The sequence below is a fragment of the Amborella trichopoda genome, chromosome 6 (assembly GCF_054954075.1).
Source record: "Amborella trichopoda isolate Santa Cruz 75 chromosome 6, AtrichopodaSantaCruz75HAP2 v2.0, whole genome shotgun sequence".
NCBI classification, from domain to species: domain Eukaryota; kingdom Viridiplantae; phylum Streptophyta; class Magnoliopsida; order Amborellales; family Amborellaceae; genus Amborella; species Amborella trichopoda.
Window position 1 is genome coordinate 50,016,498 of NC_142341.1, and position 57,374 is coordinate 50,073,871.

Here is a 57,374-nt window from a genome sequence, read left to right on the forward strand (position 1 = left end):
TGAGTCCATGTAGAAATGAATCACCTCTTAAAAATCTATTTTTGAGATGGATTTTTGGATTTAATTTTTAAGGATATGTAATCTTTAATATGGAAATCATGAATATGAAAAAAAATTTGAAAATTTGAAATACTAATTATATTAAAAACAAATTCGAACCGTTTGTCTCAATTGTTTCTAGATGGACCACCTATTTGCATCCATATTTAAGATGGATGATGTATACCTCGGGAGCTACAAATGTAGAAATGCGGTCTCCGTCGTATAAAACAATTATATATATATATATTATTTATTTGGGAACAATATCTCTCGCGGTAGATGAGTTTATAGCAGTGTTCGCAAAACCGGTTGATCTAACCAATAACCGCTTGGTTAGATCAGAACTGGCCAGTTGCTGGTTCCGGTTTTGAGCGGTTTTTGTTAGTAAAATTTTCCTGAGTGGAAGGTTTTCTTTAAAACTAGGTTCCATATTATGAACTCTCGGGGTATCATCTTTCGGTATGCTCGCTCAATTCTATGATAGGATATAATTTTATCTGTTGCTTATAATCGTCTCTCATCCAAGTTTTAAGGTTCATGAGTTTATAGGCATTGCTTGGATGAATTTGGGTTACGACATATGGTCTTTCCCAATTAGATTTGAATTTTCCTAAGTGGAGGATTTTCTTTAAAACTAAGTTTACTAGTATGAATTCTTGGGGTATCATTTTCTTTCGGTATGCTCGCTCAATCCTATGACAGGATATAATTTTATCAGTTGCTCATAGTCATCTCTCATCCAAGGGAGTAGCAATTCAGGCTTCAACATGTTTGATTCTTAGTGAACAATCATTGCCTCATTGCTATAGACCAGAGAATAGGTAGTCAAACCTGAAGTAGTACTAGGGACTCCACTCCAAGGTGTACAAAATTAAACAATTTCACCCATAAATTTGTTTTAAAAAAGTGTATAAAAATATACAAGCAAGATATTCCCCTAAAAATAAAATATCATAAAAATCATATATATTAAAATGATAAGCAGAGTTAGAAGAGTAATACAATGAAAAATAATTTTGTTCTTTAAACCCAGAATGTCCTTATAAAAAGCAAGAGAAAGATTTAAATGAATGTATAATATTATAGTTACGTTATGATAATTTTAGACGAGTAAAGATAATTAATAAATGTTTGGTGTGATACTAATTTCATTTTATATCAATTTTTTTTTTTCAATCCTATAATATGAAAGTGTTTTATAATATTTTCAAATTATTTTGATGCAATATTATAACACTATAATATAATCAATAATTTTGTAGGCATCCTAACAAAAAAATGGTGTCTCATTATTCACATAATTTTACAAAGTAATGAAAATACATAATGCACCACTCATATTTTCTTTTAGAAACTAAAAGAACACAATTTTTAGAGATTTACTGTGATTTTTTTAAAAATGTTTGAGACAAAATTTATTGATTCGGTCAATTCTCCTATCCGATCCACCGATTCGACATGGGTATAGGTTGAATCAATGTTATCAAATTTGCTTCGCTTCGGCCGAAGGGACTGAAGCCTTAAGATTTTATGCATAAATCGAAGCAAAAAGAAGCGTGGTGCTGTTGCTTCAGTTAGATTCGGGCTGCTTCGGTCGGAAAAGAAATACTTATATAGAAGTATCTTTTTAAAAAAATTATTTCAAAAAATTATTTTATTTTTTTTATATAGTTTATATAAATATCTAATTTATTTACATTAAATTTAAAAAAATTACAAAAAACCCCACGACTGCACTTTCTGTGCAACTTACCCTCAACTTAACTTTTTCTCTCACTTTTTTCCCAATATATATTTTCTATACAAATACCCCCAACTAAATAATAATAATAATAATAATAATAATAATAATAATAATAATAATAATAATAATAATAATAATAATAATAATAATAATAATAATAATAATAATAATGATAATGATAATAATAATGATAATAATAATAATAATAATAATAATAATAAATACCTAAACTACCATCCCTTACTTGTACCTTACCCACACCTCTCTCATCTATCCCACTATCCCATCAAAATAGGGACTACAGTACGGTATGGCACTAAGGCTCCAACACTGTGTAAAGTGGAGTTCGGCAGTAAGGCTCCACTAAAGTGCGGTCGAGCAGTTGCAAAAGGTGGTTCAACAATTGCAAGGGCGGTATGGCAGTAGATGTTATTAGTTTCCAGGCGCAAAAGGTGGTTCAACAATTGCAGAGGGCGGTATGGCAGTAGATGTTATTAGTTTTCAGGCTCTGGCATTATGTAAATGGCGGTCCGTAGTACTCAGTTTCAGTCCTATAGTTTTCTTAGGGCGATCTGGCACTTATGCACTCTAGCAATGTCATGGTGCAGTGTAGGATGTGATAGTAAGTCCAAAAGTTAAATATCTGGCCAAAATGATTTTTTTGTAGAGGAAAGATATTTTGTCTAAAAAAAATGAACTTTTTTTCTCTAGGGGTATTTGAATAGAAGTTTGTTTTGGAGAACAAAAGTAAGAAAAAAAAATGTGATTTTGAAGATTATTTTGTAATTTTTTAAAAAAAAATCATCGAATTGCTAACATTTTTCTTTTCAAACCGAAAAAGACTAGCAAGGGAATCTGACAAGATTGGTGTGCAGCATTCAGGACGCCGTTCCTATTTTTAAACCATAGACAACTAGCGAGAGAGATGGCTAAACAATTTAAGAGATACAGAGAGGCTCTTGCTTGAGTAGTGCCAATGGTCCGCGTGCGAGGGCATTTATTACTTGTGAGGCCCATTTATTTAATAAAAAAATGAAAAAGAGAGAGAAACGCGGACCAGAGAGTGCGCGGGTGATGCGCATGAGTTTTGACCTTTGATGAACCAAACCCGCTAGGTCACTGTTGACCTGTTGCTTTTATCCTTCATGGAGGAACACCATGGAACTGCACTCAAAATGTGCTGTAAGCCCAGAGTGCTTCCATTTTTCGTGGTGGGAACTGCACTCTAAATGCGCTGGAAACACAGAGAGAGAGAGAGGTGGTTTATTCTCTGGAAAAGAGAGAAGCTGACAAACTTCTATTTGACTCTTCTCTTAAAACAAAAGAGAGTGATAGATAGAGAGAGAGAGAGGACAAACTCTTATTTTATTCCCTTGGAAGAGAGAGAAAGAGGAAGTGAACAAACTTCTATTTTAGAGAGAGAAATAAATGAAGCGGACAAACTTGTATGTTAGAGAGAGAGACAAACTGGTATTTTAGTCATCTCTTGTAATAAATGGTGGTGAGTGGTGACCATGTCTATTCCCTCTGGCGGGAATAAATAATAAAACTTCATTATTGTTATTTGACTCATGGATTGGGAAGAAGCAATAGCAATTCCCCAAAAAGGATAAAGAAAAAATAATACAACAAAATATCACATTCGTACTTCGATTGTGTTGAATGTCATTGTCGTCAATTAGAAGAACACAGAGAGACGCACCAATAGGCACCAAGACTAGACCAGACTCGGTCTCAGTCTGGGTCCGGCCCAAAATAAAAAAATTGGATTTATTACCAAAACAAACGATTGGATTTAAGACTCACACCCTACTCACGAGGACCTTGTCGATTACCTTACTAGCCAAAATTCTGATCGCGCTTTGGTTTGTCTTGGTACAAAAATTAAATTTGATTAAAAATTGGTTAAAAATTATCTTTGAATTATTTTGGTTAACAAACTACCGGTTTTAGCTAATTTGATTGACTAAATAAAAATAAATTTTTTATAATATATTTTATATTTTTAAATCAATAATTTAATTTATGTTTTTTTTTTACTGTTTCTGAAATATCATCTAGTCAATTTGACAAGTCCTCTAATTGGTTTGCTTACACCAGTAGTAAGTCTCGAAAAGATACCCATTTAATTTTTAGGGAAATATCATTAGAGGGGATCAAATACCTCACAATATCATTAAGGGGTCAACTCATTTTTAGCAATATTTAAGGGCGTGTTTTCTTTTTTTATTTCAATTAGATACCTCATCGACATATTTTTTAAAAAATATTTAAATAACTCTTATTTGGTATTTTAAATGCACAACAATCATGGTCATTTATGTAATTTGTTTTCTAAAAGGCCTCAACTTGATGGCAAAAATACTCCTAGATATCATGTATTATGAATGAATAACATATTATTTAGTATTAGTAATGCATAACAACTAAAAGTATTTTTGTTATTTTGTTCTTAAATTCTTTGCATTATCAAATTATGAAAATACTCTTAATTGTTCTGAATTACTAAATACTAAATTCTGTTATTTGTAATAGAGAACAACTATGGTATTTTTGTCATTTGATTAAGACTTCCTAAGGGTAAAATTACATAAATTCCCATAAATGTTGTGCATTTCAAGTACTGAATAAGAACAATTTAGATATTTTTAATATTACTTTTTGCATAAGAGGTATCTAAGTGAAAATATGAAGAAAAAGTAAACCCTTAAATGAGACTAAAGATAATATCATCCTTCAATGATTTTTTAAAGGTTTCATGCCCTTTAATGATATTTTCCCTAATTTTGAAAGAGTCACATGCTCATTTAAGGTGCGATGGAGAGTTATACCCATGAATGAGAGAGAGAGAGAGAGAGAGAGAGAGATTTGGTCCCCTTAAATTTTGGAGAGGGTCATACCCTTAAAATTTTTATTGAAAAGTAAACCACAGTCTCAATCATATAATAAAGTGTGATGTATGCTACTTGGGCCGTTTTTCCATGATGACATAAGACAAATTAGTGATGGGGAAAATTGCTTACTAATGTCAAATAGGCCATAATCCATCAACTGTATTTTACCTGGCCAAAGTTTTGGGATGTATACTAAGATCAAGGTTTATGTAATGCACCCTTCTTGTATGGAGATGTAGGGGCTTGAAAATTTATTTTTATCTTTGGTTATGAAATTGAAAATTAAAAATTGTGCAAATCGAGGAGATATGTAAATACTTAAAAAAAACTTGAAAATGGATGATTCTGATAACTCGTTACACGATAATTATTTTTAAGACCTAAAATTATTTTTTTCCTATGTATCCGTAATTCTTGAAGTCTAGATAATAAATTGGAGAGTTCTCCAACATTAGAATACTCTCTCATAAAGGATTTTTGAGGTGCACACTACTTCATTGCAACTGTATATAAACTTTTTCCGTTTATTGGACACGGTTTGTATGAGTCCACCGACTCATATGTCTTCTCTCTATGATCTATTATTTAGATGGACTTTTAACCACTTTTTTAGGTACATATAATTTCTAATATGGGGATCATGAGTATATAAGGAAAAAGAATTATAAAAATTAAAAATGATAATTTTTTCTTGAGTAATTTTTTCATCGATTGTATATGTAAAAGGTGTGGTTTGTATAGAACCTAGGCTCTAAACAATCAAATTAGAGCCTACCTTCAAATAGTATCGAGAACTGTGGTTTCAATACTGGAAATCTTTGTTATAGTCTTAAAATATTTTCATCTTTATTTATAAGTTTAAAGCTTCAAAAATAGTGTAGATCGACATATTTATAAAAACTTGAAAATCTTGAAATTGACCGTCCAAAAATGCGTTACAACATACACTATTTCTAAAATTTGAAATCCATTTTTTTCTCGTATCCATACATCTTGATGTCGAGATGATTAATTTGGAGATATTTGAGCATCAAAACAACCTCTTCTAGTGAAATGTTTTAGGTAGGATATAATTTGATTGGAGATGATTAATTTGAAGATATTTGAGCATCAAAACAACCGCTTCTAGTGAAATGTTTTACGTAGGATATAATTTGATTGGAGATGATTGATTTGAAGATATTTGAGCATCAAAACAACCGCTTCTAGTGAAATGTTTTAGGTAGGATATAATTTGATTGGAGATGATTAATTTGAAGACATTTGAACATCAAAACAACCTCTAGTGGAATGTTTTAGGTAGGATCTAATTTGATTGTTTAGAGCCTCGGTTCTATATAAACGTTTCCCACATGTAAATATTTTGCATATAAATATGTTTCTGTCGAATTTTCCCCTTAATGCTGAACTGTGAGTGAATAATAAAGGGCCTATTATGACAACATATAGTTTTCGACGGGTCTATACGAATTATTCCGTAATTATCACTTATTTTAGGTAATTTTTGTGTTAAAAGTTCATCTCGTGCTTCGGGGCAAAAGCGTCAATTTCCAGGTCTTGGGACAAATTTGTGATTTTTAAGAAAGATAGGGCTTGTGAAGGTAAACATAAGCAAACGTGACCCTTAACTTTTTGTTTACTGGCTAAAAAACAAACCCCACGGCTTCGGAGTCTCGACCATTCTCTTTTCGCCACGTGGCGGACGGCGGCTTTTGGGCCTGCTGCCGGCCGTTGGATCATCTGATCTAACGGTTATTCAGATCTTCCGTACAATTAACGGGCGGTCAATTTATTGGCCTTGGAGCGATCTTGACCGTCCATCTGTCCGATTACCGTTATGCCTCGATCTCTTCACTAAGTCTCCCTACAATATAAAGTTATAAACCCTTTAAACAAAAAATATATAAAAAAACAAAAAGTCCACAAAGAACTAACTATAAGTACAATAAATAGTAATAAAATTCATAACTAAGGTTTTCTGCCGAAATAACATTATTTCTTATTGAGTGCGGTAGGTTTATCTGCCCAAATAACACTATTTCTTACTGAGTGCTGAGTGCTGAGTGCGGTTTGTGTAGAGCCAAGTCTCTAAACAATCAAAATAAAGTGCCATGAAATGTGGTTTTAATATTATAAATTTTTGTGATAGTCTTAAAATATATTTCATCTTTAATTATAAAATTTACAATTTAAAAAATAGCGTAGATCAAACATATTTATTAAATTTTGAAAATCTTAAACATAGTCGCTCAAAAAATGCGTTAGAAGATACACTATTTTAAAAACTTAAAATCCGATTTTCTTTCTCATGTCCTTGCATCTTGATGTCGAGATGATCAATTTAAAGATGTTTGGCCATCAAAACAACCTCTTCTAATGAAATTTTTGAGGTGGGCTCTAATTTGATTGTTTAGAGCCTCGGCTCTATATAAACTTTTCCTTATTAAAATCATATTTTACTAATATTAGAATTTTACAAATATCAATTCCCAAACAACCCATTAACTAGTGTTTATAACCTTTTTTGGATCGCCCATCCACAGATTCTTATTGGCTGAATTAGTGAAAAACAATTTCTAAAAAAGTAGGCCCAATGGACTTTGGGGGGAGAGGCCCAGATTGTCCACCCATCAAATTTGATCTGGATCATCGATTTTCTCGTGATGTTTCAACATTGAAAAAAAATATTTCACCATTCTTCCAAACAATACAATAGTAGATCAAATTGAGCTCCACTGGACAGAGTTGAGAAACTTCATTGCTCTCAGGATTTGTACTAATCAATCTTTTATAAAATGCTTATTTGGATCAATAATTGATATTGAGTTCAGGTGATCGACTCAGCCCCCTTACATAACCAAGAATAAATAGTATGTGGAAATCGTCCAATTCTGTTAGAGAACCAGATAATAATGTCAAAAAAAATCGGCAAACTACGTTAAAGAATAAGACAAGTCCCACCTAATTTAATTTTCAATATTTTTGGTTTTAATATTTTTACCATAAAAAATGGACCAATTCAAATCAGAATCACTGATCCGGATCTTCACCAAAGGTACAGTTTTGGAACCCATTATGAATCATAAAACACCGGTACTGGTTGTCCAAGAGATCGATGCCAATTATCCCGTCCTCTTTAAGCTTGACAAACAAAAGCATAATTTATGATCACATCAAAACAAGAGATATTTCATTGTTTTCTCCAACAAATAATGGACCCATGGACCATGGTCATAAAGAAAAGGCATTTGGGCCTATCCACTTCTCATTACACTCGAGCAATCTCCATTAAAAAATTAAAAGACTTTTCTTATCATGAAAAAACACTGGGTCATTTGGTAACTCTCTATCATTTCATCAAGAAAAAAATTGTTCAATAAGGGAAATTTTCTTACTCGTTTTCGCCCCTCTAGAAACGTATATTACATCAAATTTTTGTCTGGCGCACGTTTGTTTCACATGAAAGTATTTTCATGCAAAAGTGTTTTATCATGTGGGTAGATGTGAGAATATTTTTACATCAATTGGTGTAGCATCTTTTTGTCTGACGCACGTTTTTTTCACATGAAAATATTTTCATGCGAAAGTATTTTATGATATGGATAGGTGTGAGAATATTTTTATACCAATTGGTGTAGTATCTTTTCGGACTAATTTACAGTTAAGTGGTGTGAAAATATACCTGCATCTAACCAAATGAAAGAATTTTTTCACATGAAAATATCTCTTGAACAGAGTATTGTTTCACCTGAAAATATTTTTACGTGAAAGTATTTTATCATGTGGGTAAGTGTGAGAATATTTTTATAACAATCGGTGTATTGCATCTTTTAAGACTAATTTATGGTTAATTGATGTGCAAATATAGCTACACCTAACCTAACCAAATAAGAGAATATTTTCATGTGAAAATATCTCTTGAATAGTATTGCTTGAAGAATATTTCCACGCGAATCAAACGTACCCTTGTAGAATAAAAAAAGTTTCCCACTTATTTGTCACTAAAGGTATTTCTACCCTTTTTTTGTTCTCTCTCTTAAAAAAATTGAATTTCTCTCCCTAAAAGTTAGATGGATAGACAAGTTAAAAAGATAGATACAAAGGAGAGTATTATAAGGTTCACGCGCCTTCCATCAACGGAACGCGGTTGTCCCCTCAAATCTCGCCGTTTTATAAGTACTCAACTGCCTACGCGTTTAAACCAATCTCTCTGCAAACCCATCTCGTTCTCTCTCTACCCTCAACCGTTCATTCGTAACGGCTTGTTCCAGCACCGCTCCCCTCCTTTATTAAGCCCATCCATACCTTCCTCTCTTAAGAATCCACCTGTCTCTCTCTCTCTCTCTCTCTCTCTCTCTCTCTCTCCTTCTCCCTCCTCCCTGTTTTATGTAACAGGGTCGTCGAGAGCTCGGGCTCTGTACGACTTTCGTAATCCCCTCCTCTCTCTCTCTCTCTCTCTCTCGAGGCCCTTTCTCTCTCCTCCATTGCCCGGAACTCTGCAATTCCGGCCCAGAAACAATGGAGAACACCTTGGAATCGGCTGAACTCAAAAGGGTTTTCCAGATGTTCGACCGCAATGGCGACGGTCGAATAACCAAGAAAGAGCTCAGTGATTCGCTCGAAAATCTCGGCATTTATATACCGGACAAGGATTTGGTCACCATGATAGAGAAGATCGACGCGAACGGAGATGGATGCGTTGACATGGACGAGTTTTCGTCTCTCTACCAATCCATCATGAATGAGAAAGATGAAGAGGAGGATATGAGAGAGGCTTTCAATGTTTTCGACCAAAACGGAGATGGGTTCATCACGGTTGAGGAATTGAGATCGGTTTTGGGCTCTCTCGGACTGAAACAGGGAAGAACAGTTGATGATTGCAGGAGAATGATTCGGAAAGTGGACAAAGATGGAGATGGAATGGTTGATTTCAAGGAGTTTAAGCAGATGATGAGAGGTGGGGGGTTTGCGGCTTTGAGTTAAATGTTTTAGAGAGAGAGAGAGAGAGGGTTGGTGTGCTTTTAATGTTGCTTCTTTGTTGGGGAGGAGGGGGTTGTTTAGAGAGAGAGTTTAGAGAGAGAAAGGGAAGTGGGTTATGGGTATGGGATGGCAATAGTGTTGATGGGAAGAGTTGTAGAAGGGTTGGGTTGGGTTTGTTTGGTTTGGAAGAGTATTTGTAAATAGTTTTTGGGGCCTTTTAGAGACCTCTTTTAAGATTTGTGAGAAAATGGGGTGGGAATTGGTGGTGTTTGGATGGGAAGGATTTCAATCTACTTTGCCCTTTCTGTTTCTGAATTTATTTGTGGTTTCTTTGGTTGTGCCTGAAATAGATCTCTCTCTCTCTCTCTCTCTCTCTCTCTCTCTCTCTCTCTCTATTCTCAATATTAACTGATGTCTCTGTGTTGGTGGTAGTTCTTAGTCATTCTAATGTTTTCTCTCTTGTATTCTTGTTATGTTGAAAATCTCTCTCTCTCTAATCTCAATATAATTTTGGTTGTTATGGCAAGTGAAATTCCTTTACACTGATTTGTGGTTCTCAATCATTATGATGTTTTATGTTTTATCTTGTATCTTGTGTAGAAATCTTTCTCAAATCTCAAAATAATTCTGGTGTTTTTTTACCAACTAAAATCCCTCTTCACTGATTTGTAGTAGTTATTTATCATTCTGATGTTTTATGTCTTTCCTGTATATCGTTTGGTAGAAAATCAATTTCTGTCTCTCTCTCAGCCTTAAGCCTTAATTTTTAGTTATTTGGAAGCCAGGCTTATGTTTGTCTGGTCTGATGCTGAAAAGTTAGAAGTATACTCCATTTGGTCCCAATGGTAATTGGGTACTCCACTGGCTGTATTTCAATACCATACCCCATTGTAATTAGAAGTAGTAAATGAATAAATAAATGGGGACTCATTAAGGCTCCCTTAGACAAATAAAATTAGTGTAACCAAACACTAATTAGTTGGAAAAACACTATGATGATAATGGTGATCTCATATACTTTTTAAGAATTCAATCTCTCTCTCAAACCTTGTCAAAAAAACTATTTCCCATTATCTTTCTCCATCCATCTTAGTGAATTTAGGTATAGGATGCACTTTTGGGTAAGTTAGATATGGATGCAGTTTGTATAAGCATTTAAAGAAAAATATAGTGTAGATTGAGATATCAATTTGAGGATATTTGGACATCTTCTAGGGAAATTTTTAAAGTGCTTCCTAATTTGATTGTTTAGAGCCTTACACATACACTTTTTCCATTAGGTAATGAAGGGACTTTTTTTATTCAAAGTTTTCCATTAGGCCGAGGCTCTAAACAATCAAATTCGAGCCTACCTCAAAAATTTCACTATAAGATATTGTTTTGATGCCTAAATATCCTCAAGTTCATCATCTCAATATCAATATGTATGGACATTTCGAGTTTTGGAAATAGTGTTTGTATTTTGTAACGCACTTTTAGACCGTCGAATTTCAAGATTTTCAAGTTTTCATAGATCTCTCGATCTACATTATTTTTGAAGCTATATACTTTATAAATAAAAATAAAAATATATTTTAAGGTTATCAAAAAGATTTTCGGTATTGAAACCATATTTCTTGATACTATTTGAAGACAGGCTCTAATTTGATTGTTTTGAGCCTAAGCTCTATACAAACCGCACCCTTTAAAAGAACGGGATTTCTTTTATTCAAAGTAAGTTCGGGTATCTTTCTAAGTATCTGTAGATTATTATTTTAAAGAAAAGGTCTTGGTCCGCACAAGGTTGATACCATTCAAGTGGACTTTTTTATCCAAACTTTTGGGACATAAGTATCTCTATATTATTATTTTAAAAAGGGTGTGGTTTCCACTATACTCACTGGGAGTGGAAGTATATTATTATTTTGAAAAGGGTGTGGTTTCCACTATACTCACTGGGAGTGGAAGTGTTGGATTGAGGGCTATCTAAAACTCTGGAGCTTGTGGAGCGAGTTTCGGTGGGGGTAAAAGTTGCGGATCGAGATCCTATATGAATAGGAAACATATTCCCGATATATTGGGATCGATATCTTTATTTAATGGGAACGCGTTCCATATAAAATGAGATCATGTTCCCATGACCCATAGACAACATGAACGGGATCCCATTTAAAGTTGAGTTGTGCCCCATCTACGAAAAATACTTTTCTATTTGGAATGGATCGAGCTCCATTCAAGGTTGGATTGCGTTTCGCTTAACTTGGAGTCAATCTCCACATGTCCTCTCTCTCTCTCTTTTGACCAGACATTCACCACCTCTTCAACCTCAAGGTTGGATTGCGTTTCGCTTAACTTGGAGCCAATCTCCACATGTCCTCTCTCTCTCTCTCTCTTGACCAGACATTCATCACCTCTTCAACCTCCGAACCTCTTCAACCTCCCTCTCTTTCTTTAACTTCATGAACACATTTGTCTGACTTCACAGTGAGTGGACTCTTTCTTTCTCCTCAGAAAGCACAACAACAACAAAAATCTACATACCCATCTCAACCTCACTTTGTAGCAGTTAAGGACCTCCATGGCGATCTCCAAAGGGCCAAGCAAGCTCTGAAAATAGCTAAAATCTTTGATGAAAAACTATTCACTGGATTATCGGCAACTCCATGGTTGTGAAGCTTGGTGATATCCTTGACAAAGGAGGAGGAGAAGAGTTCAAGCTCCTTTAACTCAAGCAATGGCTGTGAAGCTTGGTGATATCCTTGACAGAGGAGGAGGAGAAGAATTCAAGCTCCTTTAACCCAAGCAAGACGTAGAGAAATCAAATGGGAGGATGTTAATTTTACCATGAAAGCCTGAATATACAAGGAATCAAATGGGAAGCTGTTAATTTTACAGGGAAACCATGAAAGTCTAAATATACAAGGAGATTTCAGGTATGTTATAAAAGTTGACCTTGACGAATTGTGGTGACTGGTTTTCTATAGGAATTAAAATGAAAAACCTTTGGAAAGGATTGGAAAAGCAAATTAATATTTTTAATTGAGTACCCAAAAATTAGCCATCTGGAATTAGGGCAAGAATAGCCAATTAGGGCAAGAATAGCCTCTTTGACTCCTAGAGGCCCAATTTCTATGCAATTTTTAGCTAATAACCCTACTAATTTAATGGTGGGTGGCTTTGTTTTTGTTCATGGTGGGATCCTCCCTAAGGATGGAGTTCTGGGAACATAGGGATCACAATCCTAAAATTTTGGGAGCGGGGATCTAATTTGTTCGGGACCATGTTCCGTAGGACAGTGGGAGCGAGATCCGTGTAGTAACATGAGCAAGCTTCATTGTGAATGAGATCGAGAATCTTAAAAATAGCAGCGAGCTCCCAAAAATTTGGGAATGGGTTCTAGACGAGATCCCGGCCACGGAGGGCCGGAGCTGGGTTGTGTAAGGGGAGCTCCACCCTAGTTGGGCACTCCTGGTAACTGTGGTTTCCACAAGGTTGCAACCTTAAACAATCAAATAAGGTGTATCTCTATACTTCGTCATGAGATGCAATTTTGGTGACAAAATATTATTAGGATGGTGCTGAAAAAAATTATTAAGATGGTACGGGGATCTATTTTTATCTCTAATGATAGAATTTTAAACTCTAAAAATGGTTCAAACCAAATAGATCTATAAGTGCATGAACATTGAGTGTGCATGAACATTGAGTGTGAATTTTTATTTATTGTTTGAGGTTGGTTGTTATTTTTGTTTATTTTTGGAGGTTGATCTTTGGGGTTCTAGAGATTACATCCCAAATTTTGGGATACAAAAAATATCTCCCGCCCAAGTTTAGCTCGGGGAAGTAAATGGATAATATGCTCTTGCAAGATGACGAATTCTTTTCACCAATCAAAAAGCCATGATAAAATATAATTTTGTCTTGAGAGAAAACAAATCCAAAGTTTTTTTTTTTTTTTTTGACAAATGTTATCAAATTTTATTGTCAACAAAAATGCAGTTACATCACTCGCTCATTACTTCATTCAAAATAGAAAAGGAATCCATAGCAACATCTCTTTTAGCCAAACCATTAGTAAGATCGTTCGATTCTCTAAAGATGCGATGGAACGATAAAGATAATTCACTTTCCAAATTCACCACTTGGACCCAAAACGAACGTAGCAACCAGGGAACTCTTTGTTCCTTTTTGTACCACCTAATCACATTTTGGGAATCACCTTCGACCATTATTATGTGACCCAAATTCATGGCTTTAATAAGGAGTGATCCTTTGAGCAAGGCTCTAAACTCAGTCATGTTAGCCGTGGCAATTCCTTATTTTGCCTAGCCAACCAAATAAAACATTAGATCTTATGAGGAATGGGCCATTTCTAGATTTGGGAAATTTGAAGCAACGACCATCTGTGGTGATCATGGAACAAAAGAGAATACATGACTTTAATCGAAAAAAGACCATCCTTACTGTGCTCCCAAATCACCTCATCATCATTATTATTGGACAGTACCACCTCTCGTAGATGTAAAAACAAGTCGAAACCTACGCCACAAACTGGTCATTAACTCGATTATAAGGAAACTAGATATCCCACACCACCTGCTCTCCAACAACCTGATAGGTTTCACATATCAGAGCATTTGGGGAAGATGCCTTTGCGAATAACTCCGGGAATGAACTCTTCAAAGGGCAATCCCCTAACCACTTATGGTGCCAGAACGAGACTTGAGTGCCATTCCCCACACACCACTTAATATCTCTATGGAGATAGGCTTTGAGCAGAAAAATATCCTTCCAAAATACAGATTTGGATGCACTTCTTCTACTACCTCTAATCCACACTCTAAACCTATCAACACCGTATTTAGCAATTAGAATCTTACACCAAAGTTGATCCTTAAACAACAAATTGCGCGACCACCATTTTGTCAGCAAGGCCTCATTCATCAATCCCACTCTTCGAATACCAAGACCTCCTTCACATTTAGGGGTACACACTCTATCCCATATTAACAAATGATATTTCCTATTCTCCTCAAAAGTCCCCAATAGAAAACATCGCATCATCTTCTCAACTTTCTTAACTATACCTACTGGCATTTTCAAGAGAGACATCCAAAGTTTTCTTGCGGCACCCCTGTAATATGTGGTGTTCAAAAAGAAAAAAAAATGGATGTTTTTATAAGGGGTGTGTGGTATTAAGCAGTAATCTTATTTGTATAAGGGTAAATAAGGTTGCATATTCTATACCATTCATTTTAATAGGTGATGTGGACTTTCTGATCTTTTAACAATGTCAGAAAGAGACATGATTTTTGAAACAATTAAATCTATACTAATCAAATAAAATGAAGTTATCCAATCTTTTTTTTAGTCGCTTGAATGAAAACTAATTTCCAGTTTTTATCTAACACACAAAAAGATAGCTTTTTTTGAGTACTTGCACACCTAGATTGGGTCTGGGTGGCGTCCACCCAAGGCCTACATTATTTTCTGTTTAAATTAGTCTTTTGTATCTATGCAATATTTTTTATGTATTGCCTTTATATAGCTTAAAGAGAGAGAGAGAGAGAGAGAGAGAGAGAGAGAGAGGTTTTTTAAAGGAAATATGTGTAATGAAATTTTCTCAAGTATTTTTAGGCTCACTAAAAAGGGATTTATGCTAGTATTTATTTTTATTTGTGTGGGATTGTTCCTCTTGTGTTGTGAAAATGATTGATGAAAAGTTTTGACAAACACTTATGTAGACTGCCTACTTAACACAACCTACTCTTTTAACCGGGTTTGGGACGGGTTAAAAAAAAACTTAAGATCCTCACCTTTCTTGCCCCCTCTTGTGTATGTCACTTAATTATTTATTTCCATTTGTGTGGGATTGCCTTCAGTTTATTTGTGTATGTCACTGTTGGAAACCCCCTTGCATAAATAAAAGGCGGTCTTCAGTGGTTGCTATTTGGTAATAGCTGCAAAAAAAACATAGGGCCCATTTGGTTCATTGGATTCAGATTTCCAAGAGTCACTTTTTTTGGAAGTTGGTTCTCTTAGAATTGATATTTTCGTTGGAATTGAGATTTATGTGGGATTCCTAAATACTCATTTTAAGCTTAAATTTTGGAAATCTCAATTGTACCAAAAATAGGTGGAATTGACATTTCATGGAAATGATCCATTTTGCTACTAAAGAACAAAAAATATGAAAATTTTAGAGAGACAAATTATATCAAATTTTAAAGAGCAAAAGCATATTAAAATTTTAGAGAGATAAACTATATCGATTTTTAGAAGAGAAATATACAATTTTTTAAAGAGAGAAAAATACAAAAAAATTTAGTGAGATAAACTATCTCAAATTTTTAGAAAGAGAAACTCTCTCAAATTTAAAATTTTAGGGACACCATATTAAAATTTTAGCGAGAAAAACTATCTCAAATCTTAAACATTAGAGAGAGAGAGAAAATGTCTTAAATTTTTAGAGAGAGAAACTAAATTAAATTTTAGAGAGAGAAACTAAATTAAATTTTAGAGAGAAAAACTACTTAAATTTTTTTAGAGAGAAATATCTCAAAACATTTAACGAGAGAATTTATCTCAAATTTTAAGTTTTAGAGAGAAATCATATTAAAATTTTAGCGATTATAAACTATATCAAATTCTAAATATAGGAAATACTAGAAAATTTTTAGAGAGAGAAACTATATCAAATTTTAGATAGATAAAGTACTTGAAATATTTAGAGAGACAAACTATATCAAAAATTTTATAGAGAAAAATTATCTCAAAATTTAAGTTTTAGAGAGAGAAAGTATCTCAAAAGTTTAGATAGATAACCTATATCAAATTTTAGAGCAAGAAAGTATATAAAATTGTAGAGAGAGAAACTCTCTCAAAATTTTTAGAGAGAGAAACTATTTCAAATTTTTAGTTTTTGAAAGAGGGTGTATTAAAATTTTAGAGAAAATTTTAGAGAGAAACTATCTCAAAATTTTTAGAGAGAGAGAGATGAGAACTTGCATTTCCAAGAAAAAGATATTACAGACAGTTCAAACAAGGAATTTGCATTTTCTTGATTTCTACTAATGCAATCTAAACAAGGAATTAAAATTTTCAAAAAATCTCAATTCTAGGATTGCCTTTTCCCAGGATTGAAAAATCCAGGGATCCAAACAAGCCCTTAGGGAACATTTGTGAATCTCTTATTTTAGAGGTAGTAAAGAGCATCTAAGATATTTTAAAGGATAAACTTTATATAAGGTTGTAACTTTCAAATGTAGAATTAAAGATGCACCTCAAAAAATCCATCAGAAAGGGAAAAACCCTCTAATTGATCATCTCGATATCGAGATGTATGAATATGAGAAAAAAAAATGATTTTGAGTCCCAAAGATAGTGCATATTGCAACACATTATGTAGACCGTCCATTTTCAATGTTTTTATATGTTTATAGATCTACTTAATTTTAACTATTTTTGGAGTTTCAAATTGTATAATTATGTATGAAAATAAATTTTTAGATAAGGATGCGTTGTGTATAAAGCCTAGGCTCTAAACAATCAAAATAGAGCCTACCTTCAAATAGTGTCAAGGAATGTGGTTTCAATACTGGAAATCTTTGTGATAGCTTTAAAATATATTTTCAGTTTTATTTATAAAGTTTAAAGCTTCAAAAATAGTGTAGATCGATAGATCTATGAAAACTTGAAAATATTCAAAATACACTATATTCAAAATTTGAAATCCATTTTTTTCTCATGTCAATGCATCTTGATGTCGAGATGATCAATTTGAAAATATTTGGGCATCAAAACAACCTATTCTAGTTATAATTTTGAGGTAGGCTCTAATTTGATTTTTTAGAGTCTCGGCTCTATATAAAATTTTCTCTTTAGATAATCGTAAGAATTTTTTACACAAAAATGACATATTATGATAAAAATTTGAGGTGCATCTTAATTGTATTGTTTAAAGTCACAAACTTATAGAACCACACCCTACTTTATATTTGGGGAAAGGTTTCTATACTTCCTCTACAACATAGAAGATCAATGTTTCCCCTACCATCCAGCCGTCCAATTTTGTTCAAGTGAGCCACTCATCATATGATCTTAGATCGACGCCTCAGAGTAATTTATTTTTAATTTTTTAATATATATTTTATGAATATGAAATTTGGTCTGTGTCATCTTCTCATTGGGGCGCACCTATAAAAAAATATTAACAATAATTTTTTGATAAAATATAATAACCAAAATACCCCTTGAAACTTTTAGGGGTATTTTGGTTATTTTATTTTTATTGGGAATATGTTTTTATATTTTTCACAAGTGCGAGTTTAATAGATGATTAGACACCCAAAAGTTGGTTTCAAAATATTTTATATAAAAATAAAATAGTATCAAGATGTGACATTATGATTGGGAAAATCTTAGCCCTCTATTCACGGTTAGATAAGGAGAAGCATATAAGTTTTATGTTGTAGGGAAAGCATAAAAAGCTTGTCCTTATATTTAATACTCTTATTTACTGTTCAAGTGAATAGTTTCGTATTGTTACAGTACATGCAACCAGTTAATTAGAATTTAATTTCAATCTAAGATTTCTTAATTCCAAAAGGGGTGTCATTTTTTTTTTTGGGGTAAGTACCAAAGGGGATGTCTTCACAAGGAATAGAGTGACCAACTCCCAATCCAGATCCGCAATTTCCAATCTAGATTATGTGCTAACTGATTGGCCATCGTATAAACTTCTATAGCTAAAGGTTTTGGGACTAAAATTTTGATCATCTCTTGAGTTTTTATTTTGAAAATAAATAGTTTTAAAAAATAATTTTGAGTTCTTGAAAACTTAGATCCCCTTTCTATCAAATGAACACTCTACATTTCACCACCCTAAAGTGATGTACTTTTCCCCTTTTTTTTTCTGTGTGAGTTCATTGTTTGACCACCTAGATGAGATTTACACATGCAAAATTTGCAGTCCTTTAAGCATCTACCTTTCAAAATAGCTCATGCAACAATATAAGATCGCTGGCATGGTTAGAGATGGAGGTTTTAGAGAGAAAAAAGAAGAGAAATGACACCTTCAACAGGGAGAGAAAAGGCTATTTAGAGCAAGGAATGAGAGACAAGAAATGCATGATTAGAGAAAGAATTAGATATATAAAAAACATGATTAGAGGAAGGAGTTAGAGAAATAGGGGGTGCATGACAAGTGAAAAAGAAGGAACCTAAAAAAAAAAAATGTAAAAAATTAAAAAGGAAATTATCATAAATATATTTTAATTTTAGTTTAAGTGAAAAAAAAACTCAAATTTTTATAAATCTCGTTTACACTATTTTTTTTTTATTTTCAATTTTTTTTTAATCAAAATAACATTCACTATAGTCGTACTATCGTAAAAAAAACTGTGGTACTTTAACTACCATAATGTTTAACGTATTTTATAAAGTACTTTAAATATCATAATGTTTACATTTTATACGGTATGTTAACGACTGTAATGTTTATCACATTTTATACGACACTTTTAGCACTGTATGTTTCACGCATTTTATACGACTTTAATACCATAATATCCCATCCACCTCAACCCATGAAAACCACGGCCCTCATAACAATAGCATGAGGAGACTGTTAATTGGGTCCTAGTCTTTGCTAGGGTTTCGCTATGGGCGACACCTACGATTGGGTTTTGGCTGAAAACCAGGCTTTTTGAGACAGAGTTAGAGAGAATGGAGGTCTGGAAATTGAAGAGCTCAAGGAAATAAAAAGTGGTAGAACCTTAATGAAGGAGTCAAGGTTGAGCTGATTGTTTGCTAGAGAGAGAGAGGCTGTTCAGGTTGTGAGTTGATTCGTTTCTTAGAGAGAGAGAGAGTGAGGGAGGTTAAGAATTACAGGCGTTAATATTGAACGAAGGACCGAGTACGGTTATTGAAGGACCGAGTGACAGGCTATTTTTTAAAGTTTTGAGTATCGTAAAGGGGGATAATACGGTATTAAAATTGTCAGTATAAAATGTATTAAACATAATGATAGTTAAAATATTATATAAAATATAATTATTATGGTACTTAAAGTACCGTATAAAAATATTACGGTATTTAAAATATCGAAATGTACTCCACAATAATACGACTACAGTGAACATTATTTTGATAAAAAAAAAATCAAAAATGAAAAAAAAGAGTACGGACGGCATTTAAAAAAATTAAAATTTTATTTCCAATTAAACTAAAATTAAGATGATTTATGATAACTTTTTAAATTTAAAATATAAAATTCCATAAAGGAAATGGAAGCAGCATATTCTCATTTTTTGAGACCCTATAGCACTTTGTGTTATCAAACATGTCCTCAGTTAAATAGAACGAAAATAAAAAAAGAAAAATTAGAGTAACCCCATGGTCCACGTCTAAGGTATCCAAACCCCATTGAGAAAAGATTCATGGTCCTTTTCATTACAAGGGCAATCCCATGGGATTTGCATGGGAAGAAACGGTGATTTTCCTTTCCAGCATATGATTTCTATGGGAGATACTATTGTCACTAATGAATTTTTGTTATGACCACCCAAAAATGGCCGGTAATTAGGTGCTAAAATGATATGCCTACTATGTATTTGGTAAAGATAGTAATAAAATGAGTGAGAATAGCAGGCCCTTTGGTTGCTGAGGTACTGATAATCCAATGGTTATGCTTTTCAGTGAACGTTTATGTTAGTCAGAGACTACAGAGATTCTAGAGAGAGAAAGAGATGGAGATGTGACTAGTAAGTACAATACTTGAGATATTTGTGAGAGGCATGAGAGAGAGAGAGATTGGTGACTTAGAATAAATCTTGAGAGAGTGGTGAGATGCATAAGCTTCATAGAGAGACAGGCTTCCTCATAATGTGATTGGATTAATCATACTGAGACATATTTTTGACTGCTGGGTTCCCTTTTCCTGACCTTAATTTTATAGCAGAGAGAGAGAGAGAGATGGGTTTCCTCCCCCTGTTTTTTCTCATCATCCTGGCTTTTGTAAATCCTGTTATTCTCTCTGAAAAGCATGAAGAAATTAAGGCAAACCCCACATCAAGAAGCACCATAGACGTAAAAGGGGATCCACATAATGTTGTATGGGTGGTTCAGCTTTCAGATCTCCATTTCAGTGTCTATCATCCTGAAAGAGCTCTTCAATTCTCCGAATTCATTGGCCCTGCCCTTAAGATGATCAACCCATCCCTGGTTCTCATAACTGGAGACCTTACAGGTGGGCAATACGTCATGTTTCATGTCTTATCCTTTCTTCTTCTTCTTTGTCCTATCTCTCATCTTTTTGGGTATCTTTGCCTTTCATTTTTGCTGCTTTTTGTTTTTGTACTTCTTTTGGTATTTAATTATCAGAAATAGTTGTAAATTTGCTATTCCCTTCCACTTTTGCTGCTCAGTAAATTTGTGACATCGAAAGAACACATCTAATAGCCTTGTTTTTACACTTATTTTAGTTTTTTTATTATAAAAAATGATGGTAAATTTGGAAACTTGGGTCTATTGTATTTTTTTTGTTTTTTTAGTTCAGAAGCTTTGTGACTTGCAAAGAGCACAGTTAATAACCTGTTTTATGGTTAATCTCTTGAAATTTTATATAACTAGTCCAATGGGTTTAGTGGAAAATGTGAGTTCTCACAGTCAAATTGTTTTGTCATTCATTTCTTGGTATTAAATTGGTAATGACAAGAATATGGCATTGAAGACTTTTGAGTGCCCTTATTGGTCTTGGATTTTAAATGGTCGTGGTGATGATTAATGTCATTTCTTGCTTATATTAGCTGTGAATGCTTCAGTTCTCTCTGCAATTCGTTTTTCTTGTATTTAAATAAAGGATCCGGTTTCTATGCGGCAAAGCCCGCATATGTAGAAATGCAGGCCTATTAATAAATCTATTTTTGAGATTGATTTTTGGACTTAAGTTTTAAGGACATGTAATCTCTAAATTGGAGATCATGAATGTGAAAAAATAAGTAAATTCTAAAAACCAGAAATAATAATTCTAGCAAGAAAACATTTGGACTGTTAGTTTCCATTGTTTTTAGATGGAACACCTACTTGCATCCATTTTTAAGATGGATGCTTTACACTTTTTGGACCGCATTTGTAGTCATGCGGTCCAACCCGCATGAAACAATTTTCCTTAGATAAATCATGTAGTGGGTATGTTAGACATGTGGCTTGAGCCTTTGTTATGTTAGTAATCAAACATATTATTTACTAAAAAGGAAATAAATGGAAGTTATTGTCCCAAAAAGTAAATATATGAGAAATTTGGGTAGCACCATGGGATTGCCATATTGATGTCTGCAATAAAATCCAGGTGCATCTAGATTCTGGCTCATGAACTGCTTGTCCAAGTGTCAAGCATATGCCTCTGGTCAAGGAATAACAAGAGAACTAAAAAAGGTTGAAATGAAGGGCATGCGGAAGAAGGGAGCCGCTTTGAACGGGATTCCTCAAATAGGGAATCCCATCCATGACTAGAACTCCTTACGTGATGTCCTGTTTTCTTGTTTCCTTTGATTGGTTACATTATGTCCTGAAACTAATACTGAACTTTAGTCTAATTTTCTTACTCATTCCATAAGGAAGAATTTTCCTTTTACTTTAATCACTTATATATATGTATATGGAAAAATCTCTATACAGACACATACTTGTGGCATTATGATTGAAGCTCTCCCAGCCGTCCATTCAGGTTGGACGGTTGGGAATAGTAGTCACGAATGTTTGATATGTGGGTGGCACCAAATGTAAGGGTTTCCCATCCATACATCTAAGTGTGTATCTGTGTGCATTAGACGGAATGCTCCCAGTTGATTTTTTGGAGTTGAAAATGTTAGGATATGAAATACTAAAATATGCCTCTCTTAAAAGGTCTTAAGCTTAAGCTGTATACTCCCATGTGGCATATTGTGGTTGATACAATTCCTTATGAACAAAACCTCATGGTTTTGAAATTGGTCGATCCATTTTTTAACAATTTTGTTGATGTTAGTAACATGAATTCCTTTCCCACAATTCATGGATAGTGAATTGGCACCGTTATGATGATCTGTCATGCTGTTAAAAGAAACAGAATAAAGATAATGGAATTAATCCTGAACAGTTCGACTTTCAAGTAGGTTTTTGGCAAAATGGTGAATAAAGTTTTGTTTGGACTTAAATTTAGGTGAGACTTTTTGTTCCATGTAGTGCCAACAATTTATCATGAACTGGTTGAACTTTCAGGAAGTGGATGTTCTGGATTGGTGACTCCCTTGAAGGAGATTTTCATCACCTTGTTTTATCTGGTCTTGTAAATGGCTTCAAGTTCTCACGCACATTTTAACCTCATGAACTTTTTACTTTTAAGAAGTGACTTACATGGGGTTAGTCCTGTATGGTGTCATATGGTCCTTTTATGGGGCCAACCACATTTTTTGGCTTAGCACCATTTGGCTAGAAATCCCCATCTCTTCCGTTACTTTTACCCTTGCAAGCGTGGTTGTGAGGATTTAGGACATTTGCTGGTCTCTGCAATTTACCCATGTGGAATCCCTGTTACCTCGATTCCTTGGAGGTACTCATACCATAATTTACTTTTTTGATTACTGGCAATAGGGTTAGGGTATTTCTGATACTTAAAAATTTCATCAATAGAAAGTTTGTGCTATAATAGAAATGTTATGTGGTGAGAACAGGGATATTTCTTATACTACAATAGAGCTCATATAGATTGTGGAATGAGAATTGAAGGAGAAATCTAATAGCATATGAATTTGTTGGGCTGCATTTTTCGAAGTGATTCCATGATACACTGTGTAATGCATATGAAACTTGTCCCTCTATTTGTCTAAGATAAATTTTTGTCATAATTCTTTCAATGTTCAAGTATTTTTTATTTATGAAGAGTCAAATTTGTCCACTATTCATTATATTGTCATCCTTTATGCAATTGCCGCTTAACCATGTTGTGACAATGTTGCTGTGGGCTAGAATAATATGAGGTTCCTCTCAGTTCCCTACTGGCATCATTTCTCCTCAATATGTGATTTCATGCTGCAAAAATGTTTACTGTTGAAGTTTCATACGTAGTTTATTTGTTCATATTGCTCTGAACAGATGGAAAAACTCTTGACCATCTAAAAATGAGAGTGGATGAGGCAGAGTGGATTGAGTATGACAAAGTAATGAAGGATGTTATTGCAAGGAGTGGGCTTCCCGTTGAATGCTTCTATGACCTAAGAGGGAATCATGACAAGTTTGGGGTGCCAGTTGTTGGTGGCAATTCTGATTTTTTTACAAAATATAGTATCAATGCAGGTTTAAACCGTAGTGGAGAGGTATTTAGTGTCACTTTACTGGTATGTGGTCCTCTTCTTTATGGTTTTCTGATTAACTCGGTTCATCAATATAATTTCGTATGGTTCCCATTAGCCCTTCACATATTTCCTCAAATTTATCCTCTATTTCTTTTGTTTATCTTATTGGTAAAATATTTTCTATTTCACCACTATAGAGTTTGCCTATCTGAGAAGGTACCAGTGGTTGCCATTTAACTTTATAAAGAAAGATTAATTTGATTAATTAGTTAAGCCAAGTACTTATTGAAATTCATTCTCATTTCTTTTTAACTTGGTTATTTGTTTATGGTTTCACGTATTAGGAATAACATAAGAGGTGATAGATTGCATACAACATACCTGGTTCAAAATACATGATAGGTCATATACTGGTATTGTTGCAAAAATCTATTTAATGCCTGAATCATCTCAAACTGTTTTCAAGAGTGAGAACTGTGAAATATTTCAACCTTTTTTTTTAATGAGTTAAATATTTCATCTTGTTCTGTTGGAAATAATCCTTCTATGGCTATTCCCTCATTCTTTCACTATCACAATGTCTTTTTGGACTCTGAAGCTTTCTATGAATGCTTTGTAATTTAATTTTATCTCTTTGATGCCTACTTGAAATTTCCAAGCTTTTCAGGCTCATCACATCAGAGTTCCTATCAGAATTCAGAACACATTTATCAGGGTTGGGACATGAAATGATGTGTTCCTTGGATTGGTTTTCTGCTTTATCTAAGGCTTAATAAAGGTCTCAATTGAATGATGGGGTGCACAGAGTCCTAAGTACCCCTATGCAAAAATATTCATTACATATTTGAACAACACTGACATTAGTTTATGCCATAATCGGGATCCAAATGTTTTCCCTTTTCTGAATAAGTTGATGGAATAAATTATATCATACACTTAATAAACAGAATATTGTTAACAAATACCTGATTATTAAAAAAAACTGATCCAACTCTGTAAAAAGATACCCCAAAGGAGATTGTACGGGGGAATGTAAGCTGCAAAAGTAGCTGGAATGCTAGTTACCCCATCATTTCCTTTTCATTACTAATCTTCTTATGAATATATATACAAAAGTTAGCATAAATTTATTGTGACTTACATGCACACTCAAAACCTTGAGTTGGATATTTTCGATTAAAACAATGTTATCAATGAAGAATGGAGGAGCAAGATTCATGTAGCCAACCGCGAATAATTAGGATAAGGCTTAGATGATGATGATGAGGTCCATTATCATTCATGTATACTATTATTTCAGTCTTTCCATCTTATGTTAACTACATTGATTTTGGACTTGTTTGTCATTAGACTCCCTCAGGATAAAATTGACTCATTAGTAAGTAGTACACACACATGCATGCACACACACACACACTCACTCACTCACTCACAGGTTTTAGGCAGGGGCGTGTGGCCTTTGGTATGGATTGACCTTTGGTATGCATTGATTTTAATGTTCTAAAGTCACCAATGGTTTAAGTGCTTGTAACCATTCAAAACCTTTGGAGCTTCTGAGTAGCTTGCCACACAATATGCAGAGCAGTGGGCGTAAGCACCTATTCGTTGGTTTTGATAGTGCAATGGCTATTGGTTTGCGTGGCCCAACCAATCTTTTCGGTCATCCAGCTGATCAGCTTCTGGCAAATCTTGATGCTGAACTTTCACAATGGGATTCTCCACATCAAGAAGCAGTGACCAAATTTTCCTTTGGCCACTTCCCACTGTCTTTCTCATCGGCTACAAGCTCTAGAAAGAGTCTAAAGGATATCTTTCTCAAACATTCTATATCGGCTTACCTTTGTGGCCATCTCCACACAAAGTTTGGGGATAATCTGAAGAAGCATTATCAGCACCCTGGCCATGGACTGGGAGCTTTACAAGGTTATTTCCAGCTGAATTCACATCAAGGTGTTTTAGAGAGAGGGAATTGTTCTCTTGGAGAGGAACCCAACAAGGAGTTTTGGGAGTGGGAGATGGGTGACTGGAGGAAGAATAGGAAGATGAGGATAGTGGCTGTTGACGATGGTCATGTCTCTTTTCTTGACATTGATTACAGGTCAAAAGCTCCATCAACAATTATATTGCCCACATTTCCCCTGGATTCTAGGACAATGCAAAGAGCTTCATATCTAGAAGGCTACCTATGCAAATCCGTCAACCAGTCTTCTTATGAGAGAATAAGAACGCTGATATTTTCAGAGAGAGAAATTATCTTTGCTATAGTAAAGATATATGACACAAGATCAGGGAATCTCAATTTGGTGTTGGAATCAAGAATGGCAAAGCAGCCAAGCAATGAGTCAAGAGGGGATCTCTATATTGTTCCATGGAATTGGAGAGCATTTGTAGATTCATCTCCTGATCGCTTTTGGCTACAAATAGAAGCAGTAGATAATTCAGGGACATTTAGTTTCAGCCAAATGAGGCCCTTCTCTATAAATGGTCAGGTATCTAAGATCCACTGGAAATGGTCTGAGTTCTTGGTCATGGGGTGTATGTGGGACTTGTTGTATCGCCCGTTACTCTTCTCTATTCTTGGTCTGCTCTTTTCCTTGCTTCTTATCCCTAAAGCTTTCCATATATACTCAAAGAGGCATCACCCCTATGAGAAGTTCAGACCCATCTTGGGCTCAAAAACCACTAGAGAGTGCATTGTGACTGGTCCTTTATGGATTTTGATGGAGCTTTCAAGGACCCCGTCTCTATGGAATAGTTTCATGGTTTATTTGCTCTACCTGATGTTTTTCCCATGGTTTTATGGGCAAGTTTTCTCTGAAAACTATAGCATGGCCTATATGTCTCCAAAGGGTTGGACTGTCAAAATTTCAGAATTGGATGGTTGGATTTCCAATATTGGTGTGCCTGATGTCTTGGTTATTGTCTTGCCTCACCTCTTTTATATAGTATTACCATCTATTTTGGTGGCTGCAGCATTGGTTGCAGAGAGAGAGAGATATAGGGTGCACTATATGTTTTTGTCAGGAAAGAAAGAAGAAGATGGTGATACAGGGTTTAGTAGGGTATCGGAGGTTAATTACTCAGGGAACTATTCTGACTGTTGTGTTTCTTTTTGCGTTTGGTGCGGGAGGTGGGCAAGGAAAGCTCTCTTGGTTGTTTGCCTTGCAATTATGTGGAAGCATTGGAAGGTAATTCTTTAACTTCTCCTGAACAGTTATTTTCTTTATTCTATTGGATTTATCCTTTTTGCGAAACCCATTGCGTTGATAAGTTTCTAGTTACTAATAACCACCTGTAGCAACACTCACTTTCAATTTCTCATTGTTCAGTTGATAGGTCCTTCGATTATAGATATAGAAAGCAATGCTCTTGAAAAACAATACATGCTGATTCACTAGGCTCTCCTCTATTTTTAGATTGCTCAGAGCTTTATATAAATGCGATCCCCTGGAAAAACCTGGAAAGTTTATTGAAGAAAAAACAGGACACTATCTTGATCCTTTTGTTTCATGTGTATTTGGATCTTATTTGCTTATTCTTTCTCTTTTATCTGTTCTTAACAGCATTGTAGAGCTGTGACGGTGGCCTATGAAGCAAACCCGTTTCTTTACACTGGTCCATACTGCCTACCCATTCCATTGTTATTGGCTTTTGCTGTTTACAAGACCAGGGGAAGATAGACGGCCTGGAGTTGGTAAAGAGAGCTACTACAAGTGCCATTTTAATGTGAAATTGTAGTACACGAGAGAGAAGGCATTATGGTCGTGTTAATGTGAGTGGCAGTTCTTTCTTTATTGAGAGCGAGAGGAGAGAGAGAGAGAGAGTTAAGCTCATATTTGGAACTTTGAGAATTGGGCTTAATGCAAAACGTTTGTTTTTCTTACCCATAAACTAAAAGCACACTATCGGATGAGAGAGCCAGAGTATAGCCCCTCGCATGTAGAACTTTGAGAGGGAGAGATTAGAGTTTATTTTTTGTTTGTTTTCTGAGTAATTCAGTGGGGAAGACAAACCCTTATCCATTTTTAGGAGTTAAAGTCTTTTTTGCAAGTGTTAGTGGGGATGGAAAAAGTAATTAGGGTGTTGGGGTGTTACTATCATTCCATTAGAGAGGGATTAGCCCCTCGTATGTGGAATGTTGATGTTTGAGGTTTGAGCTTTTGAAGTTTTCACTTCAATCAAAAAGATTTGTTAGTCTGCCCACAATACACCAAAACTGTAAATTTGAGAGGGAGAAGATACTGTAAATTTGAGAGGGAGAAGATACTGTTTAGGCAACTAGAAAAGTTTATATAGATCCAAGGCTCTAAATAATCAAATTAGAGCTTCACTAAAAGTTTCATCAGAAGAGGTTGTTTTGATACCAAATATTTTCAATTTGATCATTCTGGACATGAGAAAAAAAAATGGATTTCGAGTTTTGGAAATGGTACATCTTGTAACACATTTTTTTACTGTTAATTTTCAAGATTTTCAAGTTTTTATAAATACTGGTCAATCTATATTATTTTTGTAGTTTTAAATTTTATAATTAGAGATAAAAAATATTTTAAGGCTATCGCAAATAGTTTTAGTATTGAAATCATATTGCTCGACACTAGTTGAAGGTGGGCTCCAATTTGGTTGTTTAGAACCTCGGTACTAGACAAACCGCACCCTTACATCGAACTCAAAACTTGAATTGAAATAAAATATCCAAAGCATAAAAGGACGGTTCTCTTATATTTTATGAACTTATAAAAGTGTATCTGATATTTTATGTTTATGTCCTATTTTTTAATAGCATTTTAGTATTTCAATTTTACTCTCGTTTTTACACATAGGACTGAACATTTGTGTATTCGTACTTCTAAATATCATGCATAGGTAAAAAAATATTTAAAATTATCGAATATATTTTTTCTTGGAGATTGTTTGAATTATAGGGGTGTTTGGTTATTTTATTCATTTTTTTTTTTTGGACAAGTGCATTATGCTGAGACGTATGGAGACTGAAAATTTGACCTCAATCCAATAGATTTAAACAAATAAAAATTGATAAAATCAAAATACTAAATATGCTCTTAAAAAAATAGGACACAAACATAAAATATAAAATAGAAAGTATTTTAAAATTTTCAAAATATACAGGGATATTACATAAGGACATGGTTTCTATGAGTCCACGGACTCGCATGTAGAAATGCAGGCCTCTTAATAATTTATTTTTGAAATAGAATTTAATCCAAATTTTTAAAAAATATATCATCTTTAGCATGTAGATCATTAATTTATAAAAATAAATAAATTTTAAAAACTATAAATGATTTTTGGAGAAAATATTTGAACCATTGATTTTACTTTTTCATTGGAGGACTATTATTTATGTTGTGGATGTGTACTTTCTTTGGTGATTGGGTGAATGGGGTAGCCAAGCCCACATAGGAACAGGTGCGACGCACAAAACAATTATCCTTTCTATAAATATCTTTCAAAATTAAGACTGCTTTATTAACTTTGGATATTTAACCATCATTTGGTGGGCTCATGCTAATGATGTTCCCCAATAAGCTAACCTGCAGGTACAAACCTCAACTGTATGGCTGCTAGTGTCGCTGCTTGACCTGACTTGGATCGGTCGGGGTTGGGACCTTCAAAGTGGACTTGACACATCACCATCACTTTGGCCTAGATTATGAATCTTTAAAAATTTGAATTAAAATCCATCTTAAAGATGGATTTAAGAGATGGGCCTCTAAATACGAGCTGGGTTTTTTTTGGGTTTTTTGGGTAATTCAGTGAGGAGAGGGCCTCTATCTTGATAGGAATTGAACTTAAGACGTAACTTTGCAAATCATCAAGCGCTAACCAATTAAGTTCGGGCTCTTTTCTTATAAATATGAGTTGGTTGACTCATAGGAACCCATCTAATTAAAAAACCTTCTAGTCGATCATCTTGACAAGAAGATGTATGAATTTGGAAAAAAGAAAAAGACCATTTTAAAAATAGTGCATTTTGTAATATATTTTCTCCAACTTTTAAAGTTTGATGTGTGCCCTTTTGATGGTTTAATAAATGTGCGCTATATATATATGCAATCAGAATCTCCTGATATATTAATTTTCCGAAAAGCACTAGACACTCTTGATATGTAAACCCATTTGTATCATTGTCCAGTTATCGTTTGCCTTCAAGAGATATTACCAGTCTCCACCATACACTTTCAAACTTCCATTGAGATACCATTTGGTCTTAAAGCCTTTGTTATTTTTATTCTCCTCAAACTTAAGAGATATTACCAGTCTCCACCATACATTTACAAACCTCCATTGGGATACCATTTGGTCTTAAAGCTTTCACTATTTTTATTCTCTTCAAACTTCTCACTTCAAATACCCTAAAGACTTTCTTGATACAATTTTAACACTGCTCATTTTAAATTTTGGTGGGACACCCATTCTAAAACATCCATATTGTAGGTGGATGTTTAATGTGGCAAAGGATACTATTGTAGAAGCACCCCCCTAAAGATTTTCTTGATACAATTTTAACACTGCTCATTTTAAATTTTGGTGGGACACCCATTCTAAAACATCCATATTGTAGGTGGATGTTTAATGTGGCACAGGATACTATTGTAGAAGCACCCCCCTAAAGATTTTCTTGATACAATTTTAACACTGCTCATTTTAAATTTTGGTGGGACACCCATTCTAAAACATCCATATTGTAGGTGGATGTTTAATGTGGCAAAGGATACTATTGTAGAAGCACCCCCCTTAAGATTTTCTTGATACAATTTTAACACTGCTTATTTTAAATTTTGGTGGGACACCCATTCTAAAACATCCATATTGTAGGTGGATGTTTAATGTGGCAAAGCATACTATTGTAGAAGCACCCCCCTAATGCATGAATTACTTTTTGGTGAGGTTTGTATAAAGCGTTAAATTTGTACCATTGAAAGTAAGGGTGCGGTTTGAATAGAACCTAGGCTCTAATTTGGTTAGAACCTAGGCTCTAAACAACCAAATTAGAGCCTACCTTCAACTAGTGTCGAGAAATGTGGTTGTAATATTGGAAATCTTTGTGATAGCTTTAAAATGTATTTTTATATTTCTTTATAATGCTTAAAGTTTAAAAAATTGTGTAGATCGATAAATTTATGAAAACTTGAAAATTGACTGTCCAAAAATACATTACAAAATACACTATTTTCAAAACTTGAAATCCATTTTTTTCTCGTGTCCATGCTCTACATAAATTTTCCCCTTGAAATAATTAAAAAATGCACTTTAAATATAGTAAAGCTTTGTGATGGCATTAGAAACCTATTCTTATCCTTGATTATAAAATTTAAAGCTCCAAAAATAATGCAGATCAAACAGATTTATAAAAACTTAATTTTTTTTTAAAAATAGATCATGTAAGAATTACGTAATTTTTTTATTTATTTTTTTGAAAATTTATTTTTTCAAATTCCTATTTATCATGGTTGCAATTTTCATTCCCTATAATTTTAAATCTAAAATTTATCTCTACCATAGATATTGGAGAGAGAAATTTAAATAGCTGAGTGAGCGAGAGACCTTGAGGATTTTTCAAAATTGAAATTTTGGGATCCACTCAAGAATTAATAAATAAAAAAATTTAAAATTCGAGCTTTCTAATACTTAGATCTCACCATCTAAAGGTTAGATGGTCTCTATTCAATCTCAAGACATATTTTTTTTTAGTTACATAATAAAAAATTTTCTTTATTGAGATTACTCTATGAGTTGGAGATGTTACATCTCCAAGGGCTCCTAAAATTAATTCTAGGACATGGTTTCTATCTGGCCAGCACGCATATTGTGCAAATGCGGGCTTGACAATAAATATTTTTTAAAATATAATTTGATTTTAATTTTTAGAGATGAAAAAATATTTGAAAATTAAAAATAATAATTATATTAAGAAAACACTTGGACTGTTCGTTATACTTGTTTTTAGATGGACCACTTATTTGCATCCATTTTTAAGATGGATGCTTTATAACTCTGAATTGCATATTGTAAAAATGCGGTCCAGCCCGCACGAAACAAGTTAATTCTGAACATGGTTCTACCTGAGGGAGTAAATGAATACTCTACTCCGGCACTAATGGAATATCTTTTGGCCACAGAGAAAGTGTGCATAAGGCTGCAACCTCGCGCCGCGAAAATCCTGTCGAAGTGGGTTTTTCGACATCTTTTTTGTGATGAGAAGGTTTAAGAGAATCTTCAAGATTGTCAGCCTGGTTAATGGCGTAGTTCCTGCATGCTCGCTCTTCAGGGTTAGGGTTTTAGAAAATATAGGGTTTTATGGTCAACGTTGGCAGAGACATTGAAGAATGAAGAGGAGATTACCTCCCCGGAGTTGTCGAGGTTTTACTGAGTTCAGTATTAGTTTTGGGGCTTTTTTCATGATTGATGGTTGCTTATTGTACCCTGATTTCTATGAAAAACAATGGTTACTTGTGCTTGTTTCTCTCGTGATTTTGCAACTTTTGTTTTGCCTTTTTTTTTTTTTTTTCCATTTTTCTGTTATTTATTTATTTTTATGGAAGTGGTTGCTTGCTGTATTTGCTTTCTCTGAGGAATCCTGGTATGGATTATGGTGTTTTGAATTAGATGTAATGGTTTGCTTCTCGATGGCTTCCTTTCCTATCTCTTTTTTATCGAAATCATTTGATAATCTTTCTTTTTATTCCCATTTATTTTGAAGAATCGAACGACCGTTGCATGTTTGTACAATGTGCTTGTTTTATTGATTGGAAGGAAGAAAATGGCGGGTGATTTTTTGCTGAAGAACTAAAATCGCCTTTTCCATGGTGATAACCCTACGTCGTTGTAACCTCAGTGATTTGAACGGAAAAATCGATTATTTATAGAATGTGTATAATGGCTACAACAAATTTAACTAATGAATTAGCACCTGCCTTCCAAATTGTTAAAAGTTTTTCAATGTTTACTTTCATTTTGAGCTCGACTTATGGGCTTTTATCCTCCATGTGAATGTCAATTTTTAAACTCAATATTTTTTCATTTTTACAATAGAAAACATTCTGAGAACCTTTGTTGTATATATATGCTTGTAAAAATCAAAGCCCAAAATTTTATTCTTATTATTGGCCTTTTGATTGTCTTTCCTCTTAGAACATTTATTTTTATTGTAATTTCATGTTGCCCGAGAACATCATATGTGTTTCCAAAAATCAATACTGTAATAACAATGAAAGATAATGACTACTGGAATGTCCTATGTTCGAGCAGAAGAATAGACGTAGCAATAATGCAGTAATATTTGATTTTGTTTTTAATGGTCTCTAAGTTTTAAAACTGGCCTGGATGACTTGAATGAACTGGTGATCTTAAAAACGTACAATTCTCAAAAATATTAAATAAAAGAGCAAAATATAAGCCTTCCTATTTTAGTGATTACCAGTTTGTAATTGTGCCTCTTTGTTTGTTTAGCCTTGTATAATTACTAAAAAAGATTTTCTGTATTTGCTGCAGTCCTTATTGTGATCTTGAAGATCTGAATGACATTGGGGCGAAGGTGCACAATGCACATTATTGCAATGATTTGATAAAAAATGAGTTGAAGAGTGACAAAGACCTTCCTCTTGCACATGGAGAGACTGCAAAGTTTTGTAGACCTTTGGACTCACCTCTTAGGCGGGATGAGGATGGATTTTGTGCTCAGATGCCTTTCGGTACCAAGGTAAGGAAAGCTTGTTCATTTCATAACCTTCGCAATTATGCTTGAACTACTTTTCAACTGTTTCTGGTATTGTACTTTGGGTGAAGTACATTGATAATCTTATGAAGTAAACTAGTAATCTGATGGGCTATTCCTACTCCATTGGGGTCGTCAACATCCAATGAAATGATAGTGATGGGGTGAGTGGGACGAGAAAGTGTTATGACCCCAATGATCGGTCTTCCTCCTGATCTTTATGGATTCTAGTTTTTCAAAACCCATGGGATTATATTATACTTTCCCTGTTTTTTATTATTTTTCTGGTCATATTTTCTTCATCTATATTACTATGTTCTCTTGTCGAGGCAGCCGAGATGGATTGCAGACAATATTCAAGGAAACGAAGACTTTGTGAGTCTTCAAAGGGGAACTCTTTGGGATGATTGCAAAAATCCCTATGTTGATCGGGATGCTAGTGATGAGGGACTTCAACATTGTCATACTGGGCATTCTATTCTAGGAGTTTCATGGGCACTAGCTGTGAAGGTGAAACCTATGTTTTATAACCTTCTTATGCGCGAATGTAGATACTTTAATTGAGCCCATTTAGACTTCAAAGTAACCTATGGTGGTGCTGGCTTTTTTTATTGGCTCCATGTTCCTTTTGTGCGCTGACATTGATCCTAAATATGCAGAATTTGTTTTCTTTCTATTTTACAATGCCAATGCTAGTGGCTTTTTTTGGTCATCTATCATTTCACTATGCTGTGTCGCTTAGGAGTGTTTGCCTACATAAATTAATAAGTTAAGTGTTGACATTCATAGTTTCGTGTTATCCTTTTCTGTCCAGTGCTATGAATAGAATAGTGAGTTAATAACTAAACTCTTTCTGACCACGACTTGGCATACTGCACTGTAAACAATACTCAATGACTGATTTGGGTGGGGCAACACTTTGTTGCAAAGCAATCAATCTATTTAATGGGAATTATCATTTCACAATTGTCAGTAAAATTTGTGTCCGTTTCAGTTTTTGGTGTTTTCTGGTCATTTTTCTCAGTTAAACCCTTTTTGCTACTCGAATGTGAGATTGGATTCTTGAGAGCTGACAAGAATATCAAATCCAAGACTTTGAACGTTATTTCAAACATCTTGAAATGGTCCCATGTTATTATGTGCATATGTCAAGTATCTTAACTTCAATACTTTGTTCTTGGATTATTATTGAGATGCCTTAAATTACTCATAGATGAGCTTATTGAATGCCTGCTCTCGTTACTCTCTAGTTTTTCCTTATGTCAATAGATAACATTGACATCCTCTCTTAATTGTCATTGTTTCTTTTGGGATCCATATATTTAGCTATTCATTTTTTACTTTTCATTTGGCAGGAGAACTCTCTAGAAATTCATAGATTGGTGCAAAAATTTCAAGGATTCCACCTCTATGATGAAACTTCTGATAAATCTCATTTCCGAGAAGTGAATGGATCCTCATGGATTAGAACTCCTGATTTCTCTAATATTCCTAAAGCTTCGGGTGAATTAGTTGACGATGACTATAAAATCTTCCTTGATAATATAAGAGAACATGACCACTTATATTTTTTGGAACTAAAGACTCAAGAGGTTTCTAGGTCAATAATTGTGGTATATGAGAACCAAAACTTTTTGCCAATGGATGTCAAAATTGGAGAACAACCTATCATTTCAAGAAGCACTATTGATAACAAGCACACTGAAAGGACCATCTCAGATAAGAGACATTTCATTCCTAGTACTAGGTGGAAAAGAAGAAGAGTTGATCAGAAAACCAGTGAAATAGATGATAAATCTTGTCTTTCTGGATTCAACTTGAGAAAGAGACCTGGTTTGGTTGATAATGACTCCAAGGCTCCCTTGGGCAAGATTAAAGATAGAAGAGTAAAGCAGCTAGTTGGTAAAAAGAATATGGTGTTTGATGATGACTACCAATCATATTTGGACAAGAATTGGGAGACTAGTACCTTAGAAACTATTTCATGGCCTTTGGAGAAAAGTAAGACGGATGACTCTATAGTTGATAATGAGTATAAGTTATTCCTCGATAATGTATTTGTAAGTGGTAGTTCTTGTTATCTGAAATTAAAGAATGGTAGGGGTCGTAAGCCAACTGTGGTTATGTATGGAGAAGTTATTGAGTCTCGACAGAATACTGTTAAAGAGAATCTCATAAAATTAAACGTAAAAATGGAGAAAAGGGATCCTATAGTTGAGACAAAGCAACCATGTAAGCGAACTATGCTCTGGCATGATAAAAAATACATGTCTCCAATGAGGAAAGCGAACGATATTTATGCACAATTACAGGAAACAAAGAAGAAAAGGATTCCTAAAGTTAAGAACAAGACAGCCTTGGTTCCTTTAGATCTTCCCCAAAGAAGGCCCTTAAAATTGTTTCATGAAAATAATATGACAGCACCTTCAGGACCTTCTGTTGGCACTTCTTTTCCCCTTTTGGTCAGTAGCAGTTGTTGCATTCACAATTTCTCATTGGAAGAGTACACTATGATCCCTAGTCCATTTAGTCAGCACCACCTATTGAAATGATGAACGTTGATGGAGTGGACTCACCAAATTATGACATGGCTCCAGTGGTGGGTCCCTCTCTATACATCTCCTTTCATTGTTTTTAATGGTTGTTGATGACCAAATGATTAATGATTATCATTTTTTCTGTGGACCACTGGATTATGGCTATTTTCTTTTTTCATTTGCATTTGGTTTTGAATTTAGTGCTTGTCTGTGTAAAAGTGCAGGTCTCAAAGGCCGATGAGGACATTACGAAGGACCCATATGATTCTCCTTCCTTCAAGGGGAAACTGATGGTTGTACTCTCTGGGCATTTTAACATGGCCGAGCTTAAACAGTTATTGTATGAAGTATCTATTCGTAGACCAATCGAGAGACAAAGAAATGTACGCAATGGATCCAAAACCTATAAAACAGAGCAAATGGGTCTGTCTTATCTAGACCACTACAATGGTTAGTATTCTGTGGTATGATTTTTATTAGTAAGATGCTTTGTAGTTTGCACTATTATTATCATTTTTATTATTTGATGGGTATCCTGGTCCTGGTCAGTATTACATCTATTGCATTACTATGTAACGATGTTTTGTTAGGCTTTTAGCAATCATCATTTTGAAGATCCCTAGAACCTGACAAAGTCACTATCAATGAAATCACTGGCCTATATATATATATATATATATATATATAGGGCAGTGATTTCATGCAACGGTTGTATTATAGTATAATGCAACCACACTTCTAGAAAACCATGCTTTGTATGATCTAAAATTTTGCACACACACTCTCTTCATCTCAATAATCAATCTAAAAAATATATATATAATAATTTGTACCCTTTATATGGTCAAAATGACTCCCCTCCAACAATGAATCTAGACCGTCCATTTGATGAATTTTAAGATCTAGGCCTTTATGAATTCAAAATCATTTTTTTCTTTTTTAATATTGTTAATTTAATGATAATAAAATTATCTAAAAAATTTAGAAAGAAAAAAGATCATTATAAGGCCTAGATCTAAGCATCTCACCAAGAAGGACTGTCTACATTAATTGTGCTAAAAAAATATTTTGTAAGTTGCATTTTTAAAATTTTCTTTTTTGTGATTGTTCATTAGAATGAAAAGAGTTTATATTTCAAAATTTGGAACAAACAAATGGCCCTAACATGGTTTTTGAAGGTTGTTGCAATATATTACCATACAACTGTTGCATGAAATCACTGCCCATATATATATATATATATGCCCTAGACTTCTCTAATTCACACATGAGGATTAGCAAAAATTGTCATAATTTTTATATATATATTTTTTTTATGGAAAATTAAAGATACACCCCAAATTCAACTTTCTAAAAATCCTACCCCCCAAAATTTTTTGTTTCCCACCCTAAACCCTAATTATGTTTTTCCTTATATTTATCTCTCCAAGTCAAAAAGTCAATGGATTTAAGACAAAAATGCCCATACTCTCTCTTCTCCTCTATTTTGGGTCACATGACTCTCACTCTCTCGCCCAAAGTATTAAAAATCCATTCTCTCTCTTTCTGTCTTTCTCTTTTCTCTCTCTCTCTCTCTGTCTTTCTCTCTCTCTCTCTTTCTGTCTCTCTTTTCTCTCTCTCTCTCTCTCTCTCTCTCTCTTTCTCTCTCTTTCTCTCTCTCTCTTTCTCTCTCATTCCTTGGTAATGCTGTCTGACAGATAGGTTGCCAGACCACATTGAGTTGCAGTAACATGGCTTGTAATGCTGTCCAGCGTGTGTCAGACCGGTTAAAACTGGTAATGTGGTCCGGCACACTTAGTCCATAGCTAGATAGAGAAAGAGAGAGAGACTGAACGAGAGAGAGAGAAAAAGAGAGATTGAGAGAGAGACAATGGGTTTTTACTTTGGGAGAGAGAGTGTGGTCAAAGAGAAAGTCACGTGAACCCAAAATAGAAGGAAAAGAGAGAGTAAGGGCATTTTTTTTTTGAAGAGAAGAGAAGAGAGTAAGGGCATTTTTGTCCTAAATCTATTGACTTTTTTATTTTGGGAGGGGGGGATAAATATAGGAAAAACAATATTGGGGTTTAGGGTGGGATACAAAAAGTTTTGGGAGGTAGGATATGTAGAAAATTGAATTTGGGGGGTATCTATAATTTTCCATTGTTTTTATTGGAAGGTATGATTCTATGACCATACAAGATCTGCATTTGATCGTTTATTGAGCCTTTATTAATCAATTGAAAAATTATGAAATCAAAATCAATTTAAAATTTATTAAATGAAAATGGACTAAGGAATTTACTGCAACTTTTTCCTGTAGATGAAAGGGCTCGGGAGCAGTAACAACTAACAGCTATGGTTATATCATTATCTGGATCTTTTCAAACTGCATAGGTTCTCTCATAGGAGTTGGAAAGAGAAGGAATTGTTCCTCGTTATTGATGTTATGGCACCACATGCACGTAGATGAACCACCAAGTTATATCCCAACTTGTTTCAATTAACATTCTAATAAATGTATATGGAAAAAAACTGTTCTGTGATGCCATCATTCTAAAGTTAAGTGTTGAATGCATGGGAATAGAGAAGTGTGGTACGAGTATCGTCTGTGTTCCCTTCAGAGAGAAATTATACAACATTCAAAATGAATCGTGACAAAATCTTCATTTTGTAAAAATCAGCTTTATCCAAAAAAAATAAAGGAATCTTCTTATTGTTAAAATATGGAAGTATGATACAAATTTTTGATTTTTAGTCAAAGAAATGATCCAAGTGAACTTTTTTAAATCGCTAATGAGAGGAATGTATTATCTTTTGGGTTTTCAGGACCATCAAACATGCTCCTCCCTTTCTCTAAACAGCCCTTTTTGTTAGAATTTGGAAGCTTAGGGCTTAGGCACTTGTTGGCTTCAGGTGTTAGCGAAACTTTATTATAAATTCCTAGAACTTAGGTGTTAAACTTGAACCTCTCATACATAAATGCTAGATCTATTCATTAATGTCACTGCATACAAAGGTATCTCTGCAAAATGTTTATTAAGTGATTCTGTTCTCCAATATATGCCTCCTTTTATTTTTAAACCCATGAATTCCATTTATATGCAGTTCCTAAGGGTTTCATGTCTGAGCTTTATGTTACTGTACTGACAATTTTTGTCCTTGTGGGTTAGATTTGAAGAAAAAGCTCAAGGTGTCAGTACTGACAATATTTGTCCTTGTGGGTTAGATTTGAAGAAAAAGCTCAAGGCGTCAGTCAATAATTATGAGAAGTTGCTCTTATTGAGGGGGTTCTTCTTCTGGTTAAAGGTATTTTACTGATTTGATGGTCTGAGTAGTTAAAAGGATAGTATTTTATAACTCTATGGACTACGGCAAACGATTGCTTGTTAGTGTCATAACTGTCCAATGAGTTGATGGACACTGCTAGAGAGAGTGAGTTTGACCATTAATTGGGCTCATGGTTTGTCTGGTGATTCTACATTCTCTCCATCACTGCCCCTCATTTCATCTGACACTGATCACCCTAGTGGACTATGGTTTTGCATAGTCCAATATATTATGATATAACCTTTTTTGAATAATTCTATTGGTGCCTTACAATGTTGAAGTTTTGTGCGTTCTCCCTTTTAATTTAGCATGTTAAGTGGGTCTTAATTGAAATGGATCTTCCACAAAGGATATTAGCATTATTCTCGAGTTCACTTTAGAGAAAGCCAAGTGTAAACTGAATAGAGAACTTCTGAAATATAAGTGAAACTGTTCTTTGTGATTGAAAGGATGAAGATTTATACCGTAGCTGTGGGGCCAAAGGACAAATGACATCATACAAATACAAAAGGACCAAAAGAAGAATATAGACATACATAATATCTGTTCTACCCCAACAACACGAGCCCTATGCCGCACAGACACTTGGTATACAAGCTGTAGTTTTATGCAACCTTTTCTAGTGCACAAATTTGAAGTTTTCTCCTCTGGTGAGATCTTAGTGATATGGTCATGGAAAGAACCTAGTTAAGGGTGATAACATTCGCATTGTTGGAGTGATTTAAAAATGGGCCTGCCTAGAGCCTAGGCGGGCCAGGGGGTCCTAGGTGCACCGACCAGGCTTAGGGGGGTGCAAGGGCATTTTTGTCCTTTTCCTCCTTAAATAAGGGAGTAAGGGGGTTAGGTTCTTGTGTGACCTAAACGCCTTTTTTGATCTTTTGGAGTGAACATTTTTGGAAAAAACCACTTCTTTATATTTCTGTGAGATCAATTGGGTTTATTAAAGTTTAAAAAAATCAATCTAAACATCATCCTTTTGGTTTGGATTTGATTTTGTAGCTTTTTTAAGCTTATTAGAAGGTTTTAAGGAAGCATTTGAGATTGGGAAATATTTCAAATGTTAAAGATTGAAGATCGAGCAAACAGGTTAGTTTAAGAATCTTTATATTTAAGGTTTTATTTGTTATTTCATGTCTTCTTTGGGTTCTTCTAGAAGTAGTGATCCGGATTGGAAGTATGATTATAACTCAAATCTAAATGACAAAAAATGTTTAAAATGTTATTGTTGTGAAAAAGATACTAATGGGGGTACAAACTGGTTAAAAAAACCCCTTGTCGGTATTAGGGAGGATATTGTCCCCTGTAAAAATGTTCCTGAAGCTCTCAGGGAGGAGATTAAGAAATATTTGAGTTCAAAAAAACACAAAAAGGAACAAAAGGAGCCTTGTCATTTGGATAAGTCTACTTATGGCTCTTGTAAAAGTGATGATCCGGGTGGGTTGGAAGTATGATTATAAACCGAATCTAAATGGAAAAAGTTATATAAGGTGTAATTTTTGTGAAAAAGATACCTATGGGGTATTAACTGATTCAAGAAACACCTTGCTAGTATTAAAGAGAATGTTGCTTCTTGTAAAAATATTCTTAAAGCTATTAGAGATGATATTAGACAATATTTGAATTTGGTAGAACCAAAAAATGAAGAAAAGGAACTTGTTATATGGAAATGTCTTCTTTGGGGGTATTTACCAATTCAATAAACACCTTGCTGATATTACGGAGCTGTTGTCTCTTGTAAAAATGTTTCTGAAGCTACGAGTGAGGAGATTAAACAATATTTGAGTTCAAAAAAACACAAAAAATAGGAAAAAAGTAACGAGGCATCAAGTAGAGGAGCCAACACTCGTAGGGCCTCTAGATCATCTGCATAGAGCAAGAAGTTTAGAAGAAATGTAGGAGGACGAGCTTTATGTTGAACAAGGTGACTCTGATGATGATGGACTCGATTCCGATGAATATGATGAAGCTTACCTCACTTTTCTGATGATGACTGAAAACTCTCGACTCTTAAGTTTTCAAGTGTATATATTTTTTTATTTTTTTTATTTTCTAGTTTCTACCCTTATATGTATGCATGTATGGTTGTACCATTGTATGAAACTATGGATTAGGGAATAGTATGGACTACAGAGCATGGAGTATGGTCTATGGAGTATGGATTATGGAATGTGCCTATATTACTAATTTACTATTATATTTCATTTTTAGTTGTGCTAGTAGTCTATTACAAATTTGCAATGGTTTGGAACTTTCTATTATTGGTTTTTAAATTTTTTAATATTTTATAATGTATTACTCATGTTCCCCTGCCCTCTTCTTCAACCTAGGCCGCCAAGAAATCTGGGCGGCCACCTAGGTGTTGGGTGGCTGGGACCCATGATGGCCTAGGATCCGCCTTGCAATTTTTAGAACATGGCATTGTGTTTTTCTTAATTATATATTGGGTTCTCAGTACATTGATTGATGGCCTCTCAAAAGAGGCTTTTAGCCTTGTCTTCTTTTCTGCTATAGTTGCTTTTCATCATAAATCCTTATCAGTAGGTGATTCCAAACTACTTTCTAGGGTTGCCCCATAATCCAAGCGTCTTCTAGAACCTCTTCTCTCTCTCTCTCTCTCCTCTCTCTCTCTCTCTTTTAATCATCTCTTTCCCTTAAATCTAACGACAGGCTTAGGCTGATTCCCTCTCCCCTCTTCACCCCCCCTTCCCCCCCCTCTCTCTCTCTCTCTCTCTCTCTCTCTCTGGTTTTTATACTTTTCCTGCTATATCCACTGCAAAGGGTTTTCAGCTTCCCACATTTTTCCAGTTATTATGGAGAAAAAGAGAGACAAACTGGCTTCAATTGTTCGATGAAGCTGATATGGCACCAAAATAATACCATTTCATGTGTAGATTATATGGCAAATTTATCATGGCTTATTTAATATGGAAAAGATAAAGTTCACACTGGGAAGTTTGGATTTCTTTTTGCAGAATCTCTGCCATCGAGATGCCTTTACACCCTGGAGGTATCCTTCACTCTACAAGAAAGCCTGTTTTGGGCGCTGAGTAACTGTGGAAAACTTTTGTCATATATTTGTGGTAAGCTTTCTTCTTCTGTCATCTTTTTTGTCACTGGAATTGGAGAAGAGTTTTGGAAGCTTTTTTGGTGGTCAAGTCAAAACCTGGATAACTGCATATTCCATTTTGATACCAAAACGAGGAATATGAGGCATTGGGTTTGGTGTCATAATTGGCGATTTGGTTATCCAGAACCTTTTTGTTTAGGAAAAATATTATTTATGGCTGGTCAAAACCTCCTATAAAATCATTAAGGAGGTCAAAGCGTCCCGATTAACATTAGAGAGTTTACTTTTAAATTTTCATTTCACCCAGATACCTCCTTAAAAAATCATAAAAATGCCTGTATATGGGTTGGGAAACCCTAACAAACAGGGGCTTCAATAATTTGACCTATCTAAGAAGCCCCAACCAAATGAGGGGAGTATCCCTGGTTGTTTAGTGTGGGTCAAATTACGAAATGCCCCTGCTTGCTCAAAATTCTCAACGGTAATTTAGGCATTTTTTAATGAGGTATTTGAGTGAAATGACAATTTGAAAAAGTAACCCTCTAATGTTAATTGGGATCTTTTGACCCCCTTGGTGATTTTGTAAGGGGTTTTGAGCTCTGAAATGATATTTTTCCTTTTTTTTAATGATTTACTCAAAACCCAAAATTAATTTTCCTTTTCTTTTTAAGTTTTAATTTACCCAAAAACCAATGTCATTCTTGTTCCCCTCTCTACGAAACGTACATTAGTTCTATCACTATTTCTTTTGTTATTCTGTCAAGAAAGATGGGCTTTAGGGCGTGCCCCAATAGCTTGTTTTCTTTTTGTTTATTTTTCTTGGCAATATAATTTTATTTGCTGACTACATTTGAGTTGTTTCATGTCTTGTACTGCTCCTCCTATTATTGCATATTAATTGTCATAATTAATCATGTTCTTTTGGAGCTATTATAGTCCTAAGGTTGTGGATCAAAGTGATAGAAACCAGCTTAGATTGTGGATCAGAATGATAAACACCAGCTTTCGATGGCCTTGGAGCTGCAGCAACTGCTTGAGAGTCTTGTATGTTTATCTACTGGTGTGTGGGGATAAATATTCATGTAATTTAATGTTTATATTTTGGATGGTATAAAGTGAATATGTATATTTTGGATGTTATATGTCTGGTTTTGTATTATATTTAGTATATATATTTTGGATGATTTGGTGGAAATTTGAGACCCCATGTCCTATAAATCTATACTGCTGTTGTATATATGTCTTCGTACGCCACAGTAAATGTCAAATAGGTCTCGAGTATTTATCTTGCATTTCCTTTACAATGCCATTCTTTTTCTTTAATTTGGTTAATTTGGCTAAGGTTTTGTTGGACCTCCACCCATTGAATTAGCTTGGGCATTCTGACTTATTGTTAATTCTTTTAGATCTTTGGGTATCAGATGGAGGATGGGGATTAGCTAGTGTCAGTCAATAGGCAGGATAGGAGAGTTAGTGTTTGTTGTGTACTGTAATATAGGAGTTTTAGTATTATCTTGAGAGAAATAATGTGTGAGATTTGATGTGGCTTCAAAAGCCATTGTTGGACTGAGATTCGCTTCCTTAATTTCGAGTTTTCTTTTCTTTTAATTGAATTATGTAGGGAATGAGAGATTTTGTGTGATTATTAGAAGCTAAAGGTGGATTGCCTGTGTAACCATTGCAAGAAGGTCATGGAGGTTGGATCAATTTGTTAAATGCTCTCTTTAGGTTCAAGTCTAATTAGGGGGTCTTATTTCTTTTTCATGTTCTCCAGATTTGCTCTTTCTTTTTTTAATTGCTTGATGACTCGCTTGACTATTAGTAGTTTTTTGTGTTTTTTTTTTTGGGGTAATTGAGTGGGGAAGACAGGCCCCAACCTGTTTTTTCAAATAGTTTTAGGAATTTTTTTGATTTTTTTTTAAGGCCGAATTTGATCGATTCGACCGATTCCCGATCCGAAACGTTGATTCACCGATTTGGATGGATTTTTGGTGTGTCCGATCCGGGGCACTGATCTGTTTTTTAAACGACTGCTTCGAACATAGACACCGGTGGTTGCTCATCGGATCTGCAAAGGGACGGTGCGTACACAAAATGGCAACTTATCGCAAGTCCCTACACAATAGCTTGTTGCCAAAAGTGACGCATACTCGTAAACTTATATTTGTTCATATTTTCATCCAAAAGTGATGGATAATAGTTTGAGATAGTGAGAGAGAAATTTCTCAAAATTTCATTGAGAAATTTGTGAAGCACGAGTTTGTGTTGTTTTTTGTAACCGCAAGATGAACAACATAGTTGATTGAGTAGACCTCCATTTCTCGATCAAATTGCGTAATTGACTCGTGTGATGAATGACTCTGGATTATTTTGATCTTGTATGGGAGCTGATTTGATCATTTAGTTGCATAGGATCGTCATCTATATGCTGCTGAGTTTTCACGTTCTCTATGCGTCATGCATATCATTCCTGATCATCAAAGTTTAACCGTATTATAACATGATATCTTGAGTTTCTGATCTTGCATAAGAAGTGATGCAAAATTTGAAGAATTATGCACCAAAATATTCGAGATATTGCCGTATGAGTAATGATACTATGAGACCCTCCGACACGATTTGAGCCGTATATATGCATAAGCATGTGCCCGAATTTTCAGAGTGCATATATCTACGATTTGAGCCTTCGCTAATTGATTTGAAACTCATAGAGAAGTATTTCAGCTGGTTAAATGGAGTTTTAATTCTTATTTGAGTTATTTTTGGGATGATTTTTACTGATCTCATATGGATGTGCAGTATGCATACGATATTTATAGATATCACAGTGTCTTGTATAATGAATCATGATGCTAGATTTGCATGTAAGCTTACTCATCACTTGATAGTAGTATTGATAGTTGAGAATATTGTTTTGAAAGGGTTCATCCCCTTAGTTTGTACCTCCCACCAATTGGCACTCAAAAAGTGTTTGATAAATAAGTGTAAGCGATGTTACTTTGCGTAGTTGCAAATCAAATTGAAGGCCTTCCGTATTAGCTTCTATAAAAGAGCTCCTCTCACATCAAATTGTTGTCATTGTAATTACGCATGTAATCGTCAATTGTGCTTTTAATTAATAGATGAGTGGTATTTTTTTGCATAGTTGAAGCATGAGCTATTGTATTTGGTTTAATGCTCAATTATATGTTGAGATTGTGCCCACATTTTGGATATATTCCATAGCAAATTTGTCGTAAAACGGCATTGTAGGTTAGCCTGAAACGAACGGTTAAAATTGGCTTATTCACAGCTCTCCAGAATCCAAATGAACAGTTAATATTGGAAATCTTTGTGGTGGCTTGAAATTCCAAGTTATTGTTAGGGCCTTTGCCTTATACAAACCACTAAATATCGAAAGTATAGGATTGTAATTTGCTTACTATTGCAAATATTGAGATTTGCTTTGGAATTACTTTTGATGGCTTAATATAATTTAACTATCGTGAGATGTTGTCTAATCCAGGAAGACTTGTGTTTTTAGATTTAAAAGAGCAATAATTTGAGTAATGCATCGTTGCTTTGTTCCATAAGGTAAGGTGATGAAGAACCGTCTTAATTTAGTGCATTAATCTAATTAGTAATTTGTCTCTTCCTGGTATAACACTTGTTAAGAGATGCAAGTTAGTCCAAGTGAAAGGATTGAAAAGGGCAAGAGGTAGGCTCAAAAGGATGTGGTTGGAAGTTGTCTAAAAAGATATGAGGACTTAAGGCCTCACTGAGGGTATATCCTTAAATAGAGTAGAATAATGGATGAGGATTCGTGTAGTCGACCCAAATTAATTGCAAAAATGTTATGATGACGATGATGATGAGTAATTCGCCACTTACATATGGTAAGGAAATCATGAAAAATGAGGGTATGTATTTTGAAACTTTAATTGAGCTTTTGATACAATTCTGATGTAAAAATAGGAAACATATACAATGAAACCACTTACCTTTTCTACAAGGTGGTCACAATTAATCTTGACCATTATATGTCAAATTGGGTGGGCGAAGATGCATAGTGGGAGTGTGGTTCTGACATAAATTAAAGAGAAAACAATTTAATGATATAAAAAGATGAAAGAATTAAGAGAGGGGATATAAATAGAGAAATAGCATGGTTAGAGAGAGAAAGATGTTAGAGTGAGGGAACAGACTAAAACATATTTAAATAGAGAAAGGGCATGGTTGGAAAGAGAAAGATGTTAGAGTGAGAGAGACGAGAATAAAAAATATCGGTGAAGATAAGCTTCCTAATGAAAGAGAAGTGAATGCTTCTAGGGGTTGGAAGCTGCAAGTTCTCATTTTCTTGATAATTTAAAATTTTCTAAATCCAATCCCCTCCACTTCTTTTTTACAAACGAAAAAATGCAACAAATAATTGAAATTTCTAGCTCATAAATCTAAAATTAAGGATTACGAGACATACCTTGAATATGATCATAACAAAAGAAAAGGTGGGATACATTTGATGAACATGAGCAAAAGCATGGGTATTTTCAAAATGTTATAAAATATTTGGGCATTTTAACTTGGACAATATCATGGTAATCTTGCTCACTCGTTTATTATATGAATATATTATGTTTCTGCGGGAGCGTAGTGTACATCTACTCCCTTGGTAAGCAGGGAGGAATTTTTTCAATCTAAAATTTTAAGGACCACCTAAGAATCACTGGATCATTCTCAAAATAAAAATAAAAATAAAAATTGAACTTTTGAGTTTTCAAACACTTAAAACTCATCCTTTAAAAATTGGAGGGTCAATATTCAATCTTGATTATTATTATTTTTAAAGTGCATAGAGGGTGTAATTGGGGATTTAAAAGATACATCACCAAAATTTGGGTTCCTTCAATTAATTCTACATGGGGTTTTACCAGAGAGAATAAATGGACAGTAAATAAACTCCTGTGGGACGTTTGGCATATGAGCCTTCCCCCAAAATCGAGAATTTTTTGAGATGAATGTAAATTTCAGCCAAGTCATAAGACAAAAAATGAATCTAAATTTGAAGACAGCTGATCCTTCTGATCCATTCTATATAAATGTCATGTCATTTGTGGGAGCTAGAGGAAATGCATCTCAGACCCACCAGGTATACGAGATTGATAATGGATCCCAACGACAAATGCCCAATTGAAATGAAATCTTCAAAAAGAAATCAATGAAAAGGCATCAACTTAAATCGTGGATATTTGAATTACGAGAGATATTGAGAGATCAAAATTTCTTACTTTTGTTTTACTGGATGAAATCTGAGTTAGGTTTAAAAAAACGAAAATAAATAAATAAATCACTTAGGACTTGGGTTTCCGGGTTATGAATTTTAGAATGTCAACCTTATAAAAAAATAAAAAAAAAAATTTATATTTTTTACACCGTAGATTCTAAATTTTGGTTGTACCCCCACTCGTTTACATCCGTCTTTAATATGGACGTTTGATGATCCAGGGGGCGCTAATGTAGAGTTGCGTCCCCCGACCCAGGAAACTATTTTTGCCCTTTCAAACGTCCCGCCTTCTTGCCCTAAACTCTCGACATTACAAGCTCGCGCAGCACTGTCCATAATTGAGAGAGAGAGAGAGTTTCTTATTACCGCAGGGAGAAAAACTCAATCTAGAGAGAGAGAGAGACAGTGTTTGTTTCTTAATTCGGCAGAGGGAGAAACAAATGTCGGGTGATGAAAATAAAGGGCAAAGAGCGTCAGAAGTTGCAGAGTTTAACCTAAGAAGCAGTGTGGAAGAGCGGTACAAGAAGATCAGAGAACACGCAGAGACGTATCCTTATTTGTGGGCTTCATATATTGTCGTCTACGGAGGATTGGGCGTGTACCTAACTTACAGATGGACAAAGCTCAGGAGAACAGAGGCTAGGGTTAGGGTTTTGCAAGAGAGGCTTAGAAAGCTTGCTGAAGCTGAAGAAGCTGCACATACCATCGATAAATCTCAGAGTGTTGGTTCCATGGACAAATCCCAGAACAGGTAGAAGGCAAATGTCGCTTTTATCAGTTCTAGGGTTTCAAAATTAGGGTTGTAATTTCTAGTTTGCTTCTTCCCTCTCCTTCAATCAAGCTCTGGTTTTGCACTAGCGGTTTCTGGAACCATTTTTGTCCTTCATTTGGGGTTCTCAGAGTTATCATTTTCCTCAAAAGGTTTGAACAACCCGATTGCAGCTTCTTTATATTTCACCTTTCCTTTTAAGCTCGTACTCTCTTCCGCCATTCCTTAATGTTCAAGAGCGCAATACACTCACTAACGGCCGTTGTCTCAATTTATTTTGTAACTTCTTGCTAAGGGAAGCTTGTTGCAAGAGTTGAATGGCGGAAAACCTTTGTAATTTCGAAGAATTCATTCATTTGAAAGTGTCATTCTGATATGACGTTCTTCTTTCTTTAACTTCATTCTATATACAAAATTGTAGGTTCTTTAGAAATTGATGGGAATTAGTCTAGGATGATTGAAATTTACTTGAGTGACTAGATCTGTTTGTGTTCTTTTTTTTACTACAACTCTGATGGGCATTGATTATTTGATTTGGTTTAAAACTTTTAGGCTTGGGCCTTAATAAGATTGGACTTATTAGATTGGAATATCTATTTGTTTCTTGTGAAGATGTAAGTGTCTTGAACTTTACAGTATTTACCTGTTTCCATTACAAATTAACGGCCTATCTCTATGAGTATTATCATCTCATGAGAAATTTATTTCGGCATAAACAACTTACATGAATGTCTTTTTCGAAGAATCGCTTGAGTTGGAATTTGTTGATGCAAACTACCGTACTTTCCTTTTTATACTTTCTATTTAGTACCCACTCTCTTTTTTTCATTCTCATGGTCATGGTAATTTAATATATTGGTATACATATTTTTAAGTAACATTCTCTGGTCATAGCCAAAGTTTTAAAGCTTGTAATTGGGCTCTGATGTCTTCATTGAGTGCTAGAATTTTTCTAAATTGTACTCTATAATTGGTTAGTGAATAAAATGCTTAGATTATATTCCACACAAGAACCACTTTTCTATTGAATTCTTGTGGAAACCTCGCCTGTGTGGAATTAAAAGAAATTCTTCAACACTTTCAATATGCGACAATTATCATGCTTGTGAAAGTTTTATGATTTTTCTGTAATCCATCTAATCCCAATATATGCTAACGGGGAACTTCTGTGCTACCCCCAAATTATACTTTGTGTTTAAAAATATCCTGATCTTTCTTTTGAAAATATGGAATAAAACCCTACCATTATATTTTGTTCAACAAATCCCCTTAGGTTTATTTCGACCAAAATATCCTAATCATGGTAGTAGGAAACTGGAAACATCAAGACTTCTTCAAAGCTGTGACATTTTAGCATGAATATTTTAAGGGAAATTTATTCAAACCTGATCAGGAGTTGAGAATAATTTCTTAAGTCTTAAGGGTTCAGTGTTGTTTTTAAACAAGTTGAGTGCCACAAGGGGTTCAGTTATGAACACTGATAGAAAAATATTGACTGGTTTAAGTGCCTAGTTCTTACAAATCTTTTTTCATTGGTTTGATGCTATTTACTAGAGATTTCAGTCTCCTTATGAATGTCCTTAAATTGTTTTTTTTGACAAGGCAAACATCTTGCCAAAGCTATTAGTTGTTGAAATTGATCGGTTTGTTGAATATTCAAAATGTGCTAAGACTCTTGGTTTAGCAATTTTATATTCTTGTTGCGTATGTGAAGGTGCTGACAGTGTTATGCATAAAATTTTGGAGGTATGCATAGAAGTTTTCATGGTTGTTGCAGCAAATAAATAAATAAATAAATAAATAAATATATATATATATATATATATATATATATATTGTTTTTAATGCTATAAAGCATTCCCATTTGTCACCACATATCAAAGTGTCGTGATGTGCTGACACGCAACACAAGCGTCATGGGGAGGATCGAGGCAGCACTTCTTATGGCTGATTTGGAGTCTACAATCACTAGGCTGGCAAAGGCCCCTGCTTCTGGCAATATCAAAGGTTGATGTGTATGAAAATCAGATTAGTGTGGTTCCAAGTAACTCTTGTGTAGGTTGGAAGCTTTTTATTTTTATTTTCTGAGTAGGTTCGCATGGGATTTTAACCTAGAGATGAAAAAGATGGTGATGGCTTTTGAGTGCTTCCACCCATGAGGAGCTTTTGTGGACCAGTTGCATCCCATGATGTTGTAGAGAATCTACTATTGCTACTTTCTTATGCTGTCAGTGTTTATTTTCTTGTACTTTTGTTTTAATACACACTATTGATGGTGATTTCACATTTGCTTTTTGATTCAACACACATAGATCAGAGGAGTCTTCTAAACCCCTAGTGTTTACGGCTTCCATGCTCACAAGATCAAGTGGATAGTGGGAGCATTCATTGGCCGAACACTATTTGACTAGACATATAGGAAATTCTAATTTTTTTAGTCTTTCAGGTCTTTTGGGTATGAGATGTAGGTAGGGATTAGCTAGATTGAGAGGCAGATTAGAAGGGTTAGTACCAGTTGTGTTTGGTTTGATACGGAGTTTCCGAATCATTTTGAGAGAGCTTTGTGACAATTGAAGCCTATGTGGTTTCATAAGGAGCCGTTACCACAGTGAATTTGCTTCATTGATTTCAACCGACTTCTCTTTACAGTTAATTGAATTATATCTAGGGAATGAGAGACTTCAAGTGACTATTAGAGACTAAAGTTGGTTTTCCCATGTAACCATTGCAAGATCATGAAGGCTATATCACTTCCTAAAATGCTCTCTTTAGCTTCAAGTCTAAATAAGGGGTCATTAGTTTCCTTTCACTTTTTAATCTGTTTCTCCAGATTTGCTTGTGCTTTCTTTTAGTTGCTTCAAGTCCAAATAAGGGCTCTGAGGTTTAGTTGTTTCCATCTTGAGACAAGTTTACCTTTACGTGATCACCCCATCACTTAAAGGAGAGGAAAGGTAGGTATCTCGCAGGACTAGTTCAACATATAGGCATGACTTCCACATCTAAAAAGGGCGCACCTGTAATAGTGTAGAAGCAACAAAGTAGTGGTTGCATAGGGCCCATTATTCATGGAGGAAAAATTAACTATTTTCTAAATCATAGCAGGGTGACCAAAACATCAAGAGAATCGAAAGGGATTCTTTTATGAATAGAAAGCCACAAGTATGAAGTACCCAAGACTTCAGACCTAAGGGGCCCCAAAGTCCAGACTCATAAGGAGGTCCAAAATTCAGGCACTCAAATGTCTAAGTACACCATGTATAACCATCTAAGCTTTCTAACTCCTGAAGTTTTGATGAAGATTTGCATGGAGAGCAGTGGGAGAGGGTGGACAGGCTCCTGGACCTTGAATCTATGGAGAGCAGTAGGAAACGGGCAACTGAATTTATTCAACAAATAATTTACTCAAAAATAAATACAGTCAAGCAACCAAACACAATACCTTCCCTTATTTTTTAATGGAAGTTAAAAACAACAACAAATGAATCTTTGGAGTTTGGAAGATACTTGTATCTCATGGTAATCTGGAAGACATGACGAAGTATTTTGATGATGATTGACATGGAATTTGATGATCGTTTAAAGACCTTTAGGGATTATTTACAAATAATCCATGTTTATGTAATGTTCATAAGGTTCCCTCTTTCTTCTTTGTACTGTCTGGGGCAGCTCAAATGCTTCCCACCAATCGTCTCTCATGTTAAATATTATTCTTACCAGTCATCAGTTTTGTTAATATATCTCTCATGTTAAATATTATTCTTACCGGTTATCAGTTTCATGAGTTTGTTTGATGTGTAATGAATATGCAAATAAATCCAATGGTAAAATTTTACCATGAAATGATCTAATTCTTGGTAAAACAAAACCTCACCTCTTGAGGTCGGAAACATCCGTGTGCTTTTTTTTTTTAACACACGGATCCGCTATTTACTATTTATTATTTACTATTTACAATACAATATATATCATATATTATTTTATTTATATGTTAATATATAATATATAAATAACATTTTATATAAGTCATGTATTATTATATGTGGGAAAAGTTTCTATACTTCTCCTACAACATAGAATGTATATACTATCATATATGGGAACGGTTTATATACATCCCCTACTGCATAGAATATATATATATCCTCCCAATCCAGCCGTCCAATTTAGATCAAGTGGATCCACTAACTATTTGATCTAGATCTTGCGCCTCTGAGCACTTTATTTTTAGCTTTTTTTCTATAAATTACATAAATATGAAATTTTGTATATGTCATGATCTCATTGGGTGTACCTAAAAATAATAATAATAAATATTTTTGATAATATACAATGACAAAAATACCTTTGAAACTTTTAGGTGTATTTTGATCATTTAATTATGTTGGGAATATTTTTTTTCTATTTTTCGCAGGTGTGAGCTTAAAACCGGAGTAGACACCGAAAATTTGATTTAAAAATATTTTCTAGAAAAACATTAAAACTAAACTAGTGCAAAGACGCGACGTTGTGATTAGGGCTATCTTAGCTGTCCATTAGCTGTCCATTCAGAATAGATGGTTGGATAGGGGGACGTATGTGAGTTTTATGTTGTAGGGGAAGTATAGAAAGCTTTGTCCATTATATATTGGGCAATGATTTCATGCAACGATTGTATAGTAATATGATGCAACAACCTTAAAAAACCATTTTATGACCGTTTGTTTGATCCAAAATTTGAAATATACACTCTTTTCATTTTAATGAACAATCACAAAAAAAGAAAAAATTAAAAACACAACCTAGAAAGTATTTTTTTAGCCAAGTAAAATAGGCGGCTCATTTTGGTGAGATGCTTAGGTCTAGGCTTTAGAAAGATTTTTTTCATTTCCAATTTTTTTGGATAGCTTTATTATCATTAGATGAACAATGTCAAAAAAAAAATTTATTTTGAGTTTATAAAGGCTAAAATCTTGAAATTCACAAAATGAATGGTCTAGATTCGTTTTTGGAGGGAACTCATTTTGATCATATCTAGGGTTCAAATTGAACTTTTTTTTTTTGGAGATTGATTATTGAGATGAAGAGAGTGTGTGCAAAATTTGGGGTCATACAACTACCACAAACATAGTTTTCTAGAAGTTTCGTTGCATTATACTATGATATAACATTTGCATTGGATCATTGCTCTTATATATTATAGGATATTACGTAACATTATATAATATATATTGGAAAAGGTTTGTATAAGGTTGCAACCTTAAAATGTAGAATAAAGATGCATCTAAAAAATCCATCATAAAATATTGTTTGGATGTTGGAAAACCCTCTAATTGATCATCTCGATATTGAGATGTATGAATATGACAAGAAAAAAGATTTCGAGTCCATGAAATAGTGTATCATGCAACACATCATTTCGACCGTCTATTTTCAAGATTTTCATGTGTTTATTGATCTATTTGATTTGGACCATTTTTAGAGTTTTAAATTTTATATTTAGAGATTAACCTAGATTATCAAGCCATCCTAAGAATTTTTTATATCAAAATTACATTTATGATAAAATTGAGAGGTGCTCCTTAATTGGATTATTTAAAGCTGCAACCTTATGGAAACCACACTCATATATATTAATATAATATTATATGACTATATACTACATAATATTAGTATAATATAATATATAATATTTCAATTATATAATATTATACTACATATTAGTTTATACAATATGTATTGTATTATATTATATATAATAAAAAACATACACTAATAAAATAAATATAATATATATTATAATATATAAAAAAACATTCATTAATAAAATAAATATAAAATATATTATTTTATATATTATATTATGTTATATTTATTTTATTATAATATTTATATTATAATATAACATATATCTATGTAATGTAATATATTTATAGGGAAATTATCGTTATATACTTATATTTTAAAAAAATCGAAAAAAAAATCCCAATTTTCCAAAACCTTTCTTACACTATTTTTCTTAATTTTCGGCTTTTTTTTTAACAAAAATACTCTTTACGGTAGTTTTTTTTACCGTAATGAACATTACGGTAATTTAAATACCATAATAAGTTGGAGTATTACGGTAATTAAAATACTGTAATACCTTAAAGTAGTATTCCGGTAATTTAATTACCGCAATAACATTACAGTAATTTAAATACCGTAATACTAATTACGGTAATTAAAATACCGTAATATCTTAAAGTAATATAATTTAATTACCATAATATTGCCCAAACTTCCAAACAACGGATTTTCTACTCTCTCGAGTCTATTATCTATTTACTCTTTCAACATAAATACATGCTAACTGTATTTTTTAAATCTCAAATTGTTAGGATATAATCTATATTTAATTTTTATATGGTTCTCAAAATTTTAGAACAAAAACATTCTTAAATAGGTGTTTTTTTAGCGAGGGAATAGATCCACATCGTGCTCCTATAGAAACATAGATTTTTTGAAAAGAGAGAGGGGTAGTCCTGATATTAATTTCGGTTTGGAAGCTTTTCAACCAATATTACCGTAATGGTTCAAATTATGATAAAGACTTTCCACCCTCCTAATCGTTGAAAAGTTTCAAACTGAAGCTAATATCAGAGCTACCTCTCTCTTTTTTCAAAAAGTCCACGTTCCCATGGGAGCACGATGTGGATCTACTCCCTCGCTCAAAAACACCTATTTAAGAGTGTTTTTTATCTTAAATTTTGAGAACCATAAAAAAATTAAGTAGATATTATATCCTAAAAATTTGAGATTTGAAAAATACAGCTAGCATAGAGTTTTGTCGAGGGAGTAAATAGATAGTAGACTCGAGAGAGTAAGAAATCTTTTGTATTGATGGTTGGGCAATATTACCGTAATACTACTTTAAGGTATTACGGTATTTTAATTAACGTAATGAGTATTATTTTATTTAAATTATTGTAATGTTATTACGGTAATTAAATTACCGTAATGCTACTTTAAGGTATTACGGTATTTTAATTATTACAATACTCTTTCAGCTTATTACTGTATTTAAATTACCGTAATATTCATTACGTTAAAAAAACTATCGTAAAAGGTATTTTCGTCCAAAGAAAGTCTAAAATTGGGAAAAAAGGTGTATGCGAGGTTTTGGAAAGTTATGGTTTTTTTTTAGATTTTATTAAAATATAGGCATATTAACAATAATTTCCCATATTCATATGATAGATATATTTATTATATAACTAGTATATTTTAGGGAAATTATTGCTAATATACCAATATTTTTAGGAAATTAGAAAAAAAACTCCAACTCACCCACACCTTTTTATTCCATTTTCACGAAATTTTGGACCAAACTATTCCTTACGGTAGTCTTTGTACCGTAATAAGAATTACAGTATTAAAAACCCCGTAATGTTTAATTTATTGTATTATGAGTACCGTATTGTTCTTACAATATGTTACGGTACTACTGGTACCGTAATTCTTCAAAAGCTTTTTATGGTACTACGGGTACCGTAATAAGGGTAGGGTATTTAAGAAGTTACGGTATTCTTAGTACCGCTTTTTATTTTTTCAAATTTTTCTTAAAACCCTATTTTGACAAATTGTTAAGCACTTTCAGACTTTTTTTTATCTCTCTCATCCATTCTCTCATCTATTTTCTATCATATCATCATTATTTATCAGTCTTTGAAGAGGTCCATCAGAGGATCAAATTTACAGACCAACTGATTTTTAGGTATGTCATCAAAATATTATGTTGTTTTTTGCATAAAAAAAATATTATGTTTCATAAATAAGTTTGACATTTATTTATATTGTTGCATAAATAAATTTTAGCTTTATTTAATGGTTGGCCATCAAAATAATGTTTTCCAATTGTATTTTTATATTATGACAATTGTAGTTTGGCCATAAAAAAAATACTTAATGTAGTTTGGATGGCTATTGTAACTTTTTTTTATATTATGACAATTGTATTGCAATGTAATGTCCTTCATGCAACCTCCTCACTGTGTGTAAGTATTTTGAAATTTTTATAAGTATTTTTTTTTTCCCATCTGAAATTTCTATGCAGTGATTCAACTTGTACACATCAATAATGGGTAAGAACAAAGTGAAAATCGTTTTACACTTTAGTGGATTTTTCAGAAAGAAACCTAATGGAAGTAATTTTTATGACGGTGGGTACGTAAATTTTATATTTTTTAAGGGGATCCTGTCATTTGAACAAGTCAATGATCACTTGTCAAAAGTATCAAATTATGCCCCAAGTACCATGACTATTAAGTATATTGACCCAAGGTTATCAAGTAATATGATACGTATTGATGATGATGACGACATTGCCAATATGATGAAAGGGGCTTATCCCATTGCTATGTACGTATCAAACAAACCTATTAAGTTTGATTATACTAAATATCAACCACCAACAATGCCCGATATTGGTCCGTTTGACTGTACTGAATATCGACCACCAACAATGCGTGAATAAGAATCACAGTGAATGTGTTGTTGGCATAGGCGTACAAGATGAGCATTAATAAAAAATCGAGCAGCATATGGACGACATTGATTCGATAGAAAGCCCCCTGAAGATTAACAGTTACGAAGTTGTACTTCAAGATGGTCAAGATTTTTATGACATACAGGCATGTCGTAATCACCCTATTGATTATGTCATATCACAAAACTTCAAAATGAAGTTCATAAAAAACGAGGGAAGAT

General features: G+C 33.9%; 4 protein-coding genes across 27 annotated transcripts; all 4 read left to right on the forward strand.

The window, feature by feature from the left end:
- The first annotated feature begins 8,778 nt into the window (after nucleotides 1-8,778).
- LOC105421236 (calmodulin-like protein 3) lies at nucleotides 8,779-10,007 on the forward strand. Its single transcript, XM_011627835.3, has one exon. The coding sequence runs from the start codon at nucleotides 9,199-9,201 to the stop codon at nucleotides 9,661-9,663; it is 465 nt and encodes a 154-aa protein (XP_011626137.2). The 5' UTR covers nucleotides 8,779-9,198; the 3' UTR covers nucleotides 9,664-10,007.
- Nucleotides 10,008-20,376: 10,369 nt separating this feature from the next.
- Nucleotides 20,377-27,994, forward strand: LOC18441820 (Calcineurin-like metallo-phosphoesterase superfamily protein). Its single transcript, XM_011627834.3, has 4 exons — nucleotides 20,377-20,887; nucleotides 23,773-24,014; nucleotides 25,553-27,160; nucleotides 27,536-27,994. Exons 1-4 carry the CDS (start codon nucleotides 20,614-20,616, stop codon nucleotides 27,650-27,652), a joined length of 2,241 nt encoding a protein of 746 aa, XP_011626136.2. The 5' UTR covers nucleotides 20,377-20,613; the 3' UTR covers nucleotides 27,653-27,994.
- A 4,165-nt stretch (nucleotides 27,995-32,159) lies between these two features.
- LOC18441819 (uncharacterized) lies at nucleotides 32,160-43,858 on the forward strand. Of its 24 annotated transcripts, none has more exons than XR_016057202.1 (9): nucleotides 32,160-32,367; nucleotides 33,489-33,696; nucleotides 34,045-34,221; nucleotides 35,067-36,173; nucleotides 36,468-36,698; nucleotides 37,946-38,023; nucleotides 39,454-39,533; nucleotides 42,527-42,634; nucleotides 43,558-43,858. XR_016057202.1 is itself a non-coding variant. In XM_088869054.1 (8 exons), exons 2-7 carry the CDS (start codon nucleotides 33,605-33,607, stop codon nucleotides 42,599-42,601), a joined length of 1,761 nt encoding a protein of 586 aa, XP_088725180.1. In that variant the 5' UTR covers nucleotides 32,160-32,367; nucleotides 33,489-33,604; the 3' UTR covers nucleotides 42,602-42,634; nucleotides 43,558-43,858. The 24 variants fall into 24 exon arrangements, 8 of the variants coding, with proteins under 8 accessions (XP_088725180.1, XP_088725179.1, XP_088725181.1 ...); XR_016057196.1 differs by having other exon boundaries at nucleotides 36,473-36,698; XR_016057204.1 differs by lacking the exon at nucleotides 37,946-38,023 and having other exon boundaries at nucleotides 34,041-34,221; nucleotides 35,067-36,310; nucleotides 36,473-36,698.
- A 4,310-nt stretch (nucleotides 43,859-48,168) lies between these two features.
- Nucleotides 48,169-49,024, forward strand: LOC18441859 (uncharacterized). The gene has a single exon (XM_011627832.3). It carries the CDS (start codon nucleotides 48,322-48,324, stop codon nucleotides 48,634-48,636), a length of 315 nt encoding a protein of 104 aa, XP_011626134.1. The 5' UTR covers nucleotides 48,169-48,321; the 3' UTR covers nucleotides 48,637-49,024.
- The last annotated feature ends 8,350 nt before the right edge of the window (nucleotides 49,025-57,374 follow it).

Bases quoted from the DNA above. Each gene is read 5' to 3' on its own strand.
- LOC105421236 (XM_011627835.3), top strand. From the start codon at position 9,199: ATGGAGAACACCTTGGAATCGGCTGAACTCAAAAGGGTTTTCCAGATG.
- LOC18441820 (XM_011627834.3), top strand. From the start codon at position 20,614: ATGGGTTTCCTCCCCCTGTTTTTTCTCATCATCCTGGCTTTTGTAAAT. The intron at 24,015-25,552 runs GTATGTGGTCCT...CACAATATGCAG, and splicing joins TATTTAGTGTCACTTTACTG to AGCAGTGGGCGTAAGCACCT. The intron at 27,161-27,535 runs GTAATTCTTTAA...TGTTCTTAACAG, and splicing joins TTATGTGGAAGCATTGGAAG to CATTGTAGAGCTGTGACGGT.
- LOC18441819 (XM_088869053.1), top strand. From the start codon at position 32,324: ATGAAGAGGAGATTACCTCCCCGGAGTTGTCGAGGTTTTACTGA. The intron at 36,174-36,472 runs GTCAGTAGCAGT...GTAAAAGTGCAG, and splicing joins GCACTTCTTTTCCCCTTTTG to GTCTCAAAGGCCGATGAGGA. The intron at 36,699-39,453 runs GTTAGTATTCTG...CTTGTGGGTTAG, and splicing joins TTATCTAGACCACTACAATG to ATTTGAAGAAAAAGCTCAAG.
- LOC18441859 (XM_011627832.3), top strand. From the start codon at position 48,322: ATGTCGGGTGATGAAAATAAAGGGCAAAGAGCGTCAGAAGTTGCAGAG.